The 72,089-nt window shown below is 32.0% G+C and overlaps 1 protein-coding gene and 3 pseudogenes across 3 annotated transcripts in view; 3 read left to right on the top strand and 1 right to left on the bottom strand.

Moving 5' to 3' along the window:
- LOC114170485 (uncharacterized) overlaps positions 1-1,600 on the bottom strand; it is a 4,415-nt gene extending 2,815 nt beyond the window's left edge. For both annotated transcript variants that reach the window (XM_085668783.1, XM_028055974.2), the window contains exons 1-2: positions 1,272-1,600; positions 192-300 (exon numbers count right to left, since the gene is read on the bottom strand). In XM_085668783.1, coding sequence (XP_085524909.1) covers positions 192-300; positions 1,272-1,484 — 322 coding nt within the window. In that variant the 5' untranslated portion in view covers positions 1,485-1,600. The remainder of the gene's footprint in view (positions 1-191; positions 301-1,271) is intronic.
- Positions 1,601-10,635: 9,035 nt separating this feature from the next.
- Positions 10,636-14,398, top strand: LOC146881856 (pentatricopeptide repeat-containing protein At3g61360-like; annotated as a pseudogene).
- A 16,567-nt stretch (positions 14,399-30,965) lies between these two features.
- On the top strand, positions 30,966-33,930 carry LOC114170342 (ammonium transporter 2 member 5-like; annotated as a pseudogene).
- A 4,973-nt stretch (positions 33,931-38,903) lies between these two features.
- On the top strand, positions 38,904-42,226 carry LOC146881857 (ABC transporter C family member 14 pseudogene; annotated as a pseudogene). Its single transcript, XR_014986616.1, has 4 exons — positions 38,904-39,664; positions 39,770-40,089; positions 40,418-41,236; positions 41,315-42,226. The product of XR_014986616.1 is annotated as an ABC transporter C family member 14 pseudogene (transcript).
- The last annotated feature ends 29,863 nt before the right edge of the window (positions 42,227-72,089 follow it).

The raw sequence follows: 72,089 nt of genomic DNA on the forward strand, positions 1-72,089 counted from the left end.
ATTTGATGACAGAGGAGTATGGACAAGGACATAAAATTACCAGGTGATAATATTAAAGTAATATAAATCTCATAAAGTTCAAACAATCACAGCTACTTTACGTCAAACCGAGATATAAATAATAGTGAGCTTAACTATCCACCAAAGTAACTTTCAATGTAAATGGTCACCGAAAGATGAAAATTATTTACCTTGCGGTGTGTCTGAAAACACAGACATGGGAATGAAGTCTTTAAACATATCCATAACATAACATTTAGGTATATGTCCAACTTCAGCTCCAGCCAACTCCATTGTAAACTGAGTATTTTAACTAAACAATCAATTTAAAAGGACAAAAATAACAGGGAAAAGTGTCACTAATGGCTATAGTAAAAGTAACTATTTTCATATGATACAAAATACATGTATAATATACATATCATTTTCCTAATCAAAAAGATATAGGACAAAACTTGGAAGAAGTTCCGTGTAGGCTTTTGGTGTTATTCTCCAAGCAAAAAATGTTTTTAACCTTAGTAATTTTGTTGATTTTTAATACATATCCTTATTATGAAAATTAGCAAAGTTAAATTAAACTTCAATTCTAATAGAAACCAATGTTTAATAAATCAACCTGTAACTAAGATTTTGGCTGCAATGACAAGATTTTTCAGTGTCTGAAACCGTAATGCGACTGAAAGTGTGGTTGTATTTGCCAAATTTCTCATAGATTAAACTTTTGAACGCACTATTCTTCTATCACATTTATTGCTTCACCTTAGTAACTCCAATTGATTTTTAATACATATATATATATATATATATATATTTATTACACAAACTACCAAGATTAAATAAAACTTCAATTCCGATTGAAAAGAAAGGTTCTCAAAATCCGCTTGCTACTATGATTTTGGTTGCACATGAAGGTTGTATTAGTGTCTGAGGCAGTAATGCAACCGAAATGTGGTTGCATCAGCTACATTTGTATGTGATTTCAAAAATAGATGAAACGACAACGGCAATTTAAAACCTAACACCAGAAACCTATCCATAAATTTTATTTCAAAAATCATTTGCAACGAAAACAATGGCAGTAGATTAAAAACAAGTAATGTATTATTTTCTACCTCGACACACTTTGGTTAATCAAAACAACTGAAAAGGAATATAATACCCAATTGAACCTACCCTTGATTTTTAGGTCTCACCATTTGCACTCACACAATGTGGATTATGGCATGACATCCACACATTCATTATTTGTATATAGAGGAAAGGAAAAGAACCTTAGTAGGAGAATCGTCATCGTTGGAGTTGAGAGGGTCGATCGAGACAACGACCTTGGCGACGAGGCGAGAGGGGTCGGAGGGAGGGGCGCAGAGGCAGCGAGAGACGAGGGGAGGACACTTCATCAACCACACCGCTTTCTCCGCTTTCGACGTGTCCACGTACGCATTATTCATTTGTTTCGTGCCACCACCACCACCCTGGTCTTCCATACTCAATAGAAAGAAGAAGAAGAACAATAAAAGAACGAGTTTGCAGTTGGCTTTGATGTTTGAAGCAGAATGAAACCGTTTTGTTTGTTTTGTTCACAGCCTACTCTTGGTGCGTTGTGCAAGATCAACATGGCATAATATTTTATATTATTTTTATTTTATTTTCTAAGAACTATAGTTAGCTATTCAACCGTTATTATGGTCAAAATATCATGTCGAAATGGTTTTAATAAATAATGATCTAATAATATATAATATTATATTTTCAAAAATATTAAAAAATATAATTGTTTTTTAATCTATGAAATAAATATACCAAATTTAGATAAATTTTTTCTAATAATTATAAGATTAATTCTTAAAGATTTAATATTTTTTTATTTTGTCCATGAATAAAATTGAATTGTTAATATTAATCTGACATAAAAAGTCATATTAAATTTGTTTTAAAAAATATAAATTATATTAAATAAAAAATAAATAAATATATCATGATTATTATTATAAATATAAATATTAAAAATATTATTGTAACTATTGATTATTAAATTCGTGTGTTTTCTTTTATTGTAAACTAGTCTGAAATTCATATCACGTTTTTTTTTTCTGTTTTTTTTTTCAGAAAAATAATATAATTGATATTATATTTCTTATTTATAGAAAAATTTAAAATTATTTTCTAAGTAAAAATTTTCAAAAAGAAAAAATTATTAAGAAATATACAATTTCTTTAGTAATAACGTATACTTACCATTTTTTATTTATTTAAATATGATATAAAATTAACTAATAAAAATATGATATTATATTTTTATAAATTTAGTAATAATATGATTAATAATATTTTTAATTTATGGCCATTAATAGAAATATTTAAATAAAATAAAAATAAAGATGATTAGTTTCGATTAAATAAATATTTAAAATTATAAATATTTTTAAAATCTTTTGCATGTTTAAAATATTTATTATTGAAAAATATTTATTTTATTAGTATATTAAAATATTGTTGATATTATAATTATGGTAACTTTTCAACAAATATAAATTTAAATAAAAATTTCTAAAAAAATATAAATTTGTTGTGAAATAAAATTAAATAATAAATATTTTTCAAGTAATATTCACATGAAAATCTTGCTAAAAAAATAAAATGAAAATCAGCAAAAAAATTTAGTAGTTTCCTATCAAATTTTAAGATATATTTAATATGTTTTTGCTAATCTAAATTCGTAAAAACATTTGTAACAAATATAAAATTTTTATGTGAAATTTTCAAGAAATTTAAATCAACAAGAAAAAATCTTATAATAACTAAATTACAACAATCTTTTCTAAGAGATTTCTGTAAAAAAATAAATTAAAGATAATTCATAAATTTATAGTAGTGATTAACATAGTTTATATAAAGAGATACATCAATAACAAAACAAAAATAAAATCCAAATAATTGAAATATGATTTCGGAGTAAATAAAAAAACTGTGACTAAATATAATAATAATAATAATAATAATATCACAATATTTTCCCATAACTATCCCACAGAAAAAATGTATTTCAATCCTTATACTCAAACTCAACGGGTATCAAATTTTTGCCCCATTCTCATCCCACTAGATAGTGGATATATTCTCATACTTATACACATACCCATTTTCTTACTATTTCAATATTAATTAATTAATTTTTATAAAATAATAAAAAATTACGATAAAAACAACATAATATATCAAATATTCAATATTAAGAAGAGGATTGTTTCTTCGATATAAAATATTTAGAAAGAAATTATAATTGCATATATTTCAAATTAGAATACCAAATATAATTTCATGAAAACAAAAATATTTATTAAATTTGCAAATACTAATGAAACCTAGTTGATAAAATTTAAAAATATTTTAAAAAATATATAAAAGTAAAACAAATATTCAAATTAAAATATATTTTAAATGTCTCTTTACTTTAATTTTTTAAATCTAATGAATCTCTCTTTTATATACTAATAAAAATTATAGCATATCATTTGATCAAAAATATCAACATAGTCAATGGTTGAAAAATAACAAAAATTGTTTTAGCGAAATAGAAAGGGTTCTTCAAATGAAACAAAAATTAATAATAATAGAGTAAAGAAGACAAATTTGTTATGTTACCTAGTAAAGAAAATGTTTATGTTATATATTAATAATAATATAGCAAGGAAGAATATTATGACGGGTACGAGGGCGGGGACGGGGTAGATATATACATCCTCATACCCAATTGAAAAGTCGGGGATTCCCCATAATCATAGCCATACACATATCCAATCAATGTGGAGATTTCTTGTCAAAATGATAACGAGTTCGAGCAATACCCACGGAGCGGGTTTATTTGTCATCTCTACTCCCATATTAATAATAATATTAATATATTATATATTAATATCTATAACAATATATAAAGAAGAGATACATTCTTTTGTGTCCACATTTTGTTATTCCAATTATTCTAGTTTTACCCTTAATTATTATTTTAAAATTAATTATTTTATAAATAATTTACCTTTAATTGTTATTCTAAAATTTGTTATTCTAAAAATCTTTTTTGTCTTAATAGTTATTTATTTTATGAAAATTAAAAAATACAAACACACGAGCACTGTCACGCCTGTGTTTTCACTAGTTACTAATAATAATAATAATGTTATTACTATTAACAATATTAATAAATTTAATAATAATAATAATATATAACTTATAAAATCAATATGTAATAATCGTAATATTAACAATAATAGCAATACTAATAATTTAGGTATTGATTTTCTATATTATAGTTAATAATAATAATAAATTTCATAGTTTTTACACACTTGTGTGTAGGTTTTAAGTTAACATGCATGAACAACCATAAATGATGACGTGGTAATTTTTTGAAGTTCAAATGTGCATGGTAATTTTTTTAGCCAACATATTGGGTTAACAAATGCAAATATAATATTTTTGTGATTTTGGTTTGTATTTGAAGTTGAAAATTATTTTGGACGAAAATGATATTTCAACAAAAAAATTTCACAAGGTTTTGACAATGCTGACATGGCAGTACAATTTTTAAATTTTTATTACAAAAACGTAAGTTCACACATGCGGCAGAATTGAAACAGAAAGTGAAATTTTAATAAGAGAGAGGACGGGAGAAAGCCAGAAAGGGAGAAACGAGAAAGCGAGAAAGAGAAAGAGGGAGAAAGCGAGAAAGGGAGAAACGAGAGAGCGAAAGGGAGAGACACAGAGCAACTGCTTTGGATAGAGAAATAGAGAACGAGAATGAGAAAGAAGTGAAAGAGAGAGAGAAAAGTTAGTTCCGGCACCGTGTCGGCGGAGTACCAAAGAGACAGATAGAGACGATAAGAGAGTGAGAGAAGTGAAGCACTGCAGATTAGTGGTGGAAAATTAGAGTCATTGCAGTCGTTTGGGTGGGTTACCGGAGACAGGGCGTAGAGGAAGTCGTCGACGACAACGATTTCTTCCCGAAAATAAGATTTGAAGGACAAGGAAGAGGTTCTTCGTCTTCTCGAGTATGAAGAAGGTGAGATAGTTGATATCGAACCTTCAATTTTTGAATTAGAAAAAATGGTTGCAAAAAACGGGTGAGGTTGGTAATGAGGACCACCCAAATCATGCTTGTGCTGAAGATGTGTTTGATGATGACGAAATGTTTTATGACCCTTCCACTAAACCGGATCAGGATGAAGATGTTGTTGTAAATGATGACAGTGGACAACATAGCAACATGTATGACCGTATGAAGGCCCAACCTCGAAGACGGTTCAAGAGTGGTGTGACAAGAACACCTTTCTCTGTTTATGGAAATAAGAAGAATTTGAAATTGAAATGACCGACATTGGGATGAGATGTTGGGGATTTTGAATTGCAAAAATGTAGTAATGGATTTACGTTTTTTTTTGTTATATTAAGTGATGACTTCTATTTGGATGTTATTATTGCAATACCAAGTGTGATCTGTACTTTCTTTTTGTATTAAGTCTGATGTATCCTTAATGCATGTTATTTTATTTATGGGAAATATTAATTGACATTGTTATGTTTAGTTTGTTGCCTTTTTGTTGAAGTTAATCATTAATGTAAGATCTTGATTGAACAACAACAATATTGAGCAGAAGTCCTTACTAAAACAATTGGAACTACCCATTTAATATTATGTTGGGACATTTGTTAAAAGAAAAAGAATATCGGGAAATATTGAAGTAGTAAATTTTCATTTGTGTGAATGTAAGCCAGTGCATGAATGATGGATAAGGACGTAGTAAATTATTGAATCGATCAATGGATGATCCAAATACCATATGCAAATGACCTTTACTGAAGTCTGCACTGTATAGACTAAACCTTGCATGTAACTCCCCACATAGTTATGCCTTACTGCCCACTTTTTTTGATTTGTGTTTTTTTGGTTCTGTCTTGTTTGACAAAGCACCCACTGTAGTTCATGGAGATTGGGTTATGGAGAAGAATTTGTAAGTCATTGAATGAAAGACCAATGATCCAAATACCATATATAAATGACCTTTACTAAAGTTTGCACTGTACAGACAAAAACCTAAACGTAACTCCCCACATAGGTATGACTTACTCCCCACTTTTTTTGATTTGTGTTTTTTAGGTTCTGTCTTGTTCGACAAAGCACCCACTTTAGTTCATGGAGATTGGGGGATGGAGAAGACTTTGTAAGTCATTGAATGAAAGAGCAATGATCCAAATACCGTATATAAATGACCTTTACTGAAGTCTGCACTGTACAGAAAAAAAACTAAACGTAACTCCCCACATAGGTATGCCTTACTCCCCACTTTTTTTTGATTTGTGTTTTTTGGGTTTTGTCTTGTTCGACAAAGCACCCACTTTAGTTCATGAAGATTGGGAGATGGAGAAGACTTTGTAAGTCATTGAGTGAAAGAGCAATGATTCAAATACTGTATATAAATGACCTTTACTGAAGTCTGCACTGTACAGACAAAACATTGCACATAACTCCCCACATAGGTATTCGTAACTCCCCACTTAATTTTGACTTGTGTTATTTGGGTTCTGTCTTATTTGACAAAGCACCCAGTTTAGTTCATGGAGCTTGGGTGATGGAGAAGACTTTGTCAGTGATTGAATGAAAGAGCAATGATCCAAATACCATATAAATGACCTTTACTGTAGTCCGCACTGTACAGACAAAAACTTACATGTAACGCCCCACATAGTTATGCCTTACTCCCCACTTAGTTTTGATTTGTGTTTTTTGGGTTCTGTCTTGTTTGACAAAGCACCCACTTTAGGTCATGGAGATTGGGTGATGGAGAAGACTTTGTAAGTCATTGAATGAAAGAGCAATGATCCAAATACCGTATATAAATGAACTTTACTGAAGCCTGCATTGTACAAACAAAAACCTAAACGTAACTCCTCACATAGGTATGACTTACTCCCAATTATTTTTGATTTGTGTTTTTTGGGTTCTATCTTGTTTGACAAAGCACCCACTTTAGGTCATGGAGATTGGGTGATGGAGAAGACTTTGTAAGTCATTGAATGAAAGAGCAATGATCCAAATACCGTATATAAATGAACTTTACTGAAGCCTGCACTGTACAAAAAAAACCCTAAACGTAACTCCCCACATAGTTATGCCTTACTCCCCACTTTTTTTTTTATTTGTGTTTTATAGGTTCTGTCTTGTTCGACAACGCACCGACTTTAGTTCATGGAGATTGAGGGATGAACAAGACTTTGTAAGTCATTGAATGAAAGACCAATGATCCAAATACCGTATATAAATGATCTTTACTGAAGTCTGCACTGTACAGACCAAAACTTGCACGTAACTCCCCACATAGATATGCCTAACTCCCCACTTGTTGTTGAGTTGTGTAATTTGGGTTCTGTCTTGTTTTATAAACCACCCAGTTTATTTCATGAATATTGTTGTTTTTTGGGTTTGTAAGTCAATGAATGCAAGACCAATAATTCAAATACGATATATAAATTACCTTTACTGAAGTCTGTAGTGTATGGAATTAAAGTTGCACCTAACGCCCCATAAAGTTATTCCTTACTCCCCACTTTTGTTTGAGTTGTGTTTTTTGTTTGTTGTTCAATTTGACAAACCACCCACCCACTTAAGTCCATCATATTTGGACGACGTAAATTATTTTCTTAGTCAATGAATGAATTATGTGATCAAAATATGATTTTTAAATAAGGATTATTAAAATCTGCAACTTGTCATAATAAATGTTGACGTTACTCCCCACATAGTTATGAGTAAGTCCTTATTTTGGTTACAATATTGTTTTTTTCCTATAGTGAAGTTAGACAACTACTCCTTCGAATGGCCATTGGATGATAGAAATTACATTTTGAGAGATTGAATGAATGTTCAATGTTCCAAAGTGATTAATTAAATTAAGTTTAGTGAAACCTAAAACTTTATAAACATAAAGTATATTGTAGCTCCCCACATACGTATGCGGTACTCCCTAGAACGATGTTTAACATAGTTTTACTGAATAAACCACTTCAAATTTTGAAACGACGAACAATAGCGACAATACTAAGCAGCAAAATAACAGACACAAAATATAACGTCAAAGCAGCAAACTAAGGAACATCCTAATGGAAATAAAGTAATTTCGACAATACTAAGCACCACAGTAATGGAATTTGTCTATTCTATTCCTGGTTCATTGTTGGCGCACCCTGAGTATTTGAGGTACCATGAGTGGCAGAGGAACCTTGGCCATGGTCAGTGTTGTTGGTGACAGTGGACGGTTTCACAAGTTTCCGTAATAAGTCATCAACCTTCATATCCATGGATGGGTGGAGGACAATGTCAGGCTTCAAAGTAGCATGGACAAGCCACAAAGTTCGCAAACCCATTACCAACTCCAAATGCCACGGTCTGGATGATAGGGATAGTCTATGCGAATATTGTAAGTATCCTTCATTAATTTTTTTATTAATGATACTAATTAAAATAAAACTAACCATGTAACTATTTATGATTATTCATGCATGTTAGCTTATTATCTACATTTACAAAAAATCTAAGTCTATTTGTCACATAATGAATTTATAATTAGTACTTACTTCTTGAAAATTTTGGTTGTTTGTTGTTTTGAAAGAATGGAAACCGTGTGAATAGCCAAAACATTTTTTTTTTTATTGATAACACTACCCGAAATGAAATTAACCACACATTTATGCATGTTAACCTAAAACCTACACATAAGTTTTCAAAAGCAATAACTTTGTTTGACACACAATGAATTTATATTTGGTACTTAATTCTTATAACACATTTATTTATTTTTTTTCAAACTGAAACCATATGAACAGTCTAGCATAACATTTAATTAAATACAACTTCCGTCCCAGGACTTTAACTTAAAAAATAATTAAAATAACATTTAAAGGGAAAAAGAAAAATCATATAACTTGATGAGAAAGGACATAATTCTTGAAAACACTATGGATTAAAAATAAGTATCTAACTCTACAATATAGGAGTGGTAAAATGCAACTTCTTAATATTAACTATACATATAAAATTATATAGAGTTATACACCTCAATCTCCTATATAAAATTATACATAAGAAATAAAATATTATATGCTTAAATCTGATCTTTCATGTTCATGATCACACCTGGACTCCATCTCAACATTTTGTCAAGTTTGTTAAAAAATTTGAAAACATATACGTCAAAGTTTTTTAATTTTTTTCTTAAAACATAAAACACACAAGCTTCATTTTAACTTTGTCAAAATTTCTCAAAAAATTATTGGTCAAAATATCATTTCCTTCTTTTAACTTTGAAAATTTACTAATTTTAAATACTCCTATAAATTTTACTTCAATATATTGCGTGCAATTTACTCTTTTTTAAATAAGTTGTTTTTTAATTATAGTTTGATTTAAAAGATAAATATTATTTATCTTTAAGAAATAAGAAGTTAAACCACATGATAATAAATTAATCTTTAAAGAAAAAAAAAGTTTAGAATTGAGAAATTAAAACACATGATTTATGTTATATGATTGTGTTTAAATATAATTTTATTTTATATTCAAACCTAATTTCTATGTTTAATAAACCAACACATCACTTTATATTAGAGATTTATCTTGGTAATTTAAAAATCCTCAAATGAGTCATTCTCCATACTAATCAAGAAAACAAAACTAGGAAAAGTAAATTATGAACATATTTGAACAAATTTTTCAAACACTTCTAAACTAAAAAAAAAGAAACATTTTTACAACCTAAATTAACCTAGACAGAAATTTAAAAAATTAGAAAAAATTATATAATAACATTTATATAAACTAATTTATAAATAAATTAACTTTAAATTATGAAAAAAAAAATTAATTTATTTTTTATTTTGTATACAATTATTTATGAAAAATTTTGCATTGATAAACTCCTTGAGAATTAGAAACAGAAAAAATTAGAGGAAAAAAAAGAAGGAATAATTTTACTTTTACTTTACAATTTCATTAATATCTTTAAAATTTAACAGATGAATAAGATGAATAAAATGTAAAAGTTTAAAAAATTTATGAATAATATGCACTAAAAAGAAATTTAGATACTTTAAAAAAAAAATTAATAATAATAATAATAGGATTAATTAAACCATTTGTTCCCCTTAAAACTACTTAGCATGTGGTGTCTATGTAAGACTTATCAGACAAGTCTCAGTCTCCAGACCTTTGCATGTTGAATCAACTGAGGAAAGAAATCACGCGAGCTTTGGAAAACTAAAACCAACCAATCTTATCAACTTCAATTGTCTCATTAGTTACTTAAATATTCAACCAAAATGAAAAAACTTTAAAATCTAAAAGAACCCTAAATCCAAACATGCACGAGAGGACAACACCCTGCTGCACCCTTCCAGCGTCTAGCCAGGCCAGCAAGCTGCGAGAGACATCTTTGTGATGAGCCCCGCTACGATGTCTACATCACAAGACTCATCGTTTTCACGCGAGTTGCGATTTTTAGCAACGATCCATGAAGATCGTAACTTTCAAACGACGCGAGATCGAAGAAGGAGAAAAAGATCGTAATCTCGTATGATCTTACTAGTTGAAATGCGATTTTGAAATGCGATTTTGACTATTATGCTCGTTTGACTTCCAAGCTTTTCTTCTCCAGATTCAATCATCTACACACTCATACAAGGTTCTCAAAGCGTCGTCATTGCACTTTGCAATTCCTTCAGAGCACAACGCAACTGGAATTCCATAACTCGCCAGTTCCGTTCTCTCCACTTAAACGACTCGTCGGTTCAACATCTCCTTCTGCAATTCAATTCCCCCTCCGACGCGAAAGCCGCACTTGGCTTCTTCCACTGGGCCGCAACTCGGCCCAACTCCACCTTCTAGCCCACCACTCGCATCAACCTCTTGTTAAGAGCCAACTTACTCATCCACGTGCGCGCTCTTCTCTGCTCTCTCACTAAAACAAACACTCACTCACATGATGTTCCTACACTCGTCGATTCTCTTCTCGACGTGGTCGTTTCAACCTATTGCGACCTCACTGTGAACCTTCTTATCCAAGCCTATGCGAAGGCCAGGCTAACGGACGTCGCCTTCCACGTTTGTTCACTACGTGAAGGAGCATGGAGTCTCCGTCACCGTCAGTTTTAACGCCTTGCTTCACGCGGTGCAGAAATCTAAAAATTGTTTTCTCGTTTGGGAGGTTTACAAGTTCATGATTCGGAGAAGGATTTACCCTAATTTGACGAGTTTGCGAATCATGGTTGATGCATTGTGCAAGGAAGGTGAATTGCATAAGATTGTTGACACGCTGGATCAGATTATGCAGAAGAGTACTTTCCGTTCTCCTTCTATGATCGTGAATTGTAATTTGATGTTGAGGATTTTGGAGTGGGGAGCGGAATCGGAGAGTGATGTTGTGGTTTTGTTTAAAAGGCTGTTGCAGAAGATTTGCTTCACGAGAACGTTGTGTGGTCTCTGGTTCTGCATGCAAAGGTTGCGTTTGGGGATTTGGATTCCGCGTGGGGATTGTATGGGGAGATGGTGAGAAGAGGGTTTGAGCTGAACACTTTTGTTTACACGTCGTTTGTTGGAGCGTTTTGCAGAGATGGGAGAGTTGGGGAGGTTGTTAGTTTGGTGCGTGAAATGGAGGGGAATGAGCTGAGGCCATACGGTGAGGCGTTTGAGCATGTTGTTGCGACAGATTCGAAGGAGTGTGATGAGTTCAAATTTTTGCCCTCATTTAATATTTAAATTTGGGGATTTAATTGACTTTTCTGTGCTTAAAGATTGATTTAATTAGGATTTGTGATTATTGGATTTATTGAGTAAGTTTGGTAAAAGTGGCGTAAAAATTGATTTTAGTTGCATAAAATATTATTGGATATTCTAACGTTTGTTAATGCAGCTGGAATTTATTTTTGGTCAACTAATAGTGTGATTTTAAAATATTCAAAGTTACAAAATAAGTCCAAAATCAAGAAATTCTGAAAAAGAATAAATCAGGAGCTAAATGCACCCCCAGATTTTATTTGCACACTCCTCCCTCAAGTGGACCACAAAAACCTGTTCTGCACCCCCAGTTTTCACTAAGTTGCACCCCTCCTACCACTTAAACTCCACTCAACCAGATCATGCCATGTGGCAATCCCCACATCTTAAAATTACCCAACCAGAGCAAGCCACGTGGCAACAATCCTTGCACTAACAAGCTGTCCAATGGAAGGCTGCCACGTCATCATCTTCATCTCCCAAAACCCTAACCCTAATTTTCTTCTCTCCTTCCACCCTCCACGGCAGCCGCCGCCGCCAACCTCGCCGGCCACCACTGAAACTCACCATGACAACGCCATCTTCTTCCATCGCTGCGCCACCACCATCTTCCTCCATTCGCGGCCGTCACAGAACCTCGCGCTCACTACGAATCGCGTAGCCACCTTCACCTGCAAGAACGCCATCGCAGCCACCGCAGCAGCACTCTTCGCCGGAATCTGCACCATTTCCGCAGCGCACGCGAACCAGAACGCGCGAACGAGAACGAACCATGGCAGCCACCATTTTCGCACCAGCAGCGAAAACCATCCACGCGCACTAGCAGCGTCCACAAACCTCCACCACCACGCCTTCATCGCCGGAGAAGGAGGAGCAGCCGCGCCGTCATCCACAAGCCTCCATGAAACCCTAAACGCAGCAAACCCTAGTCTGGAGAGAGAAAGTGCACTCTGCGCCACGTGTCAGTCTCTCAATGGACACTGAAATGGTCAAAACTGGTCAACTCTGGTCAAACTGGTCAAACTCTGGTCAAATTCTGGTCAATTTTGTAAAAATGCTTAAATGAGAGGGGCAGAATTGGAAGTTGGACAGGAATTAAGTTGCTAATTAATTAAATAAAAATAAAAGATTTTAGCAATTGACAGATAAAGCCCAAAGTCCAGTGGAAGCCTATATAAAGAGACTTAAGGGAGCAGAAGAGAGGACTGACATTTTACAGCTGACAGCTTAGACACTTAGAACTCTCTGGTTTTGGCAGATACCGTCTCCACCACATCTCTCATCCTTTCTTTTATTTTCTTTTCATCATATTATCATGTATTCCATCAAAGCCATGGAGGGCTAAGCTTTAAGGGTTGATTCCACTGTAATTTCTTAAATGGATTCTGAGGTTAGATGAATTTATGTGTTTGTTATTTTGATTATTGTTGTGGTTTTTGTTTATCTATGTCCTTTGCTTCTTAATCGAATAGAAAATAATGATTTTGAATCTACATGCATGCTAATCATATGAGTTAAAAGGTTTTTAAATTAAATTGAGACTTTACTTTGATTTTGTTTAGAAACTTTCATTTGATTAAATAAGTTTTTGCCAATAATTGAGACTTTAATTTGATTAGAGGTAATTACTTTAACTAAAATTAGTCAAGACTTTACTTTGATTAATTAAGTTTTCTATTTGGTAAAGAAACAAAGGAATAGACATGATTAGGCATAGTAAAATTAATTGAGACTGTACTTTGATTGAATTTACTATGGACAATCTAATAATTCTCACTTTTAATTGAGACTGTACTTTGATTAAAAGTGAGGATGCCAACAAATGAATTGAGTCTTTACATTGATTTATTTGTAAATCAACAACAATGATTAATTTAGCAATAATCTCTAGATAACCAATGAAGAATCTTATTTAGAAAAAGCAGTGGAATTGACCTATTTACTATTACTGTGTTTACAATCTTCCGTGTCATTTTCTTTGCATATCAAAACCCCCCTATTTTTATAGTTGCTAGTTTTAAATTGCATTTTTGAGAATCAAATATTTGAGATCAATTCTGTATTCGTTGTGAGACGACTCAGGGTTATCTTAACCCTAACTATTTTCTTCACTACAAACTGGCAATACTGAAGTTGCTAAAGTAGTGGTAATTTGATCGCCTAACGACAGCGATATCAGAGTGTGTGAGGGTTTTTTATGAGATGGTGAGGGTTGGGTTTGTGCCTGGTTGTGTGGTGTTTAATAAGGTGGTGGAGAGGCTATGTGAAAAGGGTGAAGTGGAGAAAGCGAATGTAATGTTAAGTGTGTTGATGGATAAAGGGTTTTCACCGGATGATGTTACTTATTCTCTTTTGATGCAGGGTTATGCTAAGAAGGATGAGGTTCAGGAGGTTTTGAAGTTGTATTATGAAATGGAGTACAAACGTGTGAATCTTGGGTTGTCAGTTTTTGTGACGGTTGTTCGGTGTTTGTGTCGTTGTGGAAAGGTTGAAGAGGCTGAGAGATATTTGAGGGTGATGAGAGAGCGATTGGTGGCTCTAGATGCTAGTGTGTATGAGGAATTGGCTTCTTTGCTATAGCTAAAGCTGCAATAAAAGTAATTTATGTAACCTTATGTAGTCTATAGAAGTTAGAACTGTGAAAGATATGGAAAGATATTAGCTGCTATAATGTACTGTTAAACATAGATACAATTGTGTTGAGTTATGGAAAAATATTGTTGAGATTCCACCAACCATTGTAATTGTTATTGTAATAATGACAATTAAGATGTTGTACGAAACTATATGATATTTGTTAATGGTAGAGCCCTATATATACTCTTTTGTTCTGGTTTACTATCAATTTGAGTTAAATCAATTTTCTTCTTGTTCAAGTATTTCCAAGTTGGTATTAGAAGTCCTAATCTTGAGTGTTCTACTTTTGCATTTAAACCCTAGCAGCCTTAGTTGTAGCTTTTTCTTGTTTCTTTTTTTTTGGTTGCCTTAGCGCACTCATTCTAATTTTTGGTTTACCTAAGTGCACCCATCCTGCTTGTCACAGATTCTCCATCACTACCATTGTTGTCATCACCATCGACACAGTCACTCATTCTAATATTAGACATAGGAGTGATTAGGTGGCTTAGTAGTTAGATGGAAGAGATGTGAGGGAAAAGTTGTGGATTTGATCCCCCTAGCTAACAATTTGCAGAAATAAGGTTGGTTTGGTGGGTTTAGAAGTGAAGGTGGGAGAGGTTGTAGGTTCAACTCCCCCCACTAAGAAAAACTAACAACTAACTTTTGCCGATAAAAAAAATATTAGACGCATTTTGGTAGGACTGAGGTGACCTAAGTATTGATGCTCAAGAGCTTGAGACACACCAGGGATACAGACAACCGATTGTGACAGATAGTATAATCCTCGAGACTCATGTCATGCTCCAATAGTTTGCCTGGTACGCTGATCCTGAACAAGAACAAAATGATTAGCAAAAGGAATAGGGTAATTTCGGGTGCGAGGGAGCTTGCTTATGGAGATTAAATTAAAAGGACACATGGGAATATATAAAGCACAAAATCTAGGGTAACATAAGAAGAAGGTCGTGTGTGACCAATGCCATGAACTTTAATTTGAGAGCCATTATGGTCACGAAGGGTAAAGAATCCAAATAAGTCAATTGACAGAAAAAGGTAGAGGAATCAATCGGAGGTACAAGAGAATGACCAAACATGTGAGGAACTTAGAGGTGAAGTACTTGTTCACTGCCAGTTTCATAAGATGGAACAACTGTGCCAGATAAGATTTGATTGCGGACATAGTCAAACTTAGGAGGAAGTCCAACAAGTGCAAAAACCATAAAAAACTTTCCATGTTGTTTGGCATGTCTGGTTCCATCATTAATTAGTGAAAGGCATGAGTGACTCAAAATCAGCAATTAAGCAATCGAGTTTACCAAGATATGCCTGTATATTATGATTTTCCAACTTCACAGTGATAAGGTTGGAGACAACATTGTAAAGACAATGAATATCATTGGAGTATAGTTTCTTGGCTTTCTTCCATACATCATAACAAGTAGTAAAAGCATGGTATTGAGGCTGCAATTTGACATTGCTCCATAAAGAGGCATCAATTTGCATCTATTGGGCTTGATCATTGCGGGGAATGTCTTTGGCATGTTAGGTCAAGTGGTCGGCACGACCTTGACCTTGAAACCACAGCCCAGGAGCTATAGTTGCTCATCCCAGTCAGTTTTTCACAGGGAATCAGTGGAACAGTGATGATCGAAGATCGAAACCCAAAACTACTGATATCGTGTTAAGAAGTAGATTTTAAACCTAATTCAATATCAAAAAATCGGCTTGTAAGGTGAGGATTGAACCCACATATATACTATAAATTGGCTTTATTTCTAGTTGATGTGAGACTTCCAACACACCCCTTTTGCTGAGGTATACACACCTCGAGCATGAGATTAGACACTAATAGGTGGTTTGAAAACAAGTGGAACAATAGACCCAACAAAAATGAAGCTTTGATAGGATAGGCTCTAACCCATGACTCTGATACTATATAGAAATGTATATGTGTTGAATGTGTTGTGTGTCTAACATAGGATGTATTTATACTAATTTACAGAATCAATTATAATAAAAACACCTAATAATTAGGAACCAATCATCCTAATTTCCTAGAATATGTAACTGTTAATTTCCTACAAATATGTAATAGCAGATTATATTCTAACACTAAGAGATCAAGTCAGGATTGAAATATTGGAGTTCTAATTAACAAGTTACTAATATTTAACAAAGCCTCGTAAGCCTAACAGGTTCAAGCTGATTGTAGAGATGAAAGGAGTGCAGTCTATTTAAAATCTTGAGTTAGGGGAAGTGTTGCAAATAATTCAATTAGTGTTGCATATTAGTTAGGTAGCTAGTGGTTGTTAACTAATTACTTGTTATTGTATAATAAATAGTAACATTGTTATTGTAATACATATCTGTGTGAGAAATAAAATTTTGAGATTCAGTACCTGGTATCCCTTGTTCACTTCTCTTCTCTCTTTTTGTGAGTGTGTTTAGTCTTTTTTCTAACTGTACTCTCTTCCTCTTGAGATGCTAAACATTGGCTTTAAGTGAGTCTGAATTCAGCAAAACAGGGTAAATATCTCCCTATCAACTCTAGTTGTCGTGGAGTCATTGGTGCTGCAATTGGCTGCTATTTTGTCGCCCTTGACTGTGCTAGTTAGAGCAGTCTTTTGATGGGTATGGACATGCATGCCTCCACAAGGGTAGAGTAAGAGTCTATACATTGATAAAGCTAGGACTTTTGAGACCATATAAAGAGTAATTGAGAAAGGTTTCTTGTATTATTTAGCAGTAAAAGTACTGCTTGAATAGAAATGTTATATTAAAGTTTACTCCTTTATTCAAAGAACCGAATAAAATAAATCTAATACTTGATTTCGCAAAATCTTTTATTTCTGTATAAGGGGAACTTTTGTTTTCAAAATGCATAAGCTTATATAAAGCTTAAATCATAAGTTCCAGTAGAACCCAAAAAAAACTTAAAACATGTGCAAGAACTAGTGTGTATTGAATTTCAAATTTCATAATTACATGTTTGCTCATTTGGAGTTCAACCATGTTGCTTGTGTGAATAAAGCTCTACATCTTGATGAGAGTGAGCTTGGAGGTTATCGCTTGACAGTTGAAAAGGAAAAGCCTCGGCGTGGGAACTGAGGTACACGCCGTGGAAGAGGTGGAAGAGGAGGTGGTTGTCGTGAATTTGGTGGAAGAGATGGCAGTGGTTGTAGCAACAAAGTGGATTGGGGGAGAAGTAGTGGTCGAGGGTGGCCAACCCATAAATCTGCAAATTTAGTTTATGATTATTCTCTATGAAATATGTTACTGTAGTTTATCTTTATATGTTATCATAGCTTATCTTTAGGCTTTATGTGTGTGTGTTTGTTTTTTATTTGGTCTTTGCATGATACAACTTTTAAGTAATTGAGTAATATGAAGAAGGAAAAAGTTGGAAACCACTATAAAAATTGAAAAATTGAATTTAGTAATGTGACTACAACTCAATAAGTCTACTAGGAGTTGGATAACAATTTTTGTCAAATAATTATGGAAGAGTTTTACAATTTTTGCTAGAAGAATCGCATGAGAAGGTTTACCATTTTTGTAAGAAAGATTGCATGTTTTGTTAAGTATTGTTAGATGTTGCCGAACCATGTTGAATTATTGTGTATTTAAAGTTTTTGCTCTTATTTGTTGATGTGTTACCACTAGAAAATTCCAATTGTGTGATTCCTTAACCATGTTTCATAATTATCGTGTTTCACATTCTGTCATAACTCGTCAACATTCACTCTTCTAATGTTTTTTGACAAATCATATACATTTTCACGCTTCTAATGTTTTTTGACAAATCATATACATTTTCACTCTTCTAATGTTCTCTAATAAATCATTGTGACATGTGATTTCGTGAGTATTGCTTTAGAAGCTACAATTGGGCTATCATGTGGCATAGAAGATTAGTTCATTAAAAGTTCATTTTTAACATGCACAATTTATTTTATTTTATCTTATTTTCTTCTCATACAAATGTTTATAGAGAAGTTTATTGGAATGTACTTTAATTTATTTGCTACTTTAGTTCCACAACCTCTGCATCATGTATACGTTTTCATATTCTGATTTTTTTTCTTGTGTGATTATAATTTAGGGAGGAAAAACCAATTTCAGCGATGATGACTATCGCAACAAATGTTGGAAATTTTGGATTTATGTAACTATCAATCAGGTTTTGCATTTGGGTTTATGTAACTGTCAATTGGATTACTTTTGTGGGTACATGGTATCTGTTGTTGCTGCTGAAATTTTGGTGTTGTGTGGAACACAAATTGGTTGCAATTGGGAAAATGGAGTTCAGATTCTTTACTATTTTTTATGTGATGCCTTCTGGTGAGCATTAAAATACATTGTATTGGTATTTTAAATATCTTTTTAATACATTTTAAATTGACAAAATTAGTAGTAATCAGTGTATTACGAAGGCACAGTAGAGGAACAATAAAAGAACCCTGCAGAGAATCCAAATTTGGGAAAACGTGGGTGTTTAATCCAATAAATTTTTTTCTAAAACTGATACAACATCATTCTTGTATGATGTGGTTCAATTTTGGTTCTTGTGAAAACTGAACCAATTGAAACTGAATTATTATATTTATATTGATATTATTTGGATCTTTAACCTAATGATTCAATCTATTATTTGTTGATGTGTTACCACTAGAAAATTCCAATTGTGTGATTCCTTAACCATGTTTCATAATTGTCGTGTTTCACATTCTTTCATAACTCTTCAACATTTTCACTCTTTTAATGTTCTTTGACAAATCATAAACATTTTCACTCTTCTAATGTTCTCTAATAAATCATTGTGACACATGATTTCGTGAGTATTGCTTTAGAAGCTACAATTGGGCTATCACGTGGCATAGAAGATTAGTTTATTAAAACTCCATTTTTAACTTGCACAATTTATTTCATTTTTTCTTATTTTCTTCTCATAGAAATGTTTATAGACAAGTTTATAGGAATTTACCTTATTTCCTTTGCTACTTTAGTTGCACAACCTCTACATCATATATACGATTTTCATATTCTGAATTTTTTTCTTTTGTGATTATAATTTAGGGGGAAAACCAACTTCAGAGATGAAGACTATCGCATAAAATGTTGGAAATTTTGGGTTTATGCAACTGTCATTCAGGTTTTGCATTTGGGTTTATGTAACTGCCAATTAGATTGCTTTTGTGGGTACATGGTATCTGTTGCTGCTGCTGCAATTTTGGTGTTGTGTGGAACACAAATTGGTTGTAATTGGGATAACGGAGCTCAGATTCTCTACTGGTTTTTATGTGCTGCCCTCTGGTGAGCATTGAAAATACAGTGTATTGATATTTTAAATATTTTTCAAAATGTCAAAATTAGTGGTAATCAGTGTAATATGTAGGCACAGTAGAGGAACAACATAAAAAAACCTAGTAGAGAATCCAAATTAGGGAAAACGTGAGTGTTTAACCCAATAATTTTTTTTCTAAAACTGATAAAACATCATTCTTGTATGTTGTGGTTCCATTTTGGTTCTCGTAAAAACTGAACCAATTCAAAATGAATTATTATATTTATATTGACATTACTTGGATCTTCAACCAATTGATTCAATCTATTATATGTTGATGTGCTACCACTAGAAAATTATAATTGTGTGATTCCTTAACCATGTATTGTAATTATCGTGTTTCACATTCTGTCTGAACTCTTCAACATTTTCACTCTTCTAATGTTCTCTGAAAAATAATATACATTTTCACTCTTCTAATGTTCTCTAATAAATCATTATGACATGTGATTTCATGAGTATTGCTTTGGAAGCTACAATTCGGCTATCATGTGGCATAGAAGATTAGTTCATTAAAAGTTTATTTTTAACATGCACAATTTATTTCATTTTTTCTTAAATTTTTCTCATAGAACTGTTTATAGAGAAGTTTATCGGAATGTACCTTAATTCATTTGCTACTTTAGTTCCACAACCTTTGCATCATATATATGTTGTCATATTCTGACTTTTTATCTTTAGTGATTATAATTTAGGGGGGGATAAACCAATTTCAGTGATGATGACTATCGTAGTAGATGTTGGAAATTTTGGGATTATGTAACTGTCATTCAGGTTTTGCATTTGGGTTTATGTAACTCTCAATTGGATTGGTTTTGTGGGTAAATGGTATCTGCTGTTGCTCCTGCAATTTTGGTGTTGTGTGGAACACAAATTTGTTGCAATTGGGAAAACGGGGTTCAAATTCTCTACTGATTTTTATGTGGTGTCCTCTGGTGAGCATTAAAAATATTATGTATTGGTATTTTAAATATCTTTTAAATATTTTTTAATATGTCAAAATTAGTGGTAATCAGTGTATTATGAAGGCACAATAGAGGAACAACAAAAAAAACCCAGTAGAAAATCCAAATTCAGGAAAACGTGGGTGTTTAACCCAATAATGTTTTTTCAAAAAGTGATAAAACATTTTTGTTGCGTTACGTGGTTCCATTTTGGTTCTTGTGAAAATTGAACCAATTCAAACTGAATTATTATATTTCTATTGATATTACTCAAATCTTTAACCTATTGATTCAGTCTATTATTTGTTGATGTGTTACCACTAGAAAATTCCAATTGTGTGATTCCTTAACCATGTTTCATAATTATTGTGTTTCACATTCTTTCATAACTCTTCAACATTTTCACTCTTTTAATGTTCTTAGACAAATCATAAACATTTTCAGTCTTCTAATGTTCTCTAATAAATCATTGTGACACATGATTTCGTGAGTATTGCTTTAGAAGCTACAATTGGGCTTTCATGTGGCATAGAAAATTAGTTTATTAAAAGTTTATTTTTAACTTGCACAATTTATTTCATGTTTTCTTTTTTTCTTCTCATAGAAATGTTTATAGAGAAGTTTATAGGAATGTACCTTATTTCCTTTGCTACTTTAGTTGCACAACCTTTGCATCATATATACGATTTTCATATTCTAATTTTTTTCTTCTATGATTATAATTTAAGGGGAAAACCAATTTCAGAGATGATGACTATCGCATAAAATGTTGGAAATTTTGGGTTTATGTAACTGTCATTCTGGTTTTGCATTTGGGTTTATGTAACTGCCAATTAGATTGCTTTTGTGGGTACATGGTATCTGTTGCTGCTGCTGCTGCAATTTTGGTGTTGTGTGGAACACAAATTGGTTGCAATTGGGAAAACAGAGCTCAAATTCTCTATTTAATTTTATGTGTCGCCCTCTAGTGAGCATTGAAAATACACTGTATTTGTATTTTTAAATATCTTTATAATATATTTTAAAATGTCAAAATTAGTGGTAATCAGTGGATTATGACGGCATAGTAGAGGAACAACACAAAAAAACCCAACAGAGAATCCAAATTCTGGAAAAAGTGTGTGTAACCCAATAATGTTTTTTCTAAAACTGATAAAACATCATTCTTGTATGATGTGGTTCGACTTTGGTTCTTGGGAAAACTGAACCAATTAAAACTGAGTTATTATATTTACATTGATATTACTCGGATCTTTAACCTATTCATTCAATCTATTATTTGTTGATGTGTTACCACTAGAAAATTTCAATTGTACGATTCTTTAACCATGTTTCGTAATTATCGTTTTTCACATTTTGTCCTAACCCTTCAACATTTTCACTCTTCTAATGTTCTCTGACAAATTATATACATTTTCACTCTTCTAATTTTCTCTAATAAATCATTGTGACATGCGATTTCGTGAGTATTGCTTTAGAAGCTACAATTGGGCTATCATATGGCATAGAAGATTAGTTAATTAAAAGTTCATTTTTAACATGCACAATTTATTTCATTTTTTCTTAACTTTTTCTCATAGAAATATTTGTAGAGAAGTTTATCAAAATGTACCTCAATTCATTTGCTATTTTAGTTCCACAATCTTTGCATCATATATTTGTTGTCATATTATGACTTTTTTTCTTAAGTGACTATAATTTAGGGGAGATAAACCAATTTCAGTGATGATGACTATCGCGACTGAAGTTGAAAATTTTGGGATTATGTAACTGTCATTCAGGTTTTGCATTTGGGATTATGTAACTGTCAATTGGATTGCTTTTGTGGGTACATGGTATCTGCTTTTGCTGTTGCAATTTTGGTGTTTTGTGGAACACAAATTGGTTGCATTTGGGAAACGGAGTTCAAATTCTCTATTGGTTTTTATGTGCCGCCCTCTGATGAGCATCAAAAATACAGTGTATTGGTATTTTAATTATCTTTTTAATATATTTTAAAATGTCAAAATTAGTGGTAATCAGTGTATTATGAAGGTACAATAGAGGAACAATACAAAAAAACCCAACAGAGAATCCAAATTCGGAAAAAAGTGTATGTTTAACCCAATAATTTTTTTTTAAAACAAATAAAACATCATTCTTGTATGACGTGGTTCGATTTTGGTTCTTGTGAAAATTGAACCAATTCAAACTGAATTATTATCTTTACATTGATATTACTCGGATCTTTAACATATTGTTTCAATATATTATTTGTCGATGTGTTACCACTAGAAAATTTCAATTGTACGATTCTTTAACCATGTTTCATAATTATCGTGTTTCACATTTTGTCCTAACTCTTCAACATTTTCACTCTTTTAATTTTCTCTAATAAATCATTGTGACATGCGATTCCGTGAGTATTACTTTAGAAGCTACAATTGTGCTATCATGTGGGGTAGAAGATTAGTTCATTAAAAGTTCATTTTTAACATGCACAATTTATTTCATTTTTTCTTAACTTTTTCTCATAGAAATGTTTGTAGAGAAGTTTATCGGAATGCATCTTAATGCATTTGCTACTTTAGTTCCACAACCTTTGCATCATATATATGTTGTCATATTCTGACTTTTTTTTTCAGTGATTTTAATTTAGGGGGGGATAAACCAATTTCAGTGATGATGATTGTCGCAACTGATGTTCGAAATTTTGGGATTATGTAACTGTGATTCAGGTTTTGCATTTGGGTTTATGTAACTGTCAATTGGATTGCTTTTGTGGGTACATAGTATCTGCTGCTGCTGCAATTTTGGTGTTGTGTGGAACACAAATTGGTTTCAATTGGGAAAATGAAGTTCAGATTCTCTACTAGTTTTTATGTGCTGCCCTTTGGTGAGCATTAAAAATAGACTTTATTGGTATTTAAAATATCTTTTTAATAAATTTTAAAATGTCAAAATTAGTGGTAATCAGTGTATTATTAAGGCATAGTAGAGGAACAACACAAAAAAACCCAACAGGGGATCCAAATTCGGGAAAAAGTGTGTGTTTAACAAAATAATTTTTTTTCTAAAACTTATAAAACATCATTCTTGTATGACGTGGTTCGATTTTGGTTCTTTCGAAAACTGAACCAATTCAAACTGAATTATTATATTTATATTGACATTACTTGGATCTTTAACCTATTCATTAATTCTATTATTTGTTGATGTGTTACCACTAGAAAATTCCAACTGTATGATTCCTTAACCATGTTGCATAACTATCGTGTTTCACATTCTGTCCTAACTATTCAACATTTACACTCTTCTAATGTTCTCTGGCAAATTATATACATTTTCACTATTCTAATGTTTTCTAATAAATCATTGTGACATGTGATTTCGTGAGTATTGATTTAGAAGCTACAATTGGGCTATCATGTGGCATAGAAAATGAGTTCATTAAAAGTTTATTTTTAACATGCACAATTTATTTCATTTTTTCTTATTTTCTTCTCATAGAAATGTTTATAGGGAAGTTTATCGGAATGTACCTTAATTCATTTGCTACTTTAGTTCCATAACCTCTGCATCATATATACGTTTTCATATTCTGATTTTTTTGTGATTATAATTTAGGGGCGAAAACCAATTTCACTGATGATGACTATTGCAACAGATGTTGGAAATTTTGGGTTTATGTAATTGTGATTCAAGTTTTGCATTTGGGTTTATGTAACTCTCAATTGGCTTGCTTTTGTGGGTACATGGTATTTGCTATTGTTGCTGCAACTTTGGTGTTGTGTGGAACACAAATTGGTTGTAATTGGGAAAACGGAGTTCAGATTCTCTACTAGTTTTTATGTGCTGCCCTCTGGTGAGCATTAAAAATACACTGTATTGATATTTTAAATATCTTTTTAATATATTTTAAAATGTCAAATTAGTGGTAATCAGTGTATTATGAAAGCACAATAGAGGAACAACACAAAGAAACCCAGTAGAAAATCTAAATTCGGGAAAACGTGGGTGTTTAACTCAAGAATTTTTTTCTAAAACTGATAAAACATCATTCTTGTATGACATGGTTCGGTTTTGGTTCTTGTGAAAACTAAACCAATTCAACCTGAATTATTATATTTTATATTGATATTACTTTGATTTTTAACATATTGATTCAATCTATTATTTGTTGATGGGTTAGCACTAGAAAGTTCCAATTGTGTGATTCCTTAACCATGTTTCATAACTATCGTGTTTCACAATCTGTCCTAACTCTTCATCATTTTCACTCTTCTAATGTTCTCTAACAAATCATGTACATTTTCACTCTTCTAATGTTCTTTAATAAATCATTGTGACATGTGATTTCGTGAGTATTGCTTTAGCAGCCACAATTGGGCTATGATGTGGGATAGAAGATTTGTTCATTAAAACTTCATTTTTAACATGCACAATTTATTTCATTTTTTCTTATTTTCTTCTCATAGAAAAGTTTATCGGAATGTACCATAATTCATTTGCTACTTTAGATCCACAACCTCTGCATCATATATACGTTTTCATATTTGCTAATTTTTTTTCTTTTGTGATTATAAATTAGGGGGAACACCAATTTCTGTGATGATGACTATCGTAGTAGCTGTTGGAAATTTTGGGTTTATTTAACTGTCAATTGGATTTCTTTTGTGGGTACATGGTTTCTGCTGTTGCTGCAATTTTTGTCTTGTGTGGATCACATATTGGTTGGAATTGGGAAAACGAAGTTCAGATTCTCTACTGAATTTTATGTGTTGTCCTCTAGTTAGCATTAAAAATACATTGTATTGGTATTTTAAATATCTTTTTAATATATTTTAAAATGTCTAAATTAGTGGTAATCAGTGTATTATGAAGGCATAGTAAAGGAACAACACAAAAAACCCAGCAGAGAATCCAAATTTGGGAAACGAGGGTGTTTAACCCAAGAATTTTTTTTCCAAAACTGAAAAACATCATTCTTCTATGACATGGTTCGATTTTGGTTCTTGTGAAAACTGAACCGATTCAAACTGAATTATCATATTTATATTGATATTACTTGGATCTTTAACCTATTGATTCAATCTATTTTTTGTTCATGTGTTACCACTAGAAAATTCCAATTGTGTGATTCCTTGACCATGTTTCATAATTATCGTGTTTCACATTTTGTCCTAACTCTTCAACATTTTCACTCTTCTAATGTTCTATAACAAATCATATACATTTTCACTCTTCTAATGTTCTCTAATAAATCATTGTGACATGTGATTTCGTGAGTATTGTTTTAGAAGCTACAATTGGGCTATCATGTGGCATAGAAGATTAGTTCATTAAAAGTTCATTTTTAACATGCACAATTTATTTCATTTTTTCTTATTTTCTTCTCATAGACATGTTTATAGGGAAGTTTATCGGAATGTACCTTAATTCATTCAATACTTTAGTTCCACAACCTCTGCATCTTATATATGTTTCCATATTCTGATTTTTTTTTCTTTTGTGATTATAATTTAGGGCAGAAAAACCAATTTTAGTGATGATGACTATCGCATCAGATGTTGAAAATTTTGAGTTTATGTAACTGTCATTCAGGTTTTGCATTTGGGTTTATGTATCTCTCAATTGGATTGCTTTTGTGGGTACATGGTATTTGCTATTGCTGCTACAATTTTGGTGTTGTGTGGAACACAAATTGGTTACAATTGGAAAAACAGAGTTTAAATTCTCTACTGGTTTTTATGTGTTGTCCTCTAGTGAGCATTAAAAATAATATATTGTATTGGTATTTTAAATATTTTTTTAATATATTTTAAAATGTCAAAATTAGTGGTAATAAGTGTATTATTTAATACATTATTCTATAACAAACAATTTAACTAATTAATTTGAATACTACTTTTTTTAGCTACTATTCTAATATCCTACGCAACTTGACGACGGGTACTTAAAATTGAAAATCTTTTGTTAATCATTATAAAAATGGAATATATTACGTCAATTTTTAAAAAATAATAAATGTAAAGGATACACCTTAATCCATGACATGTATTCTTAAAAATGGTTTTAAAATTAGTTTATTTTTAAAATAAATCAAGAATTATTATTTTTGCTAATGTATTTTCAAATATATTTATTATTAAAAAGGAATTAAATTTGTATTTAGTTATTGAACTTCAAAACAAATTGAAGTTTGTCTATGTGTGAAACTTTAAAGCATTTTTTATCTCTAAAATTTAAAAATAAATGAATATAATTCTTTTAATTTAATTATGTTAATTTTTATTTTGGCATGTCAACCAATTTTCATACTAGGATTTGAGTTGTTTACACCGTTTGACACATTTTCACTTCAACTATTAAATAGTTTGCAATTTATTTTTATTTTTTGGAAGGACGTGTATTATATTACTATGAAGTAATATTGAATAGATGTAAAAAAAGTATTTTATTTTCAACAAATTTGAAGAGGAAAACACAACCTACTTGTTCTTAACTTGTAATATTGTAAACAAAGTGTGGAACTTGTGTAATAAATAAGTAGGTATAAGTTCTTTGCAACATAACTAATTAAATAAGCATTTCTAACAATAAGAGAGAGTGGATTCAGAGAAATTTTTTACTTTTAACACAATTAAATGTTTGGGCATTAATGAAATTTAAACTCTCAAATGTTTATTTTTCTTATAATAATTGAAATTTGTATCTTATTGAGGGCATTAAATCAGCAAGTTAGAATCCTCTAATCAGATTTTGATGTGGGGGAATCCAATGCTCCGACCCACTTAGACTTTCCATTCTAGAATTTCCTATGTTGTTATGCAAATAATTTTATAGAGCATTGTCTCACCGCGGGACAAAGTCTACTAAGAGTAAAACACTCTTTTGTTTTACTTCTCAACCTCCATACAATCAAGGAACAAAATATTGCACAAAACGAATACAAGTATTGCCAAAATATACATTGGACAACAAAAACTACCCTATTATTGATGCATTACTTTGAATAACTATTTGGAAGACTTGGGAACTAGTATGAAAATCAATTTGAAAAGAGAAAGTTCATAAAGCAAATAGATAATGTCTAGCATGTGAATAGTTTTCGAGTTGAACTTTAAACATAGTTGCACTTGATATACGTAAATTCCTCTCTTTGGCCCCAAACTTTGTTGTTATATAGACTTATTTAGGTTGATTATGTTTTCCAACATAAAAATTATATTTTTTATTGATTAAAAAATAATAGATAAACTTTACTTTTTAAAAATAAAATATAATAATTACGTAAATTTAGTCACAAATAATGTTAGATATGTATAAACTATGAGAAAGGAAAAATATGCACAAGACGTATTTAATGAAAAACAACTAAAATATAATTCTCATATTGATCTATTGGAAACTTGTCCAATATATAAAGTACAATAATATAAGGAAAAAAATAAAACTTAATACATAAATATTAAATAATAATAATAAAAGAGAATAAAATATATGATATTTTCATCAATAAAATTAAAATAAGGACATATATGATATTTTTAACAAATTAAAGTTAAAATGTCGGTGGTGTTTATGATGAATCATCCACAATTTTTGTTATATTTCTAAATCTAGATATTTAGGACCTATTTGTTCAAGTTGAAAGCAATTTCAACTGGTTGATTATTACTTTTCAAAATAATGAAAAGCTAAATGAATAAAATATATTATTATATTTGAAAGCTATATGAAACATCACATTATGAACTCATTTGCTTCTTTATAAGAAAATGTAATTTTCTTCTCGTGAATAAACGTGGACTAACTTCTAATTTTTCTTTTTGCAATTCCTTCTAAATAATTACTAAATTATGTTCTATCCTTAACACTTTTTTATCTTAAAAAAAATTGACTCTTAGGCCTCTCAAAAATTTATTTCCTCCACTTTCATGTTTTCATTTTTTTTTAAATTCTAATTCTACTTTTTATGAATTATATATATATATATATATATATATATATATATATATATATATATATATATATCTTTATCATCATTTAAAAGTTTCAGGAAAATATATTGGCAATTTTTTTTTCTTTTTTGAAAGTTCAAAATTCTCTTTATACTAAACTTGTGAGAGCCATTTACTTGGAGTGTTGACTTTAGACAATTTTGGTTGAAGTGTGATTCTATTTGGTCTGTAAAGTCTTCTCTTATAATGTTCATTGGATTTTTAGAGACAAATAGAAAAAAATATTTGAAGATTTATAATTATATGAAATTTAAAGTTTTACATATTTTTAGGGAAGGAAAACATGGTGCTATAATAAATTGACCAATTTAGACTTAGTAAACAGGGACAATTTAAATGGTATTCAATTATACCTCCTAACATCGGTTTAATTTTTTTTTTAATAGTTACTAACTTTTTTATATAAACAGGGACAATTTAAATGCTATTCAATTATACCTCCTAAAATCGGTTTAAATTTTTTTTAATAGGTACTAACTTATATATATATATACATATATATATATATATATATATATATATATATATATATATATATAGTGTTTAGCTTCTTTTGAAACTTGTCTTGTACTTTATTGATCTTGTATCCTTATTCATTATTCTTATATAGTAATTTCTTTTTTGTTTAAAAATTCCAATAAATCTTTTTATGCATAACTTTTTTTCTTCATTTTTCTACGTAAATTTCGTCACATTCGTCTTTGTATAATTCACACTCCATATCCTTGCGTACTCATTTTTTCATCAACACTCATTTTATTTACTCATATTGATATTTTTCACCCACAGTGGCAGCAGACCTACGTGTATACGAGAATAGGCAAGTACATCTCCTGGTTTTGTTAAAATTATTATTAAGTATATAAAAATTTTTTATTTTGTCCCTCCTAATTTTATATATTTGTACCCATCTCTCCTCACCATATTGTCTCTTGACCTAAGGTCTTATATCCATAGTTTTCTCCTCATCTCTTTCATTTATACTCATCTTGAGTTACATTCATCTACTTCATTGACACTCTCCTTCACCCACTATAACATTTTTTCAACTTTTCATTTTTATTTTATTTTATTGAAGATAAAGACGTTGTATGAGATTTGTTCTTTTAATTGTTGTCATTAATGTGGGCCAAATCGATGCAAATTTTGGAGTCATATCTATTAGAAATAGAGAATCATCTTATCTTTTTTAAAATCATAAATATGTGTACATATATTTTATTATGTTCAACTTTCTTTTGAAATAGTAACTACTGTACAAATTTATTTTCTTTTGAAACAGTACATATATTTTCTTTTGAAAATCATCTTAGCTACTGTACAAACCCTCTAGTTTGCTTATAGTAAAGTACATAATTTTAATTTTGTGAGAGTGCTCACTCTCACTCTCACTCTTGTTCAACCTCAAGCACCACCATGATTCATATAATTTCCATTGCCATTAAATCATTACCAATTTCAGTCCATCACTATCAAGAAACACATTCTGATGTAAATTCATGGGTTCATTATTCTTCATGAACCCTTACGATTAAAACTTTTAAAAATATGAAATAAATTGAAAATATCTCCAATAATAATATATAGAATAAAATAAACTGTTAAATATTATTTTCTTTTATTTGTGTCTTGGATTATTACAAATGGTTGCTATCAATGTCTTGTTAGAATAAAATTAGTATTATGATAGCACTCCTAATTTATTAAAAGAAAAAATTAGTACAACAGTTACTCACCATCTTTCATTCTTTTGTTTTTTTGAAGTAGTATTATAAAACAATTAGAATATCAAGAACAAAGCTGCTTTCTTAAAATTAATGTTAGAATAACTTTTTTCTCATCATAATTTAAATAGCATTTTGTATGTATTAACTTTGTTTTCCAGGTTACTGTTTCCATTCAAATGCGGGTGGGATCTAACTTTTTTTAATTAATGTTATTACCTAATAAAGATATCAAATCGCACTCGGTATAATCATTTGATATAAAAAATAATCATTTTTTGTATTGAAAATGCTAGGTTATTTGTTTTATTCTTAAACCACTCGTTTAAATATGTTCAAGAACATTTCTGACGAATCATTACAGATATATTTTGTACAAGAGCTTTGTTTGTGATTGGTAGAGAGTTACGTACTAAGACACAACCGAACTTTGTTGATCCCGTTAGCAGAAAAAATGTTTGTAATACCCGCCACAGTTTAGCCATCCATATCAAGACCGACATCACCTATGACATGTCACTTGATCATGGATATCTCTTCGAGAGGGCCTTTCTGGGGGGCCTTCCCTAATGCCACAATGGTGTATTTTCAGTGTGTGTTTGCAGCCATTACTCTGATTCTCATTGCTGGTGCTGTGTTGGGGCGCATGAACTTCTATGCTTGGATGCTGTTTGTGCCTTTGTGGCTCACATTCTCCTACACCTTCACAGCTTTCAGCATATGGAGTACTAATGGCTTCTTGTCCAAAATGGGGATAATAGATTACTCAGGTGGATATGCCATCCATTTGTCTTCTGGGGTTGCTGGTTTCACAGCTGCATATTGGGTAAGCATCAGGGTTTTTTGTATCTATATGCTAACTGATTCTATGGTTAATGTTTTTAGTTAATCATATCTAGTATTTGTCATAATCGATTTTTCCTTTAGGGATAGAAATATGCATGTATAACAATGACCGAAACTATGTGTGTATATGATTTGACAGGTTGGGCCAAGGCTGAACAAGGACAGGGAAAGGTTTCCTCCAAACAACATCCTTCTGATGCTGGCAGGCGCAGGGTTGTTGTGGATGGGTGGACAGGGTTCAATGGAGGAGATCCCACCAGTACAAAATATGTATATTAGATCGGTTCTGAAGTACATGTTAGATTGGTTCTACAACTGATTTAATATACACCGATGTAATATGTCAGAGATATATTAAATCAGTTCTGCAACAATCGATCTAATATCCAAAAAAAATATTTTTGAAACATTAATGGTGTTCATCAACGTTCATTTTCAAATCTTTATCGTCCTTGCCTTTGATCTTGGATCCCAAATACACTTCAGATTCGTCAAGAAAAGATATGCAAAGAATAATAGTGGCATCATTGGAAAGAAGACTCTACAGATCTAACGAGAAAGAAACAAAACAAAAACAAAAAAAAAAAAACTCAAATTAAGAACGAAAGAGATATAACGATTTTTGGTTATGGTTCTGCGGAAGGAGTGAAGCTAGATCTAATACTTGGGGTGAAGGTGTGCGGCGCGGGATTGAGTGGTGCTGCAACACATGGCGCAGCGGTAGACTAACGGAGGAGGTCAAGTGGAACTTCAACGATGGAAGAAGAAGAGATGAAAACGACAGTTGGACACGATGATGGCAACAGAAAGCTTCGTATCCAAAACTCTAATGATGAGCGGCGACCATGGTGGCGAAAATGAGAATGAGAGTGCCTGTGAGAGAAAAAGAGGAGTGGAGGTGCAAAGGAAGAACACAAAAAAAAGAGTTAAAAGAGTTTTCGTGTAATGATATTAGATCAGTTGTTTATTTAACCGATCTAATAGTTATATATTAGATCGGTTCTCCTTGCAATTGATATAATATGTAAATATTAGATCGGTTAAATAAATAACCAATCTTATATACTTCCTTTTATTTACAAAATTGCTACCGTGTTTTGTTTTAGATCGATTCCCTTACAACCGATTTAATATTTTGTTTTAATATGTCTATTTTGCCCTAGTGTCCATACATAGTGAATGCAAATGCTTCCCTTGCCGTACTCAACACCCACGCTTGCACTGCCACCAGCTTGCTCACTTGGGTCATTCTTGATGTCATCTTTTTCCGAAAGCCTTCTGTTATTGGAGTTGTTCAAGGCATGATCACTGGTTTGGTCAGCATTACTCCTGCCGCAGGTTTCTTTCTCAATTTTTCACTCACTCTCTCTCTCTCTCTCTCTCTCTATATATATATATATATATATATATATATATATATATATATATATATATATAAACTAGTTAGGTTGTTAGATTCTGGTTATACCAAAGTTCACTTTTGTTGGGATAGCACATTGACTACATAAGTTCATTTTGTTAGAGATAGCATATTAACTGGGTGTAAACCTGGGTTTATAAGTATATTTATATAAAGTTGAATTAGGTTTAAAGTTTACTTCTTAACATGGTATTGAGAGTCATGAATTTGAGTTTCTCCTCATGAAATTTTTTATTTGTTGAACCTATTATATTAACTGCTATCGAGAGATTCGTTGTTTGTTAGACCTATCGTGCCAATCTCAATAAGGTCGTCATCAGACCATCCATTAATGTCTAATCCCACACTCGAGATGTATATGTTTGGGCATGAGAGGGGTGTGTTACAAATCTCACATTAACTAGAGATAAGATAAGTTTATAGTATATAAATAAGTGTACATCTCACCTTACAAACTGATTTTGTTAGAAACTCTTCTTAACACATTTTTAAACAATATTAAATGTTTCTTCAATATTCTACAATAATTTTAACATGAAGTAACTTTTTACAAATTTCATCCTCCAAAGTTAACAATTTTTAACTTTTTTACTTAAATATAAGTTATCCCAAACATGTTATAACCTAACTAGTGTGTATTATCTTATTCAAGAGTTGTGGAGGGATGGGCAACACTTTTAATGAGAGTGTTCTCTAGGTCAATTCCTTGGTTCACCATGATGGTGGTTCACAAGAGATCAAAGTTACTGTAGAAGGTTGATGACACCATGGCAGTGTTCCACACTCACGCCATTGTAGGAACCTTAAGAGGATTACTCACTGGGCTGTTTGCCGAGTCAAGACTCAACAAATTGTTCTACGGAGTTCCTGGTTAATACGTTGGGTTTTTCTATGGTTTCCATTCCAACAAGGTGCACACAGGGTTCAAACAAATAGGGGGTCCAAAATAATTGGGATTATCTTTGTTGTCTTTGTCAATGTTGTCACCACAAGCTTGATATGCCTCTTCATTAGAGTTTTTGTTCCACTGAGAATGTCTGAAGAAGATATGGAGATTGGTGATGAAGCTGCTCATGGGGAAGAGGCTTATGCCATTTGGGGTCAAGGTGACAAGCTTGAAAATTCAAGTTCAAAGTATGGAAGTTCATTGTTGATGATGTTGAAGTTGGGTCACACAAGAAGAAACATGGTGGCGTGGTTGAGATGATGTAGAATTAGTTAAATACATTATAGTCTGATCGATGTCGTTGTCTGTCTAGTCTTGTTCTTGTCTTCAAAAACATACACACACACACACACACACACATATATATATATATATATATATATATATATATATATATTAAAATAAATGTTGTGTTTCATTGTAGTCTGGGTCATACAACAACAAACAACAATGTTATTTTACTTTCCCTATGTTCATTCTTAATAACAAATGAACAAGATTGGCAATGGCGGATCTCTTCACCAAAATTTTTTGGGAAACCAAAATAATATACTCAAAATTTATATATTTAATATTATTGTGATTAATTCAATAAAAATGAATATATAATCTAGTACATTTATAATTATCAAAGAAACTGCACATATTTAAAGGAATGTCTATCGTTTTTAAATATTTTTTAACTCATGGTAATTGAATTATAATTAAGTTTTTCAGTTAATTTTTTTTCAATGTAAATAACCATATGATCTGCAAAATATTCATCTTCTATTTTATTAACATGCATTTTATTCAAAAAATATTCACAAGCTTTCATTTCATTGTTATGCGATAAATAATCATATTATCATGTTTTCATCTTCACCAGTAGTTTCTCTATCAATTTTAAAAAATAAATTTATTCTTTTGTTTTTCATTAATATACCTATTTAAAAAATAAGTTTAAGACTAAAAAATAATTTATCATAATCTAATCAAAAGTTGAGAGACACAATCTAAAAAATTTACAGGACAAGGTAAGTAATATTAAGTCTTGACGACTTCTAAAATAAATTCGTCCTTGAAAAAGTTGAAATCATCATAGTACCTAACGTGTAATCAACTGAAGTCGTTAGGTAGAATTGGCGTAATTGGAAGGGTGCTAATGTCTAATGATTCTAGTTGATTACAAATATAAAGAAGTCGTCAGGAATTATGACGACTTTAACTTTTTCAAAATTTATAAAGTAATCGTTTTTATACATAACGACTTTACTATAGAAGTAGTTGAGACTCGGCACGATTCATCTCTTTTTGTAAATTTTTAGTTAACTAGCTCATTTTTGCAAAAAAATAGGTTAAGTTAATCCAAAACTGTAAAAAATTATCACAAACATGATTTAGAACTTGTGGGCTTTTTTGTATTTTGAGGTCTATTTGAAGTCAAATTTGTATAAATGGGTTCCTTTATTTTATTTTATTTTTGCAAAAAAGGGTTAAGTCGTTAGGGTTGGGGACGACATTGTAGGTGAAGTCGTCCTCCACCTAAACAGTTTTTTTTTAAAAGTCAATGTCGTCCTTACAGAGGACGTTTTGCGTGTGGTGGAAAAAGTGAAGTCGTCCTTTAACATGACGACTTCACTTTTTCAGTATTTTTTTTGGTTATGATAATCCAAATTTAAAAGCATTTGGAATCTGACTTGTCTGTACTTAATTCAATGATGTCAACCATGAAGACGACTTCACTGTGGAGATGACCAGAAATCGACCTCTACCCTAACGACATCGCTTTTTTTTTTTAAAAAAAAGTAAAACCAGCTGGAAGAAGGACAATTTTACCTTTAATGTCGCCATTTCCCATAACGACTTGACCCTGTTTCAAGTTACAATAGACCCCCAATTACCAAAAAGTCGAACTTGTGGAAAAGTTTTTACTATACTAAAATACAAAACCCGAAAGCATTAAAAAACTAAACACACTCACAATTCTAAAACTCCAATGCTTAGATATCCTTCCTCATAATCCATTGTTATGCTTAGATATCCTTCCTCCATAATCCATTGTTAGTCAAAATTAAAGAAAAAATAAAAAGTTAATGGGGTGAGAGAGGCTCGAACTCTTGACCTCAGGATCACTCAAAAGCTATGAAAGCTATGGGACCTACGTGCTAACCAACTGTGCCACCACCCCAATTTCTCCAATTTCTCAGGTGTGACCTATCTTGCATTTCTAGAAAATAATCAATGTTAATAGTAAATAGTGTGGCTTAAATATGATTTTAGTTTTAGTAAAATAAGTTAATATTTTATAAAATTAATTTTCATTTTGAACACACACATTTAAAATAATTGGCTATAATCATTGTTTGCTAAAGAATATTTTAATGCTTTTTGTCACTTCATTGTCTTTAGTTAGTTCCTAGATTAATTATCTTAATTAGGTGTCCCGTATTCTACTTGTTTATGGCGTCAAGTTGGTATGGGGATATGCTGATTAGATCAATGTTTTTAGTTGACATTTCAATTGTATCATGAAACTAGTGAAAAGGATTTAATCTCTCTTAATGATGTTGATGAATTTTCCTTACTTTATTTGCAGAAAAGGGTTTTACTTTATTTGCAGTAATGGGTTGAGTAGATTAAGTTTCATCTTCTTATTTATGGTTTGGAATTTTTTTTTCAGCCATCTAGAGTAATCTGACACATTACATTTTCTTGTTGAGAATTTTGTAAAATATCTTATTATATCATTTTTATCTTAGAATAATTTGAGGAATCTTAACTAGAATATTAATTAATTTGTTGCTTCTTTGAGTTATAGCAGCCTTTTCATATTAGCTAGAGTAATTTTTGTTGTGTAACAGATATGACTATTGAGAATATCATTGTTTAAAGTGTAAAAGAACAAAATCAAATTTTAACTTATTTTGAAAATGATAACAATTATGAATATGAAAGAGCTGGTATTACAACAAAAAGAAAAAACAAATACTTTGAAACACTTTTACACTCATTTTCATGTATTCTTACTCTTTTCTTAATTACCTGTAAGTCTTTACCATGATTGAACAAAATTTGAATGGATTACATTTGGGTTCGGATCATTCAATTTGTTCCTTGCTTTTTAGCCTTCCAATGTTCAAACTTCCAAATTTGTTAAGCTTAATAGATCTAGTTAAAAAAATATTATTTACACTTTGTTAACATATAACATAAAATGAAAATAAGTTTCTAATTTCTAAAATTACAGTTAAAACAATAAATACTCTGCAAACATTTATTTATTTAAGACTAATTAAGATATATATTTCTTTTTCTGTTCATGCACTCATCAAACATTTACCACAATTAGACTTTCAAGTTAGATGAGTCCTCGTACCATATCATGTTCCTTCTTTCCAAAGTAGTGACAAACTTGTCTTATGATCGGAGTGATGTATACAATCATTACAAGAAAATATTCAATTAGTAACCAATTTTAGTGATTAAAATTTGTTAGTTATTATAGTGACTAATTTAGATGCCAATTTAAAAAATAAAAAAATTATTGATTACTAAAATAGTCACTATTATAAATAAAAAATTATAATTGATTATTAAATTGGTCTTTAAATTTAATTACCATGGTTTTGGGTATCAAAGAAAATTAATCACTAAAAATTAACTAAATTGGTCACTATAGTAATTAACAACTTCATTTTTTGTACTAAAGTCATGCTATTATGACACGACTTCAACTAATTTTAATAGAAATTTTATTATTTTGGCACGACTTCTTTATAATAAAATCGTACCATATTGCTACAACATTCCCTGCATGAGATTTTTTTTTTTTTTTTTACAAAATTGCACCATGTTTGAAATTTCAAAATCTAAATTGTACCAGAAATATAAAAAACCCTTTTTGTTATACACCGGTGCTTAGATGAGAACAGAATGTAATAGGTGTGGCGTAGATGACAACGGAATGTAGTAGGTGTGATTTTGTTTATCTCTTTTCAATTCTTTCGAAAAAGGTTTTCTTTTTTATTGTCTTTGGTGGATATAAAGTTTCTATCTTAATTATTTTTTATAAAAAAATCAGTATATTGTATTCAGTTTAAAATATTAATTAAATATCTTTTTAATGAAAAATAAAATAATAACAAATAAAATATAATATTACTAAATATTTAATGTTAAAATGAAAAATATTTTTTTTGCTGTAAAACATTAAGAAAAATGTTGTAAGTTTGTAAATACAAGGTAAGAGTATCAAATTAAATTTTAGTGACAAGTATTTTCAACAATTTATGTCTAAGTGAGAAGAAAAATGTAACTTTACCAGTAAATTATTGCAACAGCACTACGATTTCTTTTTATGAAACGTAATCTTTATTGAATGGGAAAGAATTGTAACTATTTAATTTCAAATAGTTAATAAATTAATTATTTAAGTTTTAATGTGAAACTGTGTGCTAAATTAAAAGACATTGCCTATTATTTTTTAATTGTATCCCAAATTTTAGTGTTTCATTGTATAACATATACGTTGAAAATAGGTTATGAAACAACCATGTAAAAAAATGATATTATCATATAATTATAAATAGAATATCAACGGGGCGGGTATGATATGGGTAGTAGTTTCTCTGTACTCTACCCGCTGGATAAATATGTCTCTTATCTATCATATTCGTCAAATATCAATTATGCAAGTACACTACATAAATATTTTATTATAATAGGGATTTATTAGTTGAGGTTATAATAACCTTCGCTAAAGAGTAGAGATACCGGAGGATTTAAAACCCCTATTAAGTGGCAGGGTTTTTTTTTAAGAACCTCCGAAAATTTGGACGTATAGGCTTTTTCATTTTCCCTCTTTGAGATCCTTTTCTAAATTTTTAATTAGACTGACCAGCAATTTTTCATTGTGAGTGTGTTTACCCTAGGAAGAAAAGCACCATTCTTCACGTTCTCCTTTGTACTTGCACAATGTTCTCAATTAACGAAAACCTTTTCTCGCTTCCAGTTTCGTCTCCCTCAGTCGGTCTTTCTCTTTCGATTTCATCTCCTTACATTCAATTTCGATTTCGTTTCCTTGTATCATTGCATTCGATTCCGTTTTCCTGTGTGACTAATTTCAATTTCAATTTCAATTTCATTTTCTTCTTTCAATTTCGTTTACTTTTACCCTAACTCACTTCTTATTTTGCCAATGTTAAAGTAGCAATACTAACCGTGCATCGCAATCGGAGTGTGATTCGTGTGATTCCTACATGTTGTGTGGATGATTCCATTTCAAGTTGGCATTGGTTTAGTTTTGCTTTACAATTGTTTGGTAGCCTCAGTGGTTACGGCTATGGTTGGACTTCTTGGTGTCATTGCATTTGTTGTGGTGGCTAAAAGAAGGAACAAGCGTTACCAGTTTAATGCAATGACGTGTCGCGATTCAAGGATGAAGGCAGTGAATGAGTTGCTTAATTACATGCGTGTCATCAAGTTCCAAGCATGGGAAGAGCATTTCAATGGGAGAATTTTTGGTTTCCGCAAGTCTGAGATTGACTGGGTTTCCAAGTTAATGCACTCAATTTATAGCATTTTTATTGTGGTGTGGAGCACCCCATAACTCTCTAGTTTGGTACCACGCTTTTGCTTGGAGTTTGACTTGATGCAGGCACGATTTTCACCACCACAAGTGTGTTTAAGATCCTGTAGGAACTTGTTATATCCTTTCCTCCGAGTATGATATCTCTTTCACAATCGCTGGTATCACTTGGGTGGTTAGATGGGTACATGTCTAGCACGGAATTGTCGGATGATTCGGTTGAGAGATAGGAAGGGTGTGGTGGACGTATTGCTGTACAGGTCAGAGATGAAACCTTTAGCTGGGATGATGATGGCCAGCTTCAAGACTTGAAAAACATTAATTTGGAGATTAATAAGGGGGAGCTTACAGTAATTGTTGGGACTGTGGGGTCGGGGAAATCTTCACTCCTTGCTTCAATTCTTGGTGAGATGCACAAAAATTTTGGGAAGGTATGTACTTATTTCTTGTTTAGAAATGAGGACATTATTTTATGTACCATGCAATCACTAATTTGTGTGGTGGTGTTCATTTCTGACTGTATTTTTTGGTGGAAGATTCAAGTTTGTGGGAGTACTGCTTATGTTGCACAAACATCTTGGATTCAAAATGGGACGATTGAGGAAAATATTCTCTTTGGCTTACCAATGAACAAGCAGAAGTACAATGAAGTGATAAGAGTTTGTAGCTTGGAGAAAGACTTGGAAATGATGGAGCATGGTGACCAGACAGAGATTGGAGAGCGTAGCATCAACCTAAGTGGTGGTCAGAAGCAGCGCATACAACTTGCCAGGGCTATGTATCAAGATTATGATATATATCTTCTTGATGATGTTTTCAGTGCTATAGATGCACATACTAGCACTGAAATTTCAAGGTCATTATCTTATATCTTTTTATGTTTCCTACTCTCAGCATTCTATAAGTTATACTAATTCATGCTTTTTGGACCACTGGCTAGTTCAAGTTTCTTGCTAGTATAGCCATATTTTAAATTAAAGTAATTCTATGCAAGAATGTGTGAGGGGATCTCTTAAAGGCAAGACCATTATTCTTGTAACACACCAAATAGACTTCCTACAGAATGTGGATCTTATAGTGGCAAGTCCTTTTTATGATCTTTTAATGTTTTGTCTAAGTCAATCTCCAATCGAACTTGGTGAGTGATTCTAAATTTCTAATACACATGTTTGTTTGGTGAAAAGGTGATGAGGGATGGAATGATAGTACAATCAGGGAAGTACAATGATCTACTTGCTTCTGGAATGGATTTTAGTGCTCTTGTTGCAGCACATAAGACATCTATGAAACTTGTGGAGCAAGGTGCGGTCGCGCCTGGGGAAAATCTGAACCAACAAATGAAATCACCGAAGGCAATGTCTAATAACAGAGAAGCAAATGGTGAAAGCAATCCTCTTGATGAGCCCAGGTTTGACAATGAAGTTTCTAAACTCATCAAAGAATAGGAAAGAGAAATTGGGAATGTTAGCTTTCATATCTATAAACTTTATTGCACTAAGGCTTTTTGGGTGGTGGGGCATTGGAGGAGTAATCTTTCTTTCTATGTTGTGGCAAGCTTCTACGATAGCGAGTGATTATTGGCTGGCATATGAAACATCAGAAGAACGTGCACAGTTCTTCAATCCTTCCGTGTTTATTTCTATTTACACCATTATTGTTGTAGTTTCAGTTCTTTTGATTGTGCTAAGATCCTACTCTTTCATGATCCTGGGGTTAAAGACAACACATATATTCTTCTCTCAAATTCTCCACAGCATCTTGCATGCCCTCATGTCTTTCTTTCCCGGGGATGTGACCACATAAAGGATTGTTGCTCTTCGGGTCTTTGTCTTTTCCATTTTGTTCTAGTTCTATTTATATGTAACCTGATCCACATACATCAATTGAATCAGGAAAAATACATCAATCATATTCTAAATTTTTAAGGCGTGCAGGAAGCATATTGGAGTATGGCATCAACACTTTCTGAAGCATATGGAATAGATTACACTGATCCTGAAGAGGTTTGATTCTCCATTAAATTGCTTCTCTGATCTTAATGATTATTTAAGTAATTAAATACTCTTTTGTACTGGGAGCAGCTTGAGTTGTTGATCAGAACTCTTATGGATCTGGATGCAATGAACGGTAAACAAAATGTATCTTTGTTGGTAGAGTGCTCCAGTTCCCCTTATGTCAGCACTAGGTATGCTTAACATGATATTACAATATTTCTAGGAATGGATTAAATTCTTTAATGTGCAGACTTAAAAGTGAAAAGCCATGTTTTTCTGTGTCAAATTCTTTGATTATATGGTATGTTTGGAAGGCATGAAAGTGGAAGAAATAAAAAGCGGGATGGGAAGGAAATAATTAATTTTTCTTTTCTTCCATTGGTAAAAAGGTGATGATGAAAAAAGTTGTGGAACCCACCTAAATATTCAATCCTTTGAAATTGGAAGGAAAAATAGCTTTTGTAATTAAAGGATATATATATATTTCCACTCGATCATATATCAACAAAATATAGATTGATGGTATGTAGAACAGGTTTGGGTTGCCTTGGGTAGTAACCTTATATATGTTTTTAAAATAGTTTGATTAGTTTGATTAATTGTGTACTAAAATAGGTTTCTTCATTAACATCACAAGTCAATGAAATGAAGGCAATGATGACTTTTTTTGTACAAAACTATCAAGGAGAGTTGCCTCAAGACTTTCCTATGTTTCATACATCATTGGTAATATTTAAATCTTTAGTATATCAATATATATTTTATATTGTAATGACTGTTACTAATTATGTTTTTTTTATGAGGTGTTTGATCAAAGGAGTGTTCCTAATGAAGAAACAAATGATTCAGATCAAGATCAAGAGTGATAGTCGAAGAATGCTATATTAAACTTTTACTATTTTACTTTTATGAAGAAACAAAGATATTGTAATATTCCACTAGTTTGAACATCTAAATTTTATTGTTTACCTTGAATAAACAAATTTTCTTTTTTTTATATATTATATCTAGTTATAAACAAATATCAAAATTTTATGATTTTTGTTTATTATTTGATATGTTTCAGGAATTATGTGGATTAAAAAAGTGCAACAAATAAAATTAAAGGGATTTAAAACACCAACCAAAAGTCATCTATAAATAATGAATTGTGTTGAAATTGAGTGAAATTGAAAACCAACAGAGGTTTAAAAAACTTCTAGAAAGTAGCAGAGGTTCCAGAATCGCTGGTAAGTAGTGGAGGTTCCAGAACCGCCGTAAGTAGTGGAGGTTCCAGAACCGTCGTAAGTAGTGGAGGTTCCAGAACCGTCGGTAAGTAGCGGGGGTTCTGGAACCCCCGCTTCTAGAACCTCCGGTAAATAGCGGGGGTTCCAGAACCGTCGATAAGTACTATTTTACCAGGGGTTGCTGAAAACCGTCGATAATTCATTAACGACGCTGGCTTTTCTAGGGGAAAATCAAACTGCGAGTAACGCCTTTAGTGGAGGTTAAAACCGCCGAAAATGCCAAAAATAACCTCCGTTAAAAAATATTTCTCTTATAGTGGTACCCGCCTATTTTTCTCATATCTGCGGGTATCCACAAATACACGCGGGTATTTACAAATTATTTAAAAAAAATTATTTAATCATAAATTAAAATAAAATAAAATAAAGTACATCAATGTCATAAATTTTAAATAAAGTTTGTTCTTGCAGAAAGGAATAAGGGATGTCAAGGAACACAAGTAATGCCATACCCCAATCCTTGACTTCTTGAACTAGCTTCTTCTTGACTTGTACATGTTGTCTCCTAATGTTGGCGGTTTGGACCCTTAAGGGGTTACCTGCGGAAAGGGCTCCGACAATCAAGTCAGCAAAAGGCTCTCAAAAGTCAAATCTCATACTAGTGAATTAATGAAAGCGTACCTTTATTTGTTGGGGTCCACATGTATTTATAGAGTCATTAATTGTGCCTAGCCCCCTATTTGTGGGTTGGGCCAGTTTTCTGATTCTCGATGGGCTTGAGCTGGGCCCAAGTCATGAGTCTCTGTGGAGAGCCTAAGTTTAGAGTTTAACGAACCCTTACTACGTTGTACCCTTTATAGTAGGTGGCCTAGGCCGATCTGTAATTGTGGTTGATTGTTTCTATCATAGGACTATATATAGGCGATTTAGACCGTATGGTTATGTAAATTTGCCTAGATATAGTACAAAGTTCAAACAAACTCAAGTTCATACAAGTCCAAATAATTATAAAAATAAATATAAAATAACGTTCAACACAATAGTTTCTTTGATCAACAAGTTCACTTTCTCCTTGATTCCTGAAAAATAATCAAATAATAAACCTCAACTGCCATGTGTCAAGTATTCTTATTTTGATTCCATCATTTGACAACAAGCATACCATAAACGTCATTGTCTATATAAGTTTGATGTATATGTCCAAATTCAAAGAAGGGAAAGAGAAGAATGTCAAGGGGTGTACTTGGAAGAAGACAACGTACCAATACTTGAAGTTTGAAGAATGAAGATAGAAGACAAGACAAGATGTGCAGCTTAGAAAAATTTAGGTCAGAAGGGTATTTTTGTGAATTAAAGTTGAGCGGGTACGGGTATCCACGAGTACGGATACTATGATACTCGTACCCGCCACATTAACATGCGGGTATTAAAAATACTCGTACCTGCGGGTAGCGGGTATCCATTTTTAATGTTCATTTCCTATCCATTGCGAGTTTTATCCGTGAATACTCTCGGGTATGAATATTTTTGACATCCCTAATCACAAACATCATACATAGTTCTTTTTTTGGCTTTTATAATGAAACTGATAATGAATTCTGACTGAATAAGTGTACACTATTTTTTATATTGGTAATGCATATTTATATTCTAAAATAAGTGTACACAATCTTTGTTCTCAGTCTTGTTTTCAACTTCGTGTGCAAATTAAACTTCACTATTTCCCATTGTTGAGGTTTGCAACTACACTAAACAGATGTGCCTTACTCAAAGAACCTTTCACTTGCCACTTCTTGCATCTTCTGGAATTGTATTCATTAGTGAGTTTTAATTATCTATTTCATTGACCACCCTTTTGGTCATATATTTTGTACTATTCTCAAAAGTTAGTATAAATAACATACCATTGAATGCATGCTGTTAGTTAAGAAAAAAAAACATGAAAATCAGACACCCTTAATTGAGATAAAAGGAATATTATAAGCATTGTGTAAAACATGTGCAATGATCTTTCTCCGTAACAAAACGACACCCTCAAGAAATATGAAATCCTTCAAAAATAGAACCTATACCCTGTAAACAAAATCGTCAAAAAAATATATAAAAAAATCAGAAGCATTAGAAAAATAAACACTCCAACAACACTAAAACTCCAATCCTTAGATATCCTTCCTCCACAATCCATTGTTAGTCAAAATTAAAGAGAAATGAAAAGCTAATGGGGTGAGAGAGGCTCGAACTCTCGACCTCAGGATAACTCGGAAGCTATGAGACCTACGCGCTAGCCAACTGCGCCACCAACCCAATTTCTCATGTGTGCTCATTTCTTCATTCCTAGAAATTACTTTCACGTTAAATAGTGTAGCTTAAGTATGATTTTAGTTATAGTAAAACAAGTGAATTTTAATTTTAATTTTTGACATTGAAAATAATAATTTTCAATCTTAGTACGTATAATATCATACAACGACTTATATGTTGAACAAGTCTAGTAATTATTTTATGTGATACATAATAATATTGTGAAACTATTCTTTTAGGAAAAGACTGTGGGTCATCCCAAATAACGTGGAAAAATTGATCATAGATCGAATAAATGGAAAATTTATTCATAAAAGATTCTTCGACGTTCAAGTCAGTAAGAATATAAAATATATGAATATATAAAGTGAGTATGTATGAAATAAATTGAAATTTGAGTATGTACTCCCTGTGAGAATGTGTTGTATTTATAGACATTGGAAGACAAAAAAAATGTAAAGGTGATAATTGATTGTCAACTAAATTGAATTGTCAGAATATTCTTTATTTGATTTATTATTTCCATTTATATGTGTGTCAATTATTGAATTTAATGAGATTTGTAGTATATTATGCATTATGCTCATAATTATTTTTATTATGGTGTAATATTTAAACGAGAATAATATATACATATTGTATGGTATCATGAGAATATTTATATTTATTTAATATTATTATCTAGCTTGAATTGAGGGGAAGTATATAAACCCCAAGCTCAAAGCTCTACAAGGCGAGCAAACGAGCTTATAAGTCCGGTTCGATACAAGTTGGAGATCTTTTAATTATCCTTGATCATTGTGTTTAACTTTTCTCATTTTCAAGTGATGTGATAGTTTGCTTTTATACATGTTTTTGACCATTCATTTGTGATTTGTTGTTTTATGAACAACCTCAAATTGCATTCTCCAACCTTGGTGTTGTACTCACGATATTCAATTATGTTTTGGCCGACTTATCCTCAACATTGTTTGATAATTTGAGCAAACTTGAATCAATTTTTTCACCTTAGTAGGTAATGTGTAACTCCACCTTTGTTGGTACAAGTCAGACTAATTCACTACCTTAGTTGATAAAGTCTAACTACACACTAATTCACACTTTAAGAAAAACTAAGCCTTTGAAAACATGGTGGCATTTTGATAATTGACATTATCATGTTTTAGTTTTTATTTATTTTAATTTTTATTGTAATTTTATTATTATCCTTTTATATATTTTAGGGGTTAATTTACAAAATCTGGTTCATTTATAAACGTAAATTACAAAATGGGGTCAATTGAATAATTTATTACACCGCAAGGGTGTAGTCATTAGGACTCTTAATAATATACAAAGTGAAGTCGTTATGAGTTGCAACGGTTTCTTGATAAATTTTTAAAAAGTGAGAATTGGTACCACTGATAATGACTTGTGTGCATATGAAAGTAATATAAGTCGTGGTAAATCAAAACGACTTGCATCTAAAGACGTCTACATTCCTAACGACATTAGTTTTTATGTTTTTATATTAACTTTATTTTTATATATAGGTGCGTTTTTTACTAGAAAAATTAGAAAATTAATTAAAAAAACAATAAAAATATCTCAAAATTAATAACATAAAAATGTTTTACATTAAGTTGGAATATAATATTTAAATACATCATTTGTGACCTCTAGTGCCTCATCGAGGTCATCTTTTTGGTCTGGTTGATCGTTTGGATGGTTGTTGTTCATCCTCGTCTTCATTGTCATCTTCACCCTATTAATTATCACCTTTACATTTTTTTGGTCTACCAATGTCTATAAATACAACACATTCTCACCAGGAGTACATACTCAATTTTCAATTTATTTCATACATACTCACTTTAAATATTCATATATTTTATATTCTTACTAACTTGAACGTCGAAGAATCTTTTACGAATAACTTTCCTTTTTATTCGATCTATGATCAATTTTTCCATGTTATCTCGGAAGACCCACGATCTTTTCCTGAAAGAATAGTTTCACAATATTATTATGTATCACATAAAAATAGTTATTGGACTTGTTCCACATCTAAGTTGTTATATGATATCATACGTACTAAGATTGAAAATTACTATTTTCAATGTCAGAAATTAAAATTAAAATTCACTTGTTTTACTCTAACTAAAATCATACCTAAGCTACATTATTTAACATGAAAGTAATTTCCAGGAATGAAGAAACAAACATATATGAGAAATTGGGGTGGTGGCGTAGTTGGCTAGCGCGTAGGTCTCATAGCTTCTGAGTTATCCTGAGGTCGAGAGTTCGAGCCTCTCTCACCCCATTAGCTTTTCTTTTTTGTTGCCAATGGCAGTTATAAACTTCTTATAGCAAACGTAGTTTCAAGTGGGAAACAAGGAAGATTGACACACCACATACGTGCTTGTCTACAAATTTATCTCCCGATCATATGATTTTTGATTCAAACTAAATTGCTTCCATTGTGTTTCACTCTGTGAAGACAAACCCTTTGATACCAATCAAAAGTTTGATAGCTGAAATTTCAAATCGTTTTGGATATTCAATTCCGTATAAAAAAACTTGGAATGCTAAACAAAAGGCATTGTCTAAGGCATTTGGAGATTGGGAAGACTCGTATAATGAACTTCCAAGGTGATATGAAGCTTTTCAAAAAACTAAGCCAAGCACAATAATTCAATACACTGGTTCTCTTGTTGTAGTTGATGGTCAGACTGGCCCTTCTTGTTATATTTTGGAATGCGTATTTTGGGGTTTTAGCTCATGCATCCAAGGGTTTAATTATTGCAAGCCAATTTTACAAGCTGATGAGATGTTTCTCATAGAAAGATATCATGGTACATTACTCACAATACTAGGTCAAGATGGGTCTCGTAACATTTTTCGCTTAGCCTTCGCAATAGTGAAAGGTAAGACAAATGAGGCTCTAATGTGCTTTTTTCAACTGTTGCGGGAGCACGTAACACCATAATCAAATATCTACTTGATAACAGACCGAGGGAAAGGCATATTGGCAACCCTACAATTTGAAGAAGTTGGATGAGAAGGAGAAGGTCTCCAATCAGTACATTGCATACATCATATATCCTCGAACTTCAACAAGAAGTTCAAAAATCACAAGTTGAAGAACCGACTAATTACATGGATAATAAAATTACTCTATCATTCACAATTCTTGCTCGTTCATTGAAAACTGTATTTTAAATCAAACTAACTAATTCAATTGCATTGTCAAAGCTTACAAGGTCAAACACCAAATATTGGATGCAAAATTGTCGGCATTGAGATATCATTCATTCCAAGTGGCTTCTTGGATTGATAGGATACCATTAGAAAAGTGGACTCAAGCATATGATGGGGCCAACAAATTCAGCCATATGTCAATGAACCTTGCTGAATGTACGAACTCTATTCTAAAACGAGCTCGTACATTACCAATTTGTGCTCTAATTAAGGCAACATTTGAAAGAACTACATCATGGTTTATTGAACGATGACTGAAGGTAGATTCAATGTTACGAGCAGGAAATTAATGTCCATAAGGTTCAAGAGATATTTTCTCCACATGATCACCGCCAACTGAAGTCTTTCACGATTAAATTAAATGATTGTGGTGTGATTGTGGTCATTTCCAAGCTCTTTGACTACCTTGTCATCATGTAATAGATATATACTCTTTCTCCCATTTATACCTGACAACATACATTCATCATGTTTATAGCCTGAGCACCATCAACTAGGCATATGAACTCCAGTTTTGTCCGGTTAAAAATAAAGATTACTGGTCCACATACACCAGACCTAATTTCATTCCAGACCCACACACGCGCCATAGGGCACCGGGAAGACCTTCAACTACGCGTATCCATAATAAAATGGATCAACCAGATCCAATAGCGAAGTAAATGTTCATATTGTAGAAATGAAGGACATCATAGGGGAAATTATCCCTATCATCATTAGTTTTTTCTAGTTTTAGTTTTAGATTTTGTTATGGTGTTGTAATTTTCCATTATCTAATCTAATGTATTGTATTGCTATTTCTAATTTTATAAAAAATTATTATTTATGGATTATGTACTATACCTAGGCAAATTCAGACAACCATTCGGTCTAAACCGCCTATATATAGTCCTATGATAAAAATAGTAGACGGATAATCAACCAAACAAGATTACATACGTGACGGCCTAGGCCGCCTAGTATAAAGGGTATAATGTAATGAAGAGCTGTTAACTCCAAACTTAGACCCCTCACAGAAACTAAGAGCTTGGACTTAGCCCAGGCCCATCGAGAATCTAAATATTGGCCCAAAGTGGTTAAAAGGGGTCCAAACCCACAAGAAGGGGTAGACATAATTAATGACTCTATAAATACACTTGGACCCCAACAATTAAAGGTACGCTTTCATTAATTCGCTAATTCGAGATTTGACTTTTGAAAGCCTTGCTGACTTGATCGTCGGAGCCCTTCCCGCAAGTAACCCTTCAAGGGACCATACCGCCAACATTAGGAGAGAAACGCATACAAGTCATGAAGAAACCAGTCCGAGAAGTCAGTGGTTGAGGTAAGATGTGATTTATGTTCCCTGACATTTTGTTATTATTTCCGCTGCAACAAATTACATGTACTTCAATACATATACCAAAAATTGAAGTTGGTTTTATCTTCACGTATATAAAAAAACAATAAAGTAAATGAAAAAAAAATCAAGATATAAGAAAATAAACTAAATTAAAATAAAAATTCAACATATTGAAGTTGTCATGATGGACAATGACAACAATTGCAAATCGCTATGCATCATAACGATTTCTACTTTTTCAACTTTTCCAAAGAAGTCGTTGCTATTCCTAATGAGTTTGGTTTAGAAGTCTCTGCAAGTTATAACAATTTCATCCCTTCACACTAATTTTTCGAACTTAATCAAAGAATCTTAATCATTAATGCGAACTTATAATAAAAATGGCTAGACATAGTGTTTTTATTATTTAAGTTTAGACTTGTTGGTAATACATTACAACTTATTATAAAATGTGTAAATGCTAGAGAAAGAATTAGAAGTATATTGTTTAGTGTTTTGCTTTGAATTGAATCATTTAACCTAATCTTAGTGAATCATTTATCATATATTGTTGCACACCATATGTTTCATAAAAATACAAAAATAGTTTTATTTTATTTTTTTGTGAAATTTGTTGTCTAATTGAGTTATGAATTGCAAGAGTTGTCAAGTGTTGCACCAATCTCTTAGGAATCAATACTTGGACTTTCCACTTTATTACTTGTGTGATTTGGTACACTTGCCAATCTCATTACAAGTTTTTGGCACTGTTGTTAGGGACTTGTGTTCAAACACAAGGAAATTTAGGCATTTGTATCTCTTTTAGACTTTGTTATGTGTTTTATTCTATTTTATTGTGTTCTCTTTTATGCAGTTGGTTTATAGATGTTTACAATTTCTATTGATTTAGTTTGTACTTAATGCTTGTGTCGGGGTACGCCTTAGAGCATGATCTAGTTGTTGGAAGGTCCTAGACATGGGACTTCAGTAGCCTAACTAATCAAATCAAACCAAATATTGCAATTCACTAGAAATGAGATTATGTGTTTGGCCCACATTGTTATGGTTCTTAATGCAAGTTTTGATGCATGCTTAGTCCAAGAGATTTGGTAAGGTATGTCAGACTTAGATAGGAATTACAAAAGATATTTGCATGTCTAATCTTAAAGAACAAGGAAAGTAGTATTCATCACAAATGAAAGTACTAAGTAATTTTGCAACAAGAGACATTTTAGTGAGATTACTTTAGAAATATGTTTAATCATTCTGCATATTATAATTATTGTTTGGTTTGTGTTCTTATGTTTTTGCAATTAAGAGACATCAAAGTGAGGTTACTTCATATTTCTGAAAGTGTCTGGTAGTTGGCGGTAGGGTTGGTCATTGTGCGAGCCAGTTTGGTGATGTAAAGGGGTCGTTGGGCAAGTGGCGGGGTAGTTGGGTGAGGGAAAAATTGCGAGACGAAGTGGTCGCTGAGCGATTGGTGATTGTTGAACGATGATTGGGGTGGTCATATGGTGACTGGTGTTTTGTGTGTTGATACTTGTTTGGGCGTTTTGATTGTCATGTTGCCTATTTGGCATGTTTTACTTGTTTTGACTATGATTGAAGGTCATATGGTGATGATACATGTATGGTATGATGAGCTAAGTTATTTTTTAATGAATTCACCTATTAAGTTGAGGTATGGTTGATCATATGATGATGATATATGCATGTATGTATGTATGTATGCATGTATGTATGTATGTGTCTGATGGTTGTGTATGTAATCTTTTTTAATTGTAAAGTCAAGTTGGTTCTTTTACCCATAAGGCTTCGGTTTATGCGCACGTAGAGTTGTTGCTAGTAAGTTTTATGGAAAGCAGGGGAAAACCCTTTCCAAGAGGTGTTGGTGCTAAAAAAAAGTAAACAGTTGGTTATGAAAGTATGACATTCCCAATGGTAATTACTTGGTGTTAATAGGACTGATGTATTTTTCATGTTGTGGTTTTGGAACATGTGATGGGTTTGTTTGGCTTAGAGGGTATGGGTGAGTATGTGTTTGGATAAATATTGTATGTGATGTTTTATCTGGTTAGTTCACCCTATCTTTTTTTGTATTTGTGTTTGTGCGATGATCGTATAACTTGTGTTATACAGAAACAAATGTTGATATAGATGTTATTGGTGATGCATAGGTGCGAGGAGACGTGTTGGGGAAACTTTGGGAGTTTTGGAAAGCTTTTGGAAAAGATTTCGGAATTTCCTTTAGCATGAACTTTTCTTGAAATTTGTTAAGTTAAAGACATGTATGGAGTTTATGGTTGTTTTGGATATTTTGCAAGGTTTATATTTAAATGAACTTTGGCAGGTTTTTTTTTAAAATAAAATTTTTAAAAGTTCCAATTTAATTAAAATGGTATTAGAGATATGTTATGGTATTATTTATGGATTTACAAATAACATGTGGCATCCTGAAATAGGTGTTACAACAGTTGCAACTAGCTCAAACTTTCACCTGTTCATGCACCATTACAAAGCACACAAGCAAAAACAATACCAAAATAGCACTAGAATAGTGGTAAAGATAGTCATAAAGCTAAGACTATATCTAAAAAAATATCATAGAAAAGAAAAAGGAAAAGAAAAAGAAGAGTGGAACAATGGGTGGTGGAATTCATGGTTGTGGCCACATTAGCCACAACATTCTCACTCATTCTCTCAATCTGACAAAAGAACCATAACCTTCCATTCCACCTTAAAAGAAAAGGAAAACGAAAGTTGCGAAGAATATATAGGTTTAAGAGTGAAAATTTGAGGTAACCTAATTTGGGAAAGATGCAAATTGAAGAAGGGATCGGGTGTGGTACTTGAATGCCAAGGGATTTGAAGTTCATGATGTAGATCTTGGCAAAGACATCACCCAAAACACGGAGGTCCTTCATAAAAAAAGAATCTAAAGAAAAAATCTGGCATCCTTCACAACAATTCGATCTCCAAGCGTAGCAATGCAGCGGTGCAATAATGCGACGGTATAGCGGTGTAGTAATGTGATGGTATGGTGGTGCAACAATGTAGTGGTGAAGCGGTGCAATAATGTATTGTCGTGAAAACAGTGTGGCGATGAAGTGCGGCGATGCGGTACTACATTGCAAGTGAGGTAGTATGGTGGCGCTTAGAGAGTGTTGATGTGGAGGCGTAGGGTTTGGAATAAATAATGGAAAGGAGGAAAAGAATAAATTAAAAGAGAGAAAAAGTAAAATGAAATTTATTAAAATTATTTGTTTATGAAGAATGTTCAAAATTTATTTATTTGTTAAGGTTTGAAAACAAACCTATAGTATTTTCGTGCAACTTAACAGAGGTTAAAAAAACTTTGTTAGTTAAATTCATTATCAGCGTTATATTAACTTCTGGTAAAAAACCTCTGCTAGTATGATTTTTTCTCATAGTAGCAACATTCACTTTTATATCACATTCATTTGAAAAACTACTTCCTATAACTTGTCGTTCATGTTGAACTACGTAAGAGAAAATTTTAGCAATTGAAGGAATGAGGTCCATTGAGATACGTGAGACTTTATACTATTCATTTAAACCCTGTAGGAACTGCATTGCATGATCTTCACTCTTTCTTTTAGCAATTAGAGATATCATACCAAAGAAAGAAAGGGAAAAAGATAGGAATTTCACCTCATGATGAGATGAAAGGACGAAAGCAAGAACAAAGAAAGAAAGGGAAAAAGAAGAAACAAAAAAGAGGATAAAAGAAAGAATTAGAGATACTTCAAAATAACTTGGCTCTATGTCATATACAAAAGTGAAGCAAGGACTGAATTGAAAATTCTTCCTCATTCTGTTAGTGAGGTGGGACAACAGGCATCGAATAATAAAACTGTAAAGAGAGAGAGAGAGAGAGAGAGAGAGTAACAAACTCAAGTGAAATTATGGGGTGAGGCTCAAATAGATATATAGGTCATGGGGAATAGTGAGAGGGGAGAAATGGGTAGTCTATGTTTTCTTTCTTCTGTATTCTTCTTTCTTTAATATTTTATAAATTTCTACTTAGGTAGCACTTCTTCCGCTGTTAAGTTTCTTTTCACAAAAATAATACCACAAAGACTATCTTTTTTCACACATCACTACAGTTCATTTGTTATTCTTTGTCTTGGTTATTAACATCATAACAATTAGTGCTTTCATCGAGCTCTTCCATGGCTGAAAATACTCGCTTGAAGGAATTAACTTCTAATGTTCAAAACTTACCATCTGATGTTAAATGGCTACACGACATGATGGAATCATGCCATACTGAATATTCTAACAGTTTTGATCGTATGGAAGTTACAATCACTACCCTAAGTGTTGTGGGTGATCATCAAGACTCTCCTAAGTCAACAAATGTGAACTTCGTTGCACCCCCATTCCAGGTTCGTAACATAAAGCTTGATTTTCCATTATTTAATGGGTCTAATGTCCTAGAATGGATTTTTAAGGCTGAAATTTTTTTTACATATTATAATACCCCTGATGCACAATGCCACATTATTGTTGTTGTGCACATGAATTTGGATAGAGTTGTCAAAATAGATAACCTGACCTGGCTTGACCCTCCACGGGTTAATCACTTAGTAAGCCAACCCAACCTAACTCATTTATTAGCAAGCCAAAAGAATTTGAACTCGCCCCGGCTCACCATAGGTTGGTAGGTTAAATGGGTTGGCTCACGGGCTCACTTAATTAAAAAAAATACAATTTTTTAATTTTTTTTCAATCAAAACTAAATTACAATTCTAATTAAAATCTAAATAAACTTCAATACATTCCAAATACAAACCAAAATCACCAAAAACAACCGAATCTGACCCAAATTCAAAGCCCAACTTCACAACAAACACTTATGCCACCCTTTATTTATGGGTTGGTAAGCCAACCAGCTCACCACGGGTTCAGCCTAGGTGAGTTGGGTCAAAAATCAACCCGTATTGAAATTTGTAAACAAATTTCAACCCAACTTGGCACGAACCCGTGGTGGGCCGGGTTGGCTCGCGGGTTCCAACCCATTTGACAACTCTAGATTTGGATATGATACCTTGGTTTCAAATACTTTATAAGAATAATCCATTTCAATCATAGGTCAAATTTACCAGAGCTTTAGAACTCAACTTTGGGCCTTCACCATATGAATGTCCACGTTCTACTCTTTTTAAGCTTAGCTGGCTAGAGTCAGTGCCAGACTATTATCGTGAGTTTACTGCTTTAGCAAATCGTGTATATGGGGTAAGTTCATATGCTCTATTGGACTATTTTCTTAGTAGCCTTAATCCTGACATACGTAGAGATGTTATTGCTCAAGATCCTACCTCCATGATTCATGCAGTGTCATTAGCCAAATTGTATGAAGAAAAGTATACCCCTAATGCTTCCACAACCACAGTGAGCCAAACACATAAAACCACTAGCCTTCCACCATTGTTACCTACTCCTACTAATATACAACCCAACCAACCAAGATAAAAAAATTCTAGCATCCGAAATATGTCCACTATTGAAATGCAATTAAGATGTGAGAAGAGCTTATGTTCACTCGATTACATCGTTGTCCTAACCAGACATATTTATTATTACATATGGAGGAAGAAGAAACAAAAGTTGAAGAACTAGAGCCGTCGGATGACAAGAAGGGCACTCATAGTTTAGAATTAAAATTTAGATCATCATTTATCTTTCGATGCTTTAACAAGAAGCGTAGGCGTGGGAACTATGAAATTTTAAGGCACTATTAATGGTATGGAGTCCAAATTCTATTGGATAGCGGAAGTTCAGATAATTTTCTACAACCTAGCCTTACACATTATTTGCAATTACTTGTGGAACCGACTTATGGTTTACAAGTCATTGTGGGTGAAGGTCATGATTTACCAGTGGAGGGATTGATTAGAAATGTGGAGGTTCACATTCAAAACCATGCTTTGTAGTTACCGGTGTTTAGTCTTCCAATTGCAGGCGCAGACTTGGTGCTCGGAGTAGCTTGGTTAGCTACACTTGGTCCTCATATCTTGGATTATAATGCACTGACATTCAAATTTTATGTCCATGGCAAGTTTATTACTTTAAATGGGGAAAATCTAAATTACCGACTCCAACTCAATCTCATCATATTAGTTGAATCAATGTCATTCGCGTTGTTTCAAAACTTTTTATCATGCCTCTCCAATTGCCTTATTTTGCTCATGATTATGCCTTAAAAAGCCCAGAGGCAGGGGATCCATATTTTGCAACTTATAAGGATGTGATGACTATTCCTAGCCACTTACCTCTTAGAAGTGATCCATATTTATGCAGTTTAAGATGAGTTTGGGAGCTCACCACATATCTCATAATTTTCTCCTTATTATGGAACATGACATTGGTTTAGTGCTTCCAGTAGTGTAGATTTTATAAAGTCGAATTATTATAGATGGAGGGCAACAAGTGCAAGAAGTATTAGTGAAATGGGCAAGCTCAGATGATCTCCATGCTACATGGGTACATTGAATACTAAGTCAATTGATTTACGCTGTTGATACCAACCTTGAGGACAAGATGGATTTCGACAATGGCTGAATTGAAAATTCTTCCTCATTTTGTTATTGAGGTGGGACCATTGACACTGAATAATAAAACTATAAAGAGAGAGAGAGAGAGAGAGAGAGTAACAAAATCAAGTGGAATTATGGGGTGAGGCCCAAATAGATATATAGGTCATGGAGAATAGTGAGAAGGGGAAATGGGTATTTTATGTTTTCTCTCTTTAGTATTCTTCTTTCTTTAATATTTACTAAATTGCTACTTGGGTAGCACTTCTTCCATTAAGCTTCTTTTCATAAAAATAATATCATAGAGACTATCTTTTTTCACATATCACTATAGTTCATTTGTTATTCTTTGTCTTGGTTACTAACAACATAACACTCTAATACATCTTATAAATCTTCATAATCTCAAAGAAGCATTCACATAACACTTTGGTCATGTTGAAGACAATGTCGTTGTGGTGACACACAAATTTTGCAAGGAAAGAAACAAGAAGTAGAAAACCATGAGAAGAAAACTGAAAATTTTATTTTTGTAACTTGGTAAAACCTTTGTACAAAAGAACAAGAGATATACATGTATAGAGAATAGAAATTGAAGAAAGGAAGAAAAAAAACAGTCTAAACACTAAATGCAAGGAATTAGCTTTGAACGACTAGGTTCATGATAGAGAGCTATTATTTTGAGAGATGTAGACATCTCTAGTTATTAAAAAAAATTAGACTCTAACATCTCTCCTAATTTTGTATCCATTTTTGTTCTATATTATGTATTTAAGTTTATGTATCATTTCCTAATAAAATGTTATTATAGAGAAAAGAGATTTCATAGATTGAATAAATAATTGTCTGGTATGTGAAAATAGAGCAAGCCCAAATGTAAAGGGGCATCAAAAGGGAAAATGAACTCCTTTCAAGATGGGAGAAAATATTATCAACTCCCATCTTGGAAAGAATAAATAAAAAGGAATGTCTTGGCAGGGATTTTGTGAAGACATCTGCAATTTGATGACGCCCTTATCCACTTGTTCTCGGACAAAATGAAGATCCATTTCAAAATGTTTGATTCGCTCATGGTGAGTAGGATTGGTGAAGACATATACAATTTTATGATGTCTTCTGATATGGAATAGTTTGATGACGCCCTTATCCACTTGTTCTCAGACAAAATGAAGATCCATTTCAAAATGTTTGGTTCGCTCATGGTGAGTAGGATTGGAAGCAATATTGATAGTGCCTTTGTTGTCACAATATACTGCAAAAAGGATGTAAAAATGTGAAAGTTAATGAGCAAATTTCTAAGCCAAGAGATTTCAGTAGTTACATATGCAAGGGATATATACTCGACTTCTACAGAAGATTTGCTAATTATAGGTTATTTCTTGGATTTCCAGGAAACTAGAGAGTTCCCGAAGAAGATGTAGAAACCAGTGGTTGAATGTCGCGTATCAGGACTCAAATCCCAATCAGCACCCACGTATGCATGTAAAGAATAGTCAAAATTAGATTTAAATAATAGAACTTGACCAACAATATGTTTTAAGTATCTAAGAAGAAAATGTGCAACACTTTAATGTTCAATACACTATTTAGACAAAAATTGGCTTAATTCATGGACAATAAAACATATGTCAGGTCTAGATATAGTGAGATAAAGAAGTCTACCAATAAGGCGCCTATAAATATCGGGATCAGGTAAATGATCTCCAAAGCTAATATGCAGTTTGTTATTAGGCATCATGGGAATAGAAGAAGGCTTACAACCCATCATGCCACAATTAGAAAGAATAAATAAAATGTAGTGTCTTTGAGACAAGAATATACCATGCTTGGACTGAGACAGTTCTAATCCTAGATCTTTCAATTTAAAATGGTTATGCAGTAAAGTAGTACCATATTTAATGACAGTGGGATTAGGGTTAACAAACAAAATGTCATCAACATACACTAATATGGCTAAAAAATCAAAACTAGTGCCTTTAGTGAAGAGAGAATAATCATACCTTGATTAAGTGAAACCATTTGAGGTTAAAGTGGAACAAAAAGTATGACACCAACTACGAGAGGCCTATTTAAGACCATATATGGACTTATTCAACCTATAAACTAAAGTTTGGTTAGTGGCAGAGGGGCAATTATGAGTATAGCCTTGAGGAATATTCATAAAAATTTCTTCATTAAGTTTGCCATTTAAAAAACCATTGTTTATGTCAAGTTGAGCAAGATTCCAATTTTTAGAGACAACAATAGAAAGAAGAAGTCTAAAGTGTTAATTTTAGCCATAGGGAAAAAAGTTTCTTGAAAATCAATACCAAATTGTTGGGAAAAACCTCTGGCCACTAATCTATCTTTGTGTTTAGAGACAATGTCATCATAGTTTAATTTCAATTTAAACAACCATTTAAAACTAATAGGCTTTTTACCAAGGAACAATGAACCAAGTTTGATTTAAATCCATAGCTTGTAACTCAGAATCTATAGCAACTTTCTAATGAGAATGTTTAATAGCTTGACTATAAGTTTGAGGTTCAAAATTAGATGATATTTGACAAATAAAATGCATGAGATATAGAAAGACGATAATAGTCAAGGTAATGGTGGATAAGATAAACACTATGAGAATCAAAGCATATATTATAGCAATGATAATCTAAGAGATGAGTCTGGGTATGAATGTTATGAAAAAACCTGCGCGGAGGAGGAGGGGCACTGTCAACAGATTGAGATGGAGGTTTTGTTGTAGGTTTAATTAGAGGTGAATTTGAAACAATTGATGGAGGAGAGGTAGGCAATGTAATGCATGGAGCAGCAGGTGTGAAAGCATCAGTAGAGGAAAAAGTATCATGTAAATCAGAATCATTTTCAATAAAATCATTAGTATAAGATAAGGTAGGCAGAACAGGCTTAAATATATTTTTTAAGAATAGTTTTCAGGAGGATGATCTTTAAAAGGGAAAATATGTTCATAAAATCGGACAACTCGAGACACAAATATTTGGTGAGTATGTGATCAAGCAATTTATAGCCCTTATAATTAGAAGGGTAACCTAGAAAAAGGGCAGTAGTGGCTCTATGACTAAATTTGTGTCTGTAGGAAGATAGAGTGGAAGCATAACACAAAGAACCAAAGACCTTATAAGAGGTGTAATAAGGGTTTTTATGAAACAAAATTTCATACGGAGATTGATTTCCTAAAACAGGAGTAGGAGTACGATTCATAGTAAAAAGAACAGTGTGTATACAATCACCCCAAAAAGTAATAGGCACATTTGATTAAAATAGGAAGGATCGGGCAATATTAAGAATATGCAAATGTTTGCGTTCAACAATGTTATTTTGTTGAGGTTTCTTAACATAAGAATGTTGATGTAAAACACCTTTTATAGAAAAAAAAAATCTTTGACAAATAGCTTTGGAGCATTGTCCAAACGAAAAGCTTTAATAGTGGTGTTAAACTGAGTTTGAACATATCCAAAATCTTAGGAATAAGATGCAAAGAATCATTTTTATTTTTAAGAAGGTATACCCAAGTAAAGCGACTTCTGTATAATAATGAGGAAATAACAACAATCATTATAAGTAGCATGCTTAAAAAGGCACAAAATGTTAGCATGGACGAGGTCAAAATAGTTAGGACTGAATCTATTATGACTAGAAAAGGGCAATTTATTTTTTTTTGAAAGATGACAAGTATCACAATGAAAAGAGGTATCAATATTAGCTAAATGAGTTTTATTAGAAACAATTTTATACACAGAAGCAGGGATGTGACCTAAACATTTGTGCCAAACATCATACGAAACAAAATTACAAGAGGAAATAATGTTTGTAGGGGAAACAAAATCCAAAACCAAAATCCCGTGAAGGAGTCTATCTATGCCAATCTTCCTCTAGGTGTGAAGTGAGTCTTCTAAGAGAAGTGAGTCTTCAAATCTTCCCAGAATTCACGAGCAATGGTTGCAAACAATATGTTACCGACAATTTCCTTTGAAACCGAATTGTAGAGCCACGAAATAACAACATTATTTGTTCTAGACCAAGCAGTAAAAAGTGGATTCAACGTTAGAGGAGAAATGCTGCCATCAACGAGGGGAAGCTTGTTCTTGACCAATAAGGCAAGAACCATGGTGCGACTCCATTTTATGTATTTCTTGTGGTCAAGAGGCTGAGAAGTAAAAAACAAGTCCGGACCACCCGAGTTATGTAAAAAAGTGGGTGATCAGGATCTTGAAGAACATCTTTGGCGGGTGGAGGTGGTGGGTTTGTAACGGTGGTCATGAAAGAACAAGAACCAACAAGAAAGCAAGAACAAGAAGCAGAAAGGGAACAAAACGAGAACCCTAATCGTGATTAATGAATAACGAAAGATGGAAAAAAAACCCTAACATGGCTCTGATACCATATTATAGAGAAATGGAGATTTCATAGATTAAATGAATAATTGTCTGATACGTGAAAACAGAGTAGACCCAAATGTAAAAGGGCATCAAAAGGGAAAACGAATAAAACCATAAACAGACAAAATCATAAAACAAATAAGGAGGCCCAAAACTATGGATGTCAACGGGGCGAGTAGGGTATGGATAGTAGCTCCCTCGTACCCTACCCGCTGGATAAATATTCGTCCTGTATCCGTACCCATATCCGTCAGGTATCCTTTATGTGGGTACCCGTCTATTTTTTTCATATCTGCGGGTTTTCACGGCTAACCGCTGGTATTTAAAAAAATTATTTAAAAAATAAATATTTAATCATAAATTCAAATAAAATAAAATAAAATACATTAGTCATAAATTTAAAATAAAGTTCAAACAAACTCAAGTTTATACAAGTCCAAATAATTATAAAAATAAATATAAAATGACGTTCAACACAATGAAAATTCTTTAATTAGTGTTTTGATCAACAAGCTCACTTTCTCCGATTGATTTATGAAAAATAATCAAATAATAAACATCAACTACCACGTGCCAAGTATTCTTATTTTGATTTCATCATTTGACAACAAGCATACCATAAACGTCACTGTCTATATAGGGTTTGATGTATATGCCCAATTTCAAAGAAGGGAAAGAGAAGAATGTCAAAGGGTGTACTTGGAAGAAGATAACGTACTAATACTTAGAGCTGAAAGAATGAAAACAGAATACAAGACAAGATGTGCAATTTAGAAAAAATTAGGTCAGAATATTTTTTACTAATATATATATATATATATATATATATATATATATATATATATATATATATATATATATATATTTGTGAATTAAAGTTTAGCGGGACAGGTATCCACGGATACGAATACTATGATACCCGTACCCGTCCTGTTAACATGCGGGTATTAAAAATACTTGTACCCGCGAGTAGCGGATATCCATTTTTAATATTTGTTTCCTACTCATTACAAGTTTTATCCACGGATACCCACGAGTACGAATATTTTTGACATCCCTATCCAAAACCTATTGTAAATGTATCGCTCGGTACTGGTCTTACCCTGGTTCTTTCTCTAATATTTTGTTTGGATATATTATATCTTTCTTCCTTATGTCTTTCACTAATATTAAAACAACATTCTTTTATGTTTTCTTTTTTTTGGTAAGCATATATTTATTTTAATATTCTTCTTTTTGTTTTTTTATTCTCTTTTTTTTTCTTTGAGGAATATGTTTCTTTAAAAACATGAATTCTTATTCACTTGACTTTCTTCTTAGAAATCAGTGGTATACCACTTTCTCATATATAATTTGTCCACAAAAGATCGGTTCTATTGAGATCTTTAAAAAATAGACTCAAGAAATTTACCACTAGACGAAAAAAGAGGTATTTTATTCCTATCCTTGAATCAAGACATGTTAGCATTCTCTTTCGAAAAAGATATTGATATTCCAGCACATTATCCAACTTTTCTATTGGCTCCTTTTCCTTTAAAACAAGAGAATCAACCTCATCAATTCAAACATTTTCCAACAAGTTTAATAGAACTTAAAATCTTTTTTTATTGGCAACCAGATCCTGAACATTTCCAAAAACTTATTCTAAACTCCAAGAGCTTGTTTTAAATTTTGTAACTTTTATGTTTTGTAAAACATAGGACAACCAAAAACATTTTCAGACCAAACTTGTTTAATTAGATCTTTACACCAATGATGTTGCTGCCACATTTTAAAACATCTGAAACAAAAAGGCTTTCAAGGAAAATTGACATAAGAAAGAAAAAACAAAAGGGGTTATGATTTGAACAATTTGTAGGGAGAACGGAGTATCTAGAATTGCCCCACTGATCAATACAAGAAAAATTAACTAAAACACGATCCAGTTTCATAATAATCCTACTATGCCCCAATATACCATTACTCCATGTAAAAAATGGATCTCTAATAGGCAGAGTAAATAAATAATTGGAATTAATCCCGTTATGAAAATCAGAACAAGCAACTTGGTTAGGCACAATTCCTCTTTTAACTTCATCAGAGCCTAAACGGAAATGATATTTAACTTTAATTTTTTCATTCATTTTTTACACCATCTACGTGTCATTCATAAATTTCATTTTTTATTTTTTAAGTATAATTACTAATTTGGTATTCCAATTTTTTGTTAAGTTCAATTTGATCCTCATACTTTTGCTTTGTTCAATTTAGTACTTCAATTATCTAAAAAGATTCAATTTGATCATTTCTGTTAGGTTGGAGTTAACACCGTATCTGTACACGATACGTGTCAAACCATGAAATTTTTAATTTCTTAAAAAAAAAAATTTTTTTTACTTTAAACTTGTTTTAAAAAAATTTTAAAGCTACCATGTGTCAGTTTACCATCGTGGCATATGGCAACTTACAATCATGACGCGTGGTGGTAATAGTTGTTTTCAATTTAGTCATCTATTTAAATTTTTCGTTCAATTTAGTACCCAAATTTTTTAAAATAATTCAATTTCGTCCTTTCTAATTTGAGACCAAATTAGTAACTAAGTTTAGTTATAACTTATATATACATGTTAAAACAATTGTTTTGAATTTATACATCAAATCACTACACCTAAATATTCAAATTATTTTATTTTTTACAAATGTAAAATATTTCATGTGTAAAAAATTACAAAGGTAAAAAATGTAAAAAGTAAAATAATTTAAGTATTTAGGTGAAATGATTTTATGTATATATTAGAAAATGTTATTGAAACATGTATATATAAGTTGTAATTAAGCTTATTTTTACTAATTTGGTTTCAAATTGGAGTGGACGAAATTATATCATTTTAAAAAATCAGGGTACTAAATTGAATCAAAAATTTAAATAGATGACTAAATTGAAAACATTTATTATCACTGCCATGTGTCATGATTGTAAGCTGTCACGTGACATGACAGTAAACTGACACGTGGCAGTTTATAAAATTTTACAAAAAAAAATTAAGAAATAAAAAAAAATTAAAAATTTCACGGTTTGACAGTGTGTTAACTCCAACTTAACGGAGATGACCAAATTGAATCTTTTTTATATAATTGGGGTACTAAATTGAACAAACCAACAGTATGGGGATCAAATTAAACTTAACCAAAAAATTTGGATACCAAATTAGTAATTATACCTATTTTTATTTGTATTGTTGACGTGTGGTATTGAGCCCAACAGTGCTTCACTGTAGCAGATAATTCTTTTTCAAATTAGTAGGAACCAGAGCCTCTCTTCCTTCTTGTTCTTTCTATGTATTCGCAGCTTTTGCAGTGTGTCTTCACTCCAAAAGCGTACCTAGGGATGGCAACGGGTCGGGTCAGGCACGAATAGTATGATACCCATACCCGACCCGCTAAAAAAAATCCGCACGTTACCCGCCTGTTTACCCGTCGGGTATCTACTTAAAAAATACCCGCAGATATTTTTAAAACCCGCGGGTACCCGTGGATACCCGATACCCGCAAATATTTAAAAAAATATGTATTTTTTAAATTTTTTAATATAAGATTATAAAAATATAAATTAAATTAAATTAAATTAAATTATAATTATAATTATAATTAAATTTGACATAATAAAATATATTGTTACTTCTAATTTTAATTAAATTTAACTTAATAAAATATAAATTAAATTTTAATTTTAATTTTTTGCGGGTAACGGGTACCTGCGGGTACGGATAGTATGATACCCATACCTGACCCGTTTATAACCGGGTATTAAAATACCCGCTACCTGCGGGTAATAACTATCCGTCGCGGATTTTATCCGCGGATATCTGCGGGCACGGGTATTTTTGCCATCTCTAAGCGTACCCATTGAACCCCGCCTTGTTTTTACTCTGTTTGACTATGTTGTTATTCATTTTCCTTCAGAAATTCCAAGCATTGACAAGTTGTAAGAGTATGGTGCGTCGTAGGGTTTCATCTCCTTCTAAGAACGCACACAAAAAATGGAACGATAAATGTGATGGAAGACACGTAAATAGTGTCAGAAAATGAGTGGAAAAATGGAGTTAAAATATTATTTCCGGAGCCTAAAACAACATTAAAGTCACCTAAAAACCATTGCCCTTGCAAATTATCAAGATTCTAGAGAGATCTATATGTAACATAGGAGTTAGATTTTTTTTTTATCAGCAAAGAATAAAATTAAATTAAAGAGAGCACTTGAGGGGTGCTCTAACCCTTTAACAAAACATTTTGCGCACATTGATGCACTAGGTTGGCATCATAGCTCCACCAAACAAAAAATTGTTCCAAAACCAAACCCACGTGAAATAACTTTGGAGATTCGGCAACAAGGAGTAATATCAGTGTGTATGCCTCCTAAACTTGTAGATGTACATGTTTCTCTGCCTTAAATTTGTTCGTGGTGGCAGATATTATGGAATAGGCGAAGAGAAACAACCCAATTGGTCGAACCGCACGCCATCAATTTATATACATCAGTATATAAGGCCTCTGTACGTATAAGTGTTGTTGATAGACAAAGGCAATGACCCCAGTGTGCACCTCCATCCAAGCAGTTAACCCAAATATGAAGACTAAATCCTTCCTGATGTAGTGATACGGCATCCGTCTTATGGTGTATGATAATTGATTGCAAAAGTGCTAGATATGACATGTTGAATCTTGCATCTTGGTTACTTTTGCCTTTGCACATGTACACCTCATCTTCACGGTTCCCTTTCAAGTTTGCTTACCTATCACACTGAACACACAATTATCGAATCACAGAAATTTTAAACATGTATGTGGGGATAGGTACTAATCGCTATATGAAAACGTCATTGCTGGAATCTTATGTTTCATCCATACCCAAGCCGCTACTTGTGCTTGGTCAAAAATTTCTCTTGGGTCTACTTTCCTATGATTAAAAATTACCTTGTTTCTATGTTTCCAAATTTCCCAAATTATAGCTAGCCACATCTCTTTCCATACTAAATTTTGTCTACTGTTAAGATCATATAGGTGAAAGTATTGAAAGTTAGCCTTAGCTTTGACGTGATGCATGGTACTCACCCCCAACCATCTATCACACATATTCCACACCATTTGGGACACCTTACATGAGAAGAACAAATGTTCTGCATTCTCTTCGTGTGCGTGACACAATTCACAAAGGCTATGTTGTAATTGGACTCCTCTTACTAATAGATTGGTCTTAGTTGGAATTACCCTTGTGTTCCATAGCATTTTGAATTCTTTTATCTCTTCTTCTTCAACAGTTTCCTGCAGCGTTTTGTAAGCAGCCTTTACCGAGAATTCCCCATACCGGCAACCTTGAAGACAATACCAGAAAAAAATATTTATTGAAATATATTGTGGAGTATTTTTAAGAACACTACAATTAAGATCCCTATTATTGAGACACCACAACCCAGGAATATTATTAGAATTAGTAGAAGTATCAAAGACAACACACAATTTAAAGATAAAATTTTCAAAGAACATGCGGTAAGAGTTACGGAAAATGATCATAGGCTCAACTTAAAAGATAAAGAGAGGCTTATGATGTTTAATCAAATTAGCCAACATATTTAGAGTTTTTTTATTTGTAGCTCCTTCTACTGTTTCCAAGAGCATGCCTAATCATCTTACAAGAAGAAGAAAAAGGGAAAAATTTTCAGATTCCAAATATGCTATAAAAGGCATAACCAAGCCTTTCCTCTAAAATTTGATGAGGTAATTCAATCAGCAATATCGACCTAAACCCTAGCAAAAAAACCTTTTATTTTATTCATCTAAAGCCAAATGAATACCAACTCCCTTAGCAATACAAAAACTCATTTTAGGATAACATTTCAGAAGTAGACCATGTATCCTCATGCACCACCGAGCTTTAGTTAGTTTTATTAAATCCAGAACAAAATCTTTTATCCAAGCAAAATAATTCCAAGAACCAACCGCTAATAAACCCTTCATGTATGTCCTCAAGAGGCAAAATCAAACTCATAAACCCTTCGTCTAAAAGAATAATTTTTCAAAATCGTAAAGACTTTCATGTATGTCCAACTTTTTACATACATCACTATGAGTAAGTGATTTATCTCTCTTTGACAGAATAATTCTACCATAAAGATGATTTTACATTCTTCCAAACCGGTCAGATAAATCTCCTTTAAGAAATCTGTACTGAAAGTATATCTTCTTTATTATATGATGATGTAGATAATTGAGATAAACAAATATTATAAGCATTATTTAAAACATGTGCATAGATTTTTCTTTGTAACAAACAAATACCCTCAAATAAAAAAATGAAATCCTGCAGAAATAGAACCCATACCCCCTAAACAAAATCGTAAGAAAAAAAAACAAAAAACAGAAGTAATAGAAAGCTAAACACCCAAACCCTAATTCCAAGTCCTTAGATATCCTTCCTCCACAATCAATGTTACTCAAAAGTTAACAAAAATGGGGTGAGAGAGGCTCGAACTCTCGAACTGAGGATCGCTCAGAAGCTATGAGATCTACGCGCTAGCCAACTGCGCCACAACCCCAATTTCCCTTATATGTCAATTCCTTGATTTAGAAAAATGTGATATTAAATAGTGTAGCTTAAATATGATTTCAGTTTTAATAAAACAAAGTAAATTTTTATTTTAATTTCTATGACATTCAAAATAGTAATTTTATGATATCATATAACGACTTATATGGTGAAGAAAAGTCAAGTGTCTCTTTTTAAGTGATACATATTAATATGTATACCTAAAAAACTCTTAAATTAAGAAATATATTTATTCAATAAATATTAGTAACTGAAAGTATGGTTTCGAAGCTTTTTTGGGATACACATAATAAAATACGATGTTTAAACGTAACGCATTAATTCTACATTAAAAAAAAAAAATCATATTTAAATCATGTTATGTAGTCTGTATTTATGTTTCTGTACCATTTGCTAATAAAATGTATTCCTCATCTCGTATCATTCTTACCCTTTATGGTTCCTTCTGCTTCTCTAATGTTTTTTTCTCTTCAGACTTGTTCTATATTTCTTTCTTGTGTCTTTCAATAATGGTAGTTTTAAAATTATTAAAAGAACTATTCTTTTATGTTGTCTTTTCTTATGTAAGCATGTATTGATCTTAATATTCTTCTTTATGTTTGTTCTTTCTTTTTATTTCTTTGATGAATATGTTTTTAAAAAAACATGATTTGTTATTCACTTAACTTCCTTCTTGGAAATAAATGTTATACCACTTTCTCATATATGAGTTGTTAACACAATATCGGCGCTATTGAGATGTTTAGAAAATAAACTCATGAGATTTACTATTGAAGTATGAGTTGTCTATGTAAAAATTAAACCTAAAATCATTTTCAACTTAAAATTTTAACATTCAAGATTTGTAGATTTTTTTATATTATTCAACTTTAAAAAAAATCTTAGTATAACTAAGTGACTTGATGACTAGAACACATGGGAAACTTCACCGCTCTTTGACACTCAAGTCACTAAGAGAGTTTTAGGATTTATGATAATAGAGTAATGAGTATGAGAATTTGTATGTATTTCCTAGTGAAATACCATGTGTATTTATGGGGGTTATGGGCCTTATGAGGTTTGTTACAAGAACTGATAATATCAAAAGAATATCAAATAATATAAACAAATATAACGACTTACCATACATATGATAATTAGCCAATACTACAAGAAAATGTTTTATTAGTAACCAATTTTAGTGACTAAAAGTTGTTAGTCACTATAGTGACCAATTTAGATACCAATTTACAAAATTAAAATTTATTGGTTACTAAAATAGTCACTAATATAAATAAAAAATTATAATTGGTCACTAATTAATTAGAGACCAATTTAGTAATTAAGTTATTGTGGTAGTCAAAACTTAGGTAGCTAATTTTTAGTGACCAGATTTCTTTGGTAGCCAAAACTATGGTAGCTAATTTTAAAAACCAATTTAGTGACCAATTATAATTTTTTATTTATAATAGTAACTAATATTTTTTTTACTTTGTAAACTTGTATCTAAATTAGTAATTATGGTAACTAACAAATTTTGGTCACTAAAATTGGTTACTAATGAAGCATTTTCTTGCAGTGGAAATAATAATAATAATAATAAATGTGATACCTTATTTGATATACCAAATGTTCTATAAATATGTAGTATTAGGGAATATCAAGACACAATCAAACTCTCGAGTTTGGTCACATATATTGTTAATATATGAATATTTGCACCAATAAATATATCTCATAATATCTTCCAACCACTTTAGGTTAGTATAGCTAAATAGGCCTTATTGGACCGCATTACTTAGCATATTTGTTGGGTTGGGTATATACATAAGCCCTAGTAGCTCGGAAGTTTGATTAACATACAAGGAATTTTTATTGCGACTGTAATTAGCCCTTTGGTCGAGTCGTAGCTGACTTTACGTTTACAGGTGGATTGGTCGTTTGATCGAACTATATGTGGTCATCTTTGACCATGCTAAACTTGTTGTTAACTTAGGTCATTCTTGATTATGTTGTGGGTGGTCTTCTTTGATTTTGTAGGTGGATTAGTCGTTTGATCGAGTAGTGGGTAGTTGTCTTTGAGCATGGATGTTGTTTTGAGCACTTTGAATTATTGACTTGGGCAAGATCTGATGTCACTTATCTAAGCAACCTTTGTGTTGCCGACTTAGGCAAGCTTTGTGTGTGTTGTCGATTTATGCAGGCTTAGGTGCCGCTTGAGCGGGCTTAATTTGATGCTACTATTTAGGTAGGCTAACGTGCCGCATGAGCGGGCTTATCTTGTGTTACCATCTATGTAACTCGAGTGCCATGCTTGTGAGCTTATGTTGTCGTCTAGGTAACTCGGGTGTCACGTGTGTGAGCCTTTGTTATCGTCTAGATAACTTAGTGCCTCGTTTGAGAGTTGTGCTTATGTTACTATCTTATAAGTAACTTTGTTCCTCGTTTGAAGGTTTTTCTTAGATAATTGTCTCAATAACTTAGTGCCTCGTTTGAGGGCTTTCATCTATGTTACCATCTAGATAACTCAATGCCTCGTTTTGATGGTTTTTCTTATGTTATTGTCTAAGTATATTGGTGCCTCATCTAAGGGCTTTGCTTATGTAATAATAGGTTTCTTCTATGTTTTCCCAAATGTGACATTTACTTGGGACACACACTCATACACTTCTTCTTCAGTTAAGGGTGGCAATGCAATTTTTTCTTCTTGACATCCATTGGAAGCCTTTTCCAATCGACAATATGGGTGATTACATCTCAAAAATCTCTTATGGCCAATGTAACAAGTATTTCTCCCATGTTTTAGTGGACGATAACTTGTGTTTTATTCACATATCGGACAAGCATAATGTCCTTTACAATAACCGCTCAAATTTTCATAAGCTGAAAAATCATTAATGGTGCGAACTAACAAGGCTCATAAGTTAAAATTCATTTTTTCATATGCATCAAACATCCCAACTCCTTCATCCCCCAGCAATCTTAAATCTTTTATCAACGGATTTAGATAAACATCAATATCGTTTCTAGGATGTCTTGGTCCAAATATCATCATAGATAACATCATGTATTTTCTCTTCATGGTTAACCAATAAGGCAAGTTATAAATGATAAGCAAAATAGGCCACAAACTATGCTTTCTACTTACATTACTGTCAACACCCAATTTCGTCCGGCTAAATAAATAATAGAATAAAAAATAATAATTTGTTTTTTTAAGAAAATAAAAAAATATAATAAATAAATAAGTTTTTTTTTTGGATTTTTTTCTTTGTCTAAATAATAATAATAGGATAATAATAATAATAAATAAATAAATGAAAAGAAAAAAAGACTGTTTTAATCTTTTATGTTTTTTCTTTTGAGAGTTTGTTTCTACTTTAGCCCAAAATTGTTTTTTCTTGCAACTAACAGTGGCCCAAAATTTTATATATTCTCACCTTCACTCTATGCTTTGTCATTCCTGCTCCAAATCAAGAAGTTAATGATGAGATTCTAATATTTAGAAGCAGAATATGTTTTTTTAGAATCGTTTTGTGCTCTGATTTTATGACACCTCCTTTTCCAGATGGTGAAAATAGTAATATGTTTCTCAAGAATATCTTTTTTGTAATTATAATTAATCTGTCCTGATCACGCTTGATTTTATGCTTTGATTTTATGACACCTCCTTTTCCAGATGAGGAAAATAGTAATGTGTTTCTCGAGAATATCTTTTTTGTAATTATATTTAATTTGTCATGATCACGTTTGATTTTGTGCTCTGATTTTTCTATGATTTGATTCCCATAATGTAAAGACAAATTCTTGCCTTTTAAAATTTATTTGTAATTAAGATAGATCTTTATTACGAGATTACATTAGATTTATAATGTTGTGTATATAAACACATCAGAAAAAAAAAATTCCCTCATGATTCTGAGGACCTCTCTTACCTAAGCACACATTTTTTTAACCCTCGCACATAAAAACCCACTCACCTCCGATCACCACCCCCACGTGCTTCTTGGTGTTCCAACGTAACTATTGTAAATTCGATCTCTCGTTCACGTTCACAAATTTTTAATTCTTGTTGGGTTATGTGGTCTTTGTTGAGATTTGGTTATGACCCTTGTTGAAGATTGATGTTTTCACCATTTCTTCTTGGTGTGACAAAAACATTATTGTCATGCATTTTGGGGTTCATTAGTTATGAATAAATGAGAGATCTCATGTTTTAACATTTTATGAATATGTTGTGTCATGTTTTTCATATTAAGTTTTTTAAAACTTTTTATTTAACATTTTACAAAGAATAAAATATATATATATATATATATATATATATATATATGTTTAATCCTAAACGTCATTTCCTAATCTTTTATTTATTTATTTATTTTTCTAATGTTTTCATAAATTGGATATATAATAGTAACACTTTTTTGGATACCATATCTTATTTCGAAAGTTTTTCTTTAAAGAAAATAATGATAAATAAATAATTTAAATACCCTTTTAACTCCTTTTAACTTTTAAAATGTATAAGTGCTTGTATGACCGCTCGTGTTGTCTTAGTACTTAATACCTTCGCTCTATTATAAAATTACTATTAAAAAATACAAAATTTTCAAAATATAAAAGAAAGGCGATATCAACTTCTTCGAACAAATTGTTTTTTCAAAATGTTTTTTTTCATAAAGAACTACGTGACCCTGATTCTCCATTATGAATGGAGATACATAGGAGCAAGGAGTAATCCTTCTCGGGCCCAAAAAACAAAAAATCGTTTTTGTTTCCTTTGTTTTTCTTTATCATCTTTATTTAATTATTTTTTTTATTTTATTTTATTTTATTTTATTTATTTATTTATTTATTTGTAAAATAAATATTTAAAGGAGACCACATCAATTTGTATTTTAATTATAGGTACCGTCTTACGATGGGCGTTGTAGGGTGCTAACACCTTCCCTACGCATAATTAACTCCCGTATCCCCAAACTCTGTTTTCGTAGACTTTGCTCCTTTTTATGGTTTTTCATAGTTTCTTATAATAACTATGGTGGCGACTCCAAAACTCTTTTTCAAATTTTATTTTTGGTTCGTTATCCCGTCGCGATTTCGGTTGTGACAATTACCATAAGGATTCATCCCATTAAGTTGTAAGACTAAGCCCCAAATTTCTTGGATCACTCCTAAATTGATTGGGTATATGGTATCAATTTTCTTCCATTGAGGTGAATCAGCAGTGTGTCATAACAATATATCACTTTTTCTTC

This window comes from Vigna unguiculata, chromosome 11 (assembly GCF_037176805.1).
Source record: "Vigna unguiculata cultivar grain cowpea cultivar isolate G323 ecotype 2 chromosome 11, ASM3717680v1, whole genome shotgun sequence".
NCBI lineage: Eukaryota > Viridiplantae > Streptophyta > Magnoliopsida > Fabales > Fabaceae > Vigna > Vigna unguiculata.